This window comes from Bos taurus, chromosome 1 (assembly GCF_002263795.3).
Source record: "Bos taurus isolate L1 Dominette 01449 registration number 42190680 breed Hereford chromosome 1, ARS-UCD2.0, whole genome shotgun sequence".
Classification (NCBI taxonomy): Eukaryota; Metazoa; Chordata; class Mammalia; order Artiodactyla; family Bovidae; genus Bos; species Bos taurus.
Window position 1 is genome coordinate 86,314,333 of NC_037328.1, and position 72,089 is coordinate 86,386,421.

The 72,089-nt window shown below is 37.1% G+C and overlaps 2 protein-coding genes across 3 annotated transcripts; one reads left to right on the top strand and one right to left on the bottom strand.

Moving 5' to 3' along the window:
* The first annotated feature begins 4,563 nt into the window (after window positions 1–4,563).
* On the top strand, window positions 4,564–56,761 carry CCDC39 (coiled-coil domain containing 39). Its single transcript, NM_001206056.1, has 20 exons — window positions 4,564–4,653; window positions 12,801–12,920; window positions 14,564–14,710; window positions 16,671–16,829; window positions 17,679–17,771; window positions 17,868–17,996; window positions 20,539–20,730; window positions 23,791–23,894; window positions 24,215–24,347; window positions 27,107–27,301; window positions 28,132–28,296; window positions 31,620–31,757; window positions 35,412–35,620; window positions 39,667–39,790; window positions 49,367–49,526; window positions 49,971–50,077; window positions 51,252–51,392; window positions 51,531–51,710; window positions 51,850–51,935; window positions 55,848–56,761. The coding sequence occupies exons 1-20, from the start codon at window positions 4,564–4,566 to the stop codon at window positions 55,999–56,001; spliced, it is 2,826 nt and encodes a 941-aa protein (NP_001192985.1). The 3' UTR covers window positions 56,002–56,761.
* Window positions 56,762–58,651: 1,890 nt separating this feature from the next.
* Window positions 58,652–68,448, bottom strand: TTC14 (tetratricopeptide repeat domain 14). 2 transcript variants are annotated; one of them, NM_001429466.1, is made up of 12 exons: window positions 68,071–68,448; window positions 67,486–67,610; window positions 67,187–67,386; window positions 66,184–66,268; window positions 65,956–66,085; window positions 65,471–65,626; window positions 64,992–65,063; window positions 64,462–64,581; window positions 64,235–64,357; window positions 61,983–62,100; window positions 60,975–61,084; window positions 58,652–60,172 (listed from the first exon to the last, which is right to left on the bottom strand). In NM_001429466.1, exons 1-12 carry the CDS (start codon window positions 68,229–68,231, stop codon window positions 59,257–59,259), a joined length of 2,316 nt encoding a protein of 771 aa, NP_001416395.1. In that variant the 5' UTR covers window positions 68,232–68,448; the 3' UTR covers window positions 58,652–59,256. The 2 variants fall into 2 exon arrangements, 1 of the variants encoding a protein (NP_001416395.1); NR_190734.1 differs by having other exon boundaries at window positions 58,652–61,084; window positions 61,521–62,100.
* Between the last annotated feature and the right edge of the window lie 3,641 nt (window positions 68,449–72,089).

A 72,089-nucleotide genomic window follows, 5' to 3' on the forward strand; every position in this document is an offset into this window, starting at 1 on the left:
CTCCCAGCATCAGAGTCTTTTCCAATGAGTCAACTCTTCGCATGAGGCGGCCAAAGTACTGGAGTTTCAGCTTTAGCATCATTCCTTCCAAAGAAATCCCAGGGCTGATCTCCTTCAGAATGGACTGGTTGGATCTCCTTGCAGTCCAAGGGACTCTCAAGAGTCTTCTCCAACACCACAGTTCAAAAGCATCAATTGTTCGGCGCTCAGCCTTCTTCACAGTCCAACTCTCACATTAATACATGACCACAGGAAAAACCATAGCCTTGACTAGATGAACCTTTGTTGGCAAAGTAATGTCTCTGCTTTTGAATATGCTATCTAGGTTGGTCATAACTTTCCTTCCAAGGAGTAAGCATTTTTTAATTTCATGGCTGCAGTCACCATCTGTAGTGATTTTGGAGCCCAGAAAAATAAAGTCTGACACTGTTTCCACTGTTTCCCCATCTATTTCCCATGAAGTAATGGGACCGGATGCCATACTTCATACTTATATGTATTTTTATTTTTAAAACAAAGGTCACATTATTTTTGCAAAACCAAATATCTCTTAATATTTTAGCCTGAACAACCTAATTTGAATGAAGTTATCTACTTGGGAATGAAATAGTAAAAAGGTAACATCTACTTTAGCATTTGGGAATTAAATTGATTATTTCATGGTCAGTGACAAGGCTTGTAAAACTTTGGGTTTTGTTTCTAAATCTAGATCCAAATGAATACAGTTATAATCTGGAAACTGTAGAATTGAATTGGATGATAGAAATACTGTGGCGATGAAGGGGAGAAGCAGGGATATTATTTAAAGGTGGAAAGGTAGAATTTGGAGGATGCATGGATATTTTGTCCAAAATTCAACATGGATACAATCATCATCCTGAAATTCAGAAAACAGAAGCCTTGAGTTATGGGAAATGGGACTATTTGCAGGGATTTGGCTGCCAAAGTTCTTATGTCAATGGGCCTAGAGGAGTACCCAGCAAAGACAGCTGCAATCATGCATTTGGCAGCTACAGCTGACACTGAGAAGGGTGGATCAACAGATTGGCACAGGCCAAGGCAGCTGCCTCAGTATTCACATTTTAAAATAATTGTTAAAAAAGACACTGCTATAACAATTTTCAAGTATAAATAATTATGCCATCTTAATATATGCTAGATACTAACATTTTCGTTAGCATGGATGATTAAGCTACTGTGAAATGAAAGATGATCTCTATAAGCTCTAAGTTATTTAAGCTGTAAAAGTCCATTATTTCATATAGGTCAAAATTCCCTCTATAAGTTGTTTTCTCGCAACCACCTTGGAAACTTAGGCATTGTAGAAATAGAGATTAAAATACCTTACTAACTCTTGTCTTTGAAGTCACTATTTCTAAGCCCGAATGATTAAATACATGGAAAACCATGTGAGCACAAAGAGAGAAAGCTACAAAAGAGGATTTCAAAAATATAGTGACAAACCAAGGGAAAAAACATTTTCAAGACATTTGAGGAAATAGGAATGTGAAAAGCTATTGATCACAAAGATATTTTGATACTGTTAATTTTGTTAGATGCAATAATGATACTGGGTTTATGTCATAAAACATTAATAAGCTAAATGTTGGTGATGTATACTTAAGCAGTTACGGGTGAACTGTTAGATTTGTGTCTTATTTTAAAATGCTTCAGCAAAAGATATAGATGAAGCTAATATGGCAAAAAAAAAAAGTGTTAAGGTGATGAGTCAGTTCAGTTCAGTTCAGTCGCTCAGTCGTGTCCGACTCTTTGTGACTCCATGAACCACAGCACACCAGGCCTTCGGGTCTATCACCAACTCTTGGAGTCCACCCAAACCCATGTCCATTGAGTCGGTGATGCCATCCAACCATCTCATCCTCTGTCGTCCCCTTCTCCTCCTGCCATCAATCTTTCCCAGAATCAGGGTCTTTTCAAAAGAGTCAGCTCTTTGCATCAGGTGGCCAAAGTATTGGAGTTTCAGCTTCAACATCAGACCTACCAATGAACACCCATGACTGATCTTCTTTAGGATGGATTGGTTGGATCTTCTTGCAGTCCAAGGTACTCTCAAGGGTCTTCTCCAACACAACAGTTCAAAAGCATCAATTCTTTGGCACTCAGCTTTGTTTATAGTCCAACTCTCACATCCATACATGACCACTGGAAAAACCATAGCCTTGACTAGATGGACCTTTGTTGACAAAGTAATGTCTCTGCTTTTTAATATGCTGTCTAAGTTGGTCATAACTTTCCTTCCAAGGAGTAAGAGTCTTTTAATTTCATGGCTGCAATCACCATCTGCAGGGATTTTGGAGCCCAGAAAAATAAAATCAGCCACGGTCTCCACTGTTATTTGCCATGAAGTGATGGGACTGGATGCCATCATCTTAGTTTTCTGAATGTTGAGCTTTAAGCCAACTTTTTCATTCTCCTCTTTCACTTTCATCAAGAGGCTCTTTAGTTCCCCTTCACTAGTTCCTTATGGCAGTTCCACTTTCTGCCATAAGGGTGGTATCATCTGCATATCTGAGGTTATTGATATCTCTCCTAGCAATCTTGACTCCGGCTTGTGCTTCTTCCAGCTCAGCGTTTCTCATGATGTACTCTGCATAGAAGTTAAATGAGCAGGGTGACAATATACAGCCTTGATGTACTCCTTTTCCTATTTGGAACCAGTCTGTTGTTCCATGTCCAGTTCTAACTGTTGCTTCCTGACCTGCATATAGGTTTCTCAAGAGGCAGGTCAGGTGGTCTGGTATTCCCATCTCTTTCAGAATTTTCCAGTTTATTGTGATCCAAACAGTCAAAGGCTTTGGCATAGTCAATAAAGCAGAAATAGATGTTTTTCTGGAACTCTCTTGCTTTTTCGATGATCCAGCGGATGTTGGCAATTTGATCTCTGGTTCCTGAGTATATGAGGATATATATTTAAACTTTATAAAAGTTTAACTATGAACAGCTAAAATAAAACTCAGAAAAGGGGAAAAAAGCAACAGATAGTGAACTATTGGATTAGCAAAATTAATTGATCCTCAGGATGCCATGGTAGGGGTTTCCCTGGTGGCTTTCGGTAAAGAATCTGCCTGCAATGCAGGAGACCTGGCTTCAGTCCCTGGGTTGGGAAGATCCCCTGGAGAAGGGACCGGCTACCCATTCCAGTATTCTGGCCTAGAGAATGCCATGGACAGAGGAGCCTGACAGGCTATAGTCCATTGGGTAGCAAAGAGTTGGACACAACTGAGCGACTTTCACTTTCACATGCAGTGGTAGAGAGTATTCCAGCCAAAGAACACCCCTCATTGCAGAAAGCATAGTTTGAGACCTGTATCTTAGTTTAGGTTCTTTCTGGTTCCGTCCAGTTACCCCTTCACTTCAGGGAGCTTCAGTTTATTATCTAGGAACTGAAGGGATTAAATTAGTTTACTGTTTTGTCCTTTCCAGTTCTGAGAAGCTCTACAACACAGGGCATAAACTCAAACACCTATCGGTGCCAAGTAGGTAATCCAAATGAGTTAATTGACGTGTTGGCCATTCTAGATCTCCTTTTTTGAGATTAGGAAACAATACAAGTTTTTGTGCGGAATTAAAGATTTTACACATGTTAACAAATGAAAATGTAAAGAAAATAAAGGTGTAGGAACTCTGCGCTGCAAGTCAGCCACCTCTGCGCAGCTCACGTCTGCGGTTAGCTAAGATTGTAAGCTGGAAGACCAGAAGTTAAAACAGACGAGGATCAAAACATCCAGCAATGTTTCCAGGGAGTTAATTCTGCTTCAAAATCCCTGTCTACTTCAGTCTACCGAGATTTCACCTACGAATGAAACTTAAACGCCACTTGAACATTCTTTTCGTCAGCTTTCATCTGCCGCCTGGCGCAGTGCGGATCCGTGCCTTGCGGGCCCCGGGAGACCGCAGGCGCCGGAGTTTACAGCCCCCGGGACTCGAGCCGCACGTTGAAGGACTGTTATGCCGGCACCTGGCAACCCCACGGAAACTCTGCGGCTACTGCTGCTGCTAAGTCGCTTCAGTCGTGTCCGACTCTGTGCGACCCCATAGACGGCAGCCCAACAGGCTCCCCCTGTCCATGGGATTCCCCAGGCAAAAACACTGGAGTGGGTTGCCATTTCCTTCTCCAACGCATGAAAGTGAAAAGTGAAAGTGAAGTCGCTCAGTCGTGTCCAACTCTTAGCGACCCCATGGACTGCGGCCCACCGGGCTCCTCCGTCCATGGGATTTTCCAGGCAAGAGTGCTGGAGTGGGGTGCCATTGCCTTCTCCGAAGGAACCTCTGGAAGAGTAAATTGATTCTCTTCCCTGGGTGCTCAAGAAGAAAAAGTTGCCCTGGATTCAGGGACAGTGTTCTCGACCGGAAGTTTTGCCTCAGGACGTGAGCGCTTCCGGTTTGGTAACTAAGGGCGCGAAACGGTTGCTAGAGCTCGAGTAGCAACTTCTCCGGAGCTTTGCGATTTCCTGGGGTTGCCTCAGGTGCCGCTCACGGGTGAAATGAGAAGGTGGCTCTTTCTTCTGCACTTTTTCTGAGGTCCCCTATCTATTTGTCATCATGAGTAGTGAATTCCTGGCGGAGCTGCGCTGGGAGGATGGGTTCGCTATCCCGGTGGCGAACGAGGAGAACAAGACACTGGAAGAGCAGGTAAGGATCAGGTGAAGAAGGCGAGGTGGGCGGGCGAGGGGAGAGGGGGCCTTTGGGGGAACTTTTCTGGTTGGCAGAAATACCCAAACTCTTTTATTTCTCTCGTTCCTTCCCTAATGCCATCTTTTCTCGGTTTACCTCTTCGGTACCATCTCTTTCTTTGCTCATCTGCTAGCCCTTTTCGGTTCTTGCTAAGCGTTGATATCAATCAATCCATTGAAATGATAATTGGTATACACGACTATAAAGTTTGAATCTTTGCTCCCTTCTCTTCCACTTCTTGCATTCATTTGCAACCTCCTGAGTAGTAGAGGAAAAAAGCACCGGCTTTTTCCTGCCTCAGAATTAAGCGCGGTTTGCAAAGTGACTTCTGAGATTTGCGTAGCAACAGTTATTTGCGGATGTTTGCAAACAAAACACGTATGGTTAACTTTTCTTTTTGAGTTTCTTCCTATGATATTTGAAGTGATTCGAGGAGATGTTTTCAAGAGGGATGTTCTAGTAAGTATGTACATTGTGCAGTTTACAGCTTTTCAAAGTGAGGATTAAGTTGTCACAGAACGGTATAAAAATATTTTACGTTACAAGGGCGTATTTGGGGGATTCCCTGGTTGCTCAGCGGTAAAGAATTCGCCTGCCAATGGAGGAGAGGCTGTTCCATCCCTGGGTCCAGAAGATCCCATGGAGAAGCAATAGCAACCCACTCCAGTATTCTTGCCTGAGAAATCCTTCCGTGGACAGAGAAGCCTGGTGGGTGTAGTTCATGGGGGTCGCAAAGAGTTGGACAGGACTTGGTGACTAAACAACAACAAAGGAGTATTTTAACCAGCTTGCAACCAAAGCGTGGTAGTTGTTAAAAATAAAAACTGTAACCAGATCAGGAAACTTTTAAAGACCTTGAGCAGTCAGTCTAAAGTTCTATCACATGGCAATGTGTTGTGTGAAAGAGTCCAAGAAGAACCTATGATGCTTACACTGCTTTAGAGAATGGAAGACGAGGTCTTATCTCCTCTGAGAAATGAAAATGAAAATCCTCCGTTCTGCTTCTTGAAAATATATTTTTAAAAATATTATTACTTATTTACTTATATCTATCTAGATGGTTTCAGATTTTGCTTTTTAAGTGAAGAACTACATTAGGAAATATAAGAGATCTAGCACTGAATACTGAGGAATAATAATGTTAATAAGTATCCAGTCCTGGGTTCAGATCCTGTATATCAGCATTGAGTCAGTTTCTTCTTATGTAAACTGGAGATAAGTAAAATAATCATTTCACAAGGTTGTTATACTGCTCTAAGGACATTAATATAGGTTAAGTTCCATTAAAATGTTCTTTTTGGGTATTATTGCCATAATATGTCTTACAGGATTTTAAATATTTATTACTTGAATTAGCTATTTTTAAAAATATTAAAGAACAATTAAAGAATAATGAGGACCACAATCACGTCACCTAATAAACTCTGATATTAAAAAAGCAACTCTTGAAAGTTTAAAATATTCAAACAGAAGAAAAGGGTATAAAATAAAAAATACAAGATATTCTCTCCCCAGAATACTCACTGTTGACCATAGATGTGACTATCATGGCTTAAACAAATATCCTAGACATCATGATCTACAGGTATATAGACAAAAAAGACAGGAGTATTATAAAAATAAGATCCTATGTGCTATTTTTAGCATAGAAATTTAATTTTACTTGTGTTTAAGAGGAGAAAATGAAAGAAATTGTTGACTATCAGTGAGTGTTACTTGGTTATAAGAGATAGTGGTTGCAAAAAAATTTCTGTAACATTAAGAAAAACTAAATTAAAAAAATGAAATGGTTAAATTAAGTGTTTCTAAAAATTTCTTTGCTTCATTTGTAGACAGTATGAGTTGACTCCCTGATCTTTCATTTTGCATCTTTGAAATGAAGAGATTAGCCCTCCTACCCTTTCTGCTACCTTCTTTTCTCCATTAAAAATAGTGGTTTTATTATTTTTATATATCAAGGTTTATTTTATTTGCATTGTATTCAATGCTCTTAATTTACTACAAGTGTTTAGTCTTAATTTTATATTTAATATGATTTAATGGTCTTTGATACAGCTACTTTACTAAGTTTATCTTATTTTGAAGTTTTCACTTTTGATTCATCTTTTGACTGGTTGGATACTGTTCATGTGTGATTGTTTCAAAAAGGGCCCACAGTCTGTGCTTTGCCTGTCTGGTTCCTTGCACTGCCTGCTTTAACTTTATATTCCTTAAATCATAGTATCGGATCATCAGGATACTCTCTCTCTGCCTTACTACTTCCTCCTGGAATCCTGTGTTTCCCAAAGTGGACTGTTTTTCCAAAAGCCTATTTCCCAGCTGTTAACTTGTGAATTCACTTTATTCCTTTACTTGGTTGATGGTCTATTTCCTACATCATATATCTTCATTTGTTCTTGAGTCATTCCCTTATTTTGATGAACTACTTTCTTGTGTCTCCCTAAGAAGTGTCTATGTGAGGTAAACACTCTGAATCTGAAAATATTTTTATTTATCTTCACATTTGATGGTAATTTGGCTGGATAGAAAATCCTAGATTAAAAATAAAATTTCCACAGAATTTATCAAGAATTTTGCCCTATTGTCTTTCAAGCAGTGTTGATGGTGAATAATCGTACATTAAAATGATTTTCAGGTATTATTTTTTTAAATTCATTTCCATTTCTTTGTAGTTTACTTTTTCATTTTCTGGAAGCTTTTAGAGTTTTGTTTCATCTTTACATAGCAGTTTTAATTTTGGCAACTATATCATCATATTTTTAATTTTCAGGTTATGTGCTTGTTGCTTTTTTGTGTCACATGGTCTTGTTTTAGGAGTATATTATCAATTACAATCTAAGTGTGTATGTATGTGTGTGTCTTTAGTTCTTGTCTTTTTTGTCCTGAATTATCTGTTTTCTTTGGAATCTTTTTATCCTGATGTCCCATACATTATGTAAGTTTTCAATAAGTAGTTGGTGATCCTTGCATATCCTTTTATATTTAAGAAAGTGGCAGTAAAATGTTGTTTGGGAGCTCTATGGGGAAGGAATTATCAAGTTGTGGAGAATTAATCATTATGCTTTAATTTGAAAAGCAGATTCTTTTGTTTTGGGTTAATTATGCAATGATAAAAGTCATAATTGACAAAGAAAAGTGATAAAGTACCAAACAACACAACAGCCAAATACATAATAGTAAAAGCTATTATAAATGCTAGTAGACCTTGACAAAAATATGCAGTGAGGTACTTCAATATCTGGACTTCCAGGTGGCGCAGCGGTAAAGAATCTGCCTGCCAGTGCAGGAGACACAAGAAACCCAGATTTGATCCCTGGGTTGGGAAGATCTCCGGAGTAGAAAATAAAAACATGTTCCAGTATTCTTGCTGGAAAAATTCCGTGGACAAAGGAACCTGGTGTGCTACAGTCTGTGTGGTCACAAAGAGTGGGACATGACTGAGTGACTGAGCGTGCGCGCGCACATACGCACACACACACACACACACACAATAGACAAAAATAAAGATATACAATATATGAATAACACAACAAAAGTAAAAACAAAGAGAACATACATCCTTTAAGTATAATATGTTCATAAAACATTTACAAAGGTACATTATGTTACTAGACCAGAGCAAAAACCTAAAAATGAACGATTAACCTTAAATACAGTATGCTAAGTGAAATAAGCTGGACACATAAGGACAAATACGTGATATGGTTTGGTAAGATATGATTACCAAAGGTATGATTCCACCTATATGAGGTAACCTAGATAGTCAAATTCATAGACATAAATTAGAATGGTGATTTCCAGGGGCTGGAGGTAAAAAAGATGTGGGATTAGTATTTAATGGATACAGAATTTCAGTTTGGAAGGATGAAAAGTTTTTGGAAATGGATGGTAGTGATGGTTGTACAATGTGTGGATATACGTAATGCCATTGTACTTAATATACACTGAAAAATGTTTAAAATGGTAAATTTTATGCTATAAGTATTTACAACAATTAAAAATTAATGATAAAAATTTTATAAGTCACATTTTCTGATCATAAGCCAACAGAATTAATAATAAACAGTTTAAAAGATTACTCTCCATTATTACGGACTGAATGTTTGTGTTCCTCTCTCAGTAATTCATATGCTGAAGCCCTAACTCCCAATGTGATAGTCTTTAGAGGTGGGGTCTTTGGGAGGCAATTAGGTTTGGATGTGGTCTAGATGGGGTGGGGACTGGGATTAGTGTTCTTATAAAAAGAGGAAGGAGATCTGGAAAAGGTTGATCCTCATGCCAATCACCAGAAGGGTAGTATCAAAGAATCTGCTAACCATCGGACGATTGCACTCATCTCCCATGCTAGTAAGGTCATGCTTAAAATCTTACAGGCTGGGCTTCAGCATTATGCAAACCAAGAACTTCCAGATGTCCAAGTTGGGTTTAGAAAAGGAAGAGGAACTAGAAATCAAATTGCCAACATTTGCTGGATTATAGAGAAAGCAAGGGAATTTCAGAAAAACATCTAACTCTATTTCATCGACCATGCTAAAGCCTTTGACTGTATGGATCATGACAAACTGTGGAAAGCTCTTAGAGAGATGGGAATACCAGACCATCTTACCTACCTCTTTAGGAACCTGTATGTGGGTCAAGAAGCAACAGTTAGCACCCTGTATGGAACAACTGATTGGTTCAAGATTGAGAAAGAAGTACGACAGGGCTGTCTGCTGTCACCTGTTTATTTAACCTATACGCTGAGCGTATCATGAGAAATGCTGGGCTGGGTGAATTATAAACTGAAATCAAGATAAGCAGGACCTCAACAACCTCAGATATGTGCTGATGGCAGAAAGCAAAGAGGAACTAAAGAGCCTCTTGATGAGGGTGAAGGAGGAGAGTGATAAGCTGGCTTAAGACTAAATATTAAAAAAACTAAGATCATGGCATCTGGCCCCATTACTGCGTGGCAAATAGAGGGGGAAAATGTGGAAGTAGTGATAGATTTCCTCTTTTTGGGCTCCAAAATCACTGCAGACAGTGACTGCAGCCATGAAATCAGAAGACGTTTGCTTTTTGGCAGGAAAGCAGTGACAAACCTAGACGGTGTGTTGAAAAACAGACATTACTCTGCCGACAAAGGTCTGTATAGTCTAGGCTATGGTCTTTCCAGTGGTCACATACGGTTGTGAAAACTGAACTATAAAGAAGGCAGAATGCCAAAGAATTGATACCTTCAAACTGTGGTACTGGAGAAAACTCTTATACGTCCCTTGGACTGCAAGGAGATCAAACCAGTCAATCTTAAGGGAGATCAACCCTGAATATTCACTGGAAGGACTGTTGCTGAAGCTGAAGCTCCAGTATTTTGGTCATCTCATGTGAATGGACAATTCATAGGAAAAGTCCCTGTTGCTGGGAAAGATTGAGGGCAGAAGGAGAAGAGGGTATCAGAGCGTGAAATGCCAGGATGGCATCACTGATACAATGAATATGAGTTTGGGCAAACTCCGAGAGATGATGAGGGACAGGGAAGCCTGGTGTGCTGCAGTTCATGGGGTTGCAAATAGATGGACATGACTGGATGACTGAACAATCAGAAGAGTAAGAGAGACCGTGGTCTTTAGAGGTAGGGCCTTTGGGAGTTCTAGATGGGCGGGGAGGGCTCCAATACTTTGGTCACCGGATGCAAAGAGCCAATTCATTGGAAAAGACCCCGATGCCCTGATACTGGGAAAGATTGAGGGCAGGAGGAGAAGGGGACAACAGAGGTTGAGATGGTTGGATGGCATCATCAACTCAATGGATTTGAGTTTGAGCAAACTCTGGGAGATCGTGAAGGACAGGGAAGCCTGACATGCTGCAGTCCATGGGGTTGCAAAGAGTTGGACATAACTGAGCCACTGAACAATGACAACAAGATATAGGGGAGAGGGGATTGCACTGGGATTAGTGCTCTTGTAAGAAGAGAAAGAGAGACCAGGGCTCTTTCTGTCATGTGAGGGCACAGTGAGAAGGCAGTCATTTGCAAGTCAGGAAGAAAAATTTCAGTGAAACCAAATTGACTGGTGCTTTGATCTTGGACCTCCTAGCCTCCATAATCGTGAGAAATAAACTTCCATTGTTTTAGCCACCCAGTCTATGATTTTTTGTTATGGCAGTCTGAGCTGACTAAGATAGACATCTTAAATGCTTAGGCAAGTTTCTCAGAAATGTATTCTGAATTGTTGTTGTTGTTCAGTCACCCAGTCATGTCCAACTCTTTGTCCCCCCTTGGATTGTAGCACGCCAGGCTTCCCTGCCCCTCAGCATCTGGATAGCTTTATATTAAAGAGAAATTGAAAGTGAAAAAAATCACCTTTTAGAAAACAGTAAAAGGAAACTATTTTGTACCCACATCCATGTGTTCTCATTCATGTCCAGCTCTTTGGACCTCATGGACTGTAGCCCACCAGGTTCCTCTGTCCATGGAATGAAAAACAGCAAAAATCTTAGAGAAAACTTGTAGTTTTAAATTCCTTTATATTTAAATCAGTGTCTTAGCTTGGGTTGCTATACTGAAACAACATAGACTCAATAAAAAACAGACATTTATTTCTCAAAATTTTGAGGGCTAGAAGTCAATATCAGGGTGCCATATTAGGTGAATATATTGGGCGAGAGCCCTCTTTCTGGCCTGTAGATGGCTGCCTTCTGGCTGTGTTCTCACATGGCTAAGATAGAGTGAGTTCTGGTCTTTCTTCCTCTTCTTCAGTTCAGTTCTGTATCTCAGTCATGTCCGACTCTTTGTGACCCCATGAATCACAGCAGCCAGGCCTCCCTGTCCATCACCAACTCCCAGAGTTTACTCAAATTCATGTCCATCGAGTCGGTGATGCCATCCAGCCATCTCATCCTCTGTCGTCCCCTTCTCCTCCTGCCCCCAATCCCTCCCAGCATCAGAGTCTTTTCCAATGAGTCAACTCTTCACATGAGGTGGCCAAAGTACTGGAGTTTCAGCTTTAGCATCATTCCTTCCAATGAACACCCAGGGCTGATCTCCTTCAGAGTGGACTGGTTGGATCTCCTTGCAGTCCAAGGGACTCTCAAGAGTCTTCTCCAATACCACAGTTCAAAAGCATCAATTCTTCGGCGCTCAGCTTTCTTCACAACTCTAACATCCATACATGACCACAGGAAAAACCATAGCCTTGACTAGACGGACCTTTGTTGGCAAAGTAATGTCTCTGCTTTTGAATATGCTATCTAGGTTGGTCATAACTTTCCTTCCAAGGAGTAAGTGTCTTTTAATTTCATGGCTGCAATCACCATCTTCAGTGATTTTGGAGCCCAGAAAAGTAAAGTCTGACACTTTCCACTGTTTCCCCATCTATTTCCCATGAAGTGATGGGACCAGATGCCATGATCTTAGTTTTCTGAATGTTGAGCTTTAAGCCAACTTTTTCACTCTCCTCTTCACTTTCTGCCATAAGGGTCATGTCATCTGCATATCTGAGGTTATTGATATTTCTCCTGGCAATCTTGATTCCAGCTTGTACCTCTTCCAGCCCAGCGTTTCTCATGATGTACTCTGCATAGAAGTTAAATAAGCAAGGTGACAATATAGCCTTGACATATTCCTTTTCCTATTTGGAACCAGTCTGTTGTTCCATGTCCAGTTCTAACTGTTGCTTCCTGACCTGCATATAGGTTTCTCAAGAGGCAGGTCAGGTGGTCTGGTATTCCCATCTCTTTCAGAATTTTCCACCGTTTATTGTGATCCACACAGTCAAAGGCTTTGGCATAGTCAATAAAGCAGAAATAGATGTTTTTCTGGAACTCTCTTGCTTTTTCAATGATCCAGTGGATGTTGGCAATTTGATCTGTTTCCTCTGCCTTTTTATAAAACCAGCTGGAACATCTGGAAGTTCACGGTTCACATATTATGGTGCTAATTTTCCCACAGCTATCTCTAAATCACAACAGTATTTTATAACATTTAAAAGATCAGTAGATTTTAGAAATTCAAATGGATATTGAAAGAAGCAAAGTAAATGAAAATTTTATTTTCTTTTGATTTTATATTTTTAATATGGTAAAAACTTAGTAGGACTTTGGTTGATCATAGCATTTATTATTTACAGTTATCAAAGCTGCAAGATGAAAGGTCAAGCATGCAAGATCAGCTCCGTGACTATGAAGATCGAATTAATGCTATGACTTCTCACTTCAAAAATGTTAAGCAAGAGTTCTTGTTTACCCAGGTACAATACTGATTGAAATTCACATTGAGTGTATCATGTGTAGTCATGGAACATTTCACATTGCATTTACATCTGTGATTTGATTTTAGAGATATAATAAGAAAGTTTCACATAACTAAATGATTATGAACATAAGCTTAAACCTGAAAGTAGGTAGAAAAAAAGATTTTTAGGAACTCTACTGCCACCAAATTCAAGGAACAATTAATTCATCAGGAGATATCATCATTCAGACACTCTGATATAATATTAGGCAGCTGATTATATGAGAAGGGTGCAGTGACAGCAGTGCAGAGAAGTGATGGCCTAAGTAGAAACAGATTAATAAAACATTATAATAGAGTTTCTGTCTACTTTAAAATTCTTCAGCACAACTTCCTGGAGTGATTTTGAGAGGAGGCAAACTGTCAACACACTTCAGTAGTCCTAAGGACACCACAATATTTTAGCATAGTTTAAGGACTGAATTTTACAATAACAATCCTGAGATAATAGAAAAGTTAATTTATGTTCAGGAAGCTCAGGTGACTAGGGACAGTACAATGCATTTTAGAAATATTAGGACAAACAATAAAAATTAAAACTTAGAGTAATTAATTAAGTAAGCATCTGTTTTATGGACAGTCTATTCATGTGAAGACTCTCTTTCCCTGATGATGCCCAGAAAATCCAAAAGTTCTGTAAATCAGCATTGGAGACTTTACTAGCTTCTCGTTCAAACTTTTTTTTTTTTAAGTACATCTATGTTTCTATGAAGAAATATGTAATTCTTAAAACTGAACAAGTCATGTTTCTAATACCAATTTATAATTAATATAGATAAGTAACTATTTCATGAGTTTTTACAAGTCTCATTAGAAAGCTATAAATTTATTGAACTTTTAAAAACAATCCCAAGATTTTGGAATCCTGATGTGATTTAGTAATTTATAAACAGTTTAGGATAACATCTTTTCCTCAAGTTACTAAACCACTGAGTTGGGGATTTGAGAAGCAGAGATCGTCTTAAGGTGTATTTCATTATAGTCAAACTTCAAGTAGGCTAATAGAGATGAAAGACAATAAACTTCCTTCAACACTAACAGCCTTAATAATGTAAAAACAATACCACTGGTGATAATTTTGAAGTCCTAAAAGATCAGTAGGCAACAAATACAATTTTATTAAGTAAAACAACACAAAGGCATCATTGTATGTTAACATACTCTAAGGCATATTTACAACCATCACTGTTTACATAATTATTTTAAAAGTATTTCTCTTAATTGGATATGTGGTCAATTCTTATAAGCATACCATTTCCTAAGTATTTTAATATTAATTTCTTATTTTTAAATAAATGAATTATATCTTTTAAAGTCTCAGTATATAAACTTTGGTTTTCAACAGTTTCCCTAGACCAAAATAAAACTGCTGACAATATTTTTTCCTAGCACATTCCATGAACTATCTTTCTCACAACTAGTAAGCAGCACTGCCTACACTGAATCACAAAATCTAATGTGCAAGTTTCAGAGAGTGGAATTAATAATAGGTCATCTAAGCATTTCAAAAGGGAACTTTGTTATTTTTTGTCTAGTTTTAGAGTTATTTTATAATTTTAAAATGTAAAAAGTCTTTCTCTTTTGTATGTTATTCTGTAGTCTCTTTGCAAAGCCAGGGATCATGAGATTGAAAGTGAAGAACATTTTAAGATGATTGCTGAAAGAGAACTGGGACGAGTGAAGGATGAAATTCAACGACTGGAAAATGAGATAACTTCAATACGGGAAAAAAAGAATGATAAGGAAGTATGTGTTGAACTGTTACCTAAAATTTTGTGCAATTGCTCCTTCTTCCTTCAGCAAATAAACGTTGATTTTTTTTTTTTTTCTGTATGGGAAAGACATTTAGTTTCCTGACATTTACTTATGTTGTTTTTTGGACAATGAAAGTCACATGGAGCTGTGATTTAAATCAACAGTGATAGAATATTACATTTATTTTCTCAGTGTTCACTTACCAAATAGTCATTGAGCCTTACAATATGTGAGGTACCCTGCTGTCTGCCTATTACACCATACTAGGCATAATTTATTTATAAATGTTACATTTTAAAAATCTACATTTAAAAAGTCACTTATAATTTTGAATTTCATTTTTCAGTCAGAATTTTTACCTTTCATATTATCAACCTGTGACTCTAATATTAAAGTACTATAATCTGATCTGTTTTTCTCTTTTCCTTAGCTTTTAGTTACTTGGTTGGGAGTGCTTTCCAAATTCAATTCTTCTCTTTACTTATGCATATACTTATGGAAATGTATTTGTATATATGGAAATATATATATATTCTTATCCGGTCCCATCACTTCATGGGAAATAGATGAGGAAACAGTGGAAACAGTGTCAGACTTTATTTTTCTGGGTTCCAAAATCACTGCAGATGGTGACTGCAGCCATGAAATTAAAAGACGCTTACTCCTTGGAAGGAAAGTTATGACCAACCTAGATAGCATATTCAAAAGCAGAGACATTACTTTGCCAACAAAGGTTCGTCTAGTCAAGGCTATGGTTTTTCCTGTGGTCATGTATGGATGTGAGAGTTGGACTGTGAAGAAGGCTGAACGTGGAAGAATTGATACTTTTGAACTGTGGTGTTGGAGAAGACTCTTCAGAGTCCCTTGGACTGCAAGGAGATCCAACCAATCCATTCTGAAGGAGATCAGCCCTGGGATTTCTTTGGAAAGCATGATGCTAAAGCTGAAACTCCAGTACTTTGGCCACCTTATGCGAAGAGTTGACTCATTGGAAAAGACTCTGATGCTGGGAGGGATTGGGGGCAGGAGGAGATGGGGACGACAGAGGATGAGATGGCTGGATGGCATCACTGACTTGATGGACGTGAGTCTGAGTGAACTCTGGGAGTTGGTGATGGACAGGGAGGCCTGGCGTGCTGCGATTCAAGGGGTTGCAAAGAGTCAGACACGACTGAGCGACTGATCTGATCTGATACATATATAATAAATATAATATTATACATAAATATATACACATACAATAAGTATATACACATATATATACATATATACATACATATATATATATACATATATATATATATATACACATCTGGGTCTCCTGCATTGCAGGCATGTTCTTTACCATCTGAGCCACCAGGGAATCCTATATATACACATACATACTTATTTTATCATGGTAATTTGTATTTGTTTGTATATTGATCTGTTTTCTTTTATGAATCTAAATTTGTTAAATACATTGAAAAATATTTTATCTCCTTAATTACTATATTCATTTTAATTAAATGTGCTTCCAAAATTTCTATATACTAGATCTTTTAGAGACAGCAATCTGATTGGAAATGGGGCTGAAGAGAACTTGTCTTGGGCTTGAGTTAGCATATGAGGCACATTATTTTTATTATAATTTCATATCTGCTTGGGTAGTTTTGGTAGAGTGACTAATGGGATTGCTCTAGGGGAGATACCCTAATGTCTTTTTAAATAAACTTTGATTCAACTATTGTTCTCAATTTGATAATCACTTCCCTCTATTTTGGAACTAAAGAATTGAAATACCAGTATGATAGTTATATAATTAAATATGATATATTGTATACATCTGGAGACTGGAGACAGAGACAAGATTTCTTTCTTCCTTTTAAATATGTAATATTATGTTTTATTTTAGTTTGTATAGTAAATAATGTTTTGTTATTTCTCCCTGTTCCCTCTCTTTGAAAATTAGAATTCCATATTTAAAACTACTCAAAAATTGGATGGTTTGAAATGTCAAATGAACTGGGACCAGCAAGCATTGGAGGCCTGGCTGGAAGAATCAGCTCATAAAGATAGTGATGCTCTCACTCTTCAGAAGTATGCTCAGCAAGATGATAATAAAATTAGGGTGAGATGTTATACATTGTAGTGTTAGATTTTCTCTAAATCTATAGTAAAGCAACCTGTAATTTAAATTGGACTTATAATTTTAAAGCAGTGCTTAAACATTTTGGGTCTAATAAAGCCAATTATCCTCTCTCTAGAAAAATGAATGTACTCCAATACTTACACAATCCTGATGCAAGTTTTATAGCTCCTCTAAAGTCCTTTGACCATTTAAGGATCTTTGGACTCCAGGTTAAGAATCCTGATTGAGAAGGTTTCTCAAATGCATTTCAGAAAATTAAGTCTTGTACTAGAACTATGTGTTAATATTTTAACTTATTTTGTGTAATAGTTTGAATATTACAGATAATTTTTGCTGATTTGAGACTATAGTGCTATTGATTATTTAATATATTATAATATATTAAATAATATAATTATTATTATAACCACTACTTAAAAATCTACTTGTAATTAAATCTGGTGATATATTAGTATCATGAAACATTCTGTTTTCTAACAGGTTAAAACTGCATGCATTAGTTTAAATAACCTTAAATGAAAATTTATTGTTTAATCTTTTTTTCTAACTCATTTTAAAAAGTATTAAAAGTCTTTTTAGAAACAATTGGATTTCCATTGAAGTTAGAAGATAAAGAATATATATATATTATTTTGAGTTATTTTAGATGTCAAATGAATATGTGTCATATAATATGTAAATGTATCAGTTCAGTTCAGTTCAGTCGCTCAGTTGTGTCCGACTCTTTGCATATATATAATATAATATTAATGTGAGATATGCTGTCTAACAGCTTTTATGTTAGTAAAATGATAATTATGAATATTTTTGTATGTAACTACATTGTAGGCCCTGACCCTGCAATTAGAAAGACTGACTGTGGAATGTAATCAGAGAAGAAAGGTACTTGACAATGAATTTGCAGAGACTCTAAGTGTACAGGTTGGTTTAGTAAAGATTTTTGTTTTTTAATTGTCAAAATGATGTTCACAAAAGCACTTAAATTCACAGAAATATTATTTGGTCTTCATTTTACAGTTAGAATTGGATAAAGCTGCCCAAGATTTTCGAAAGATTCATAATGAAAGGCAAAAACTCATTCTACAGTGGGAAAGCACAATAGAACAGATGCAGAAGAGAGATAAAGACATCGATAACTGTGCCGTGGTAAAGTGGTTGTTTGGTTCTTGCAACTTTCAGCTGTATTTATCTCTTTTTGTATTTAACTCATTCATTTCAAATTAAATCACACTATTATTTTAAAGTCACTTTTGTAGCATGATCTAATAGTTTTGGTAAATGTTTTCTAAAGCTGGTTCTATATCTATTTGGAAATGTGATTTTATGAAGGTTATTTACTTATGGTATATAATGCCAAAGACTGGATTCTAATATCTCTGAAATGTGAAACAAGAGAAAATCGACAGACAACTTTATTGCAGCAAAGCCAATGCCTTGACTCATATATACATGGTTGTCCACGATGCCTTGGATTTAACATGTGTGCTGTTTCTGTGTGAATCAAAAGGTGTAGGGAAATGAGCCTCATGGGTAGCCAAGAAAGAAGGATGGAGAGTCAGGAAAGAAACCCTGACTGCAATAAATTGTCCCTTTTGAAACTGAGTTACCATCCAGAATGGGGTAAAAGCTCTGAAGGGGAGGAACACCATGCTGATTAAACACCCGTCTAGTGTTACCTTTGCTCCTTTCAGAGGTAATTTAGGAGAACTTTTTGGGGAAGTCATTAAAGAGTGAAATAGTGGTGAGTGAAAATGGGAAGATTAGGGAAGTTGGGGAGGGAGAAGGAATTGAGGAGGAAAGAAGGCACATGAGAAATGTGCGAACTTCCATTCTGAGTATACTCCATGGAAAGGCATTTGGCAAGCAATTCAGGTCACTGGAAGTTTGGAATTCTGATATCTGGATGTGGTTTACTTGTTACGTGTAACTTATATGAAAATGTGATTTCTGTATTTTAAATTTCTGTGAGTAATCATTTTATCAACAAAATGGCTTATGCCTCCTTAGAGGGGAGTTGGAAGAACCAATCTTAACTCTGAGTTCCTCTTATTTCTTGCTACTAATGTTGGTTTCTCTTTCTTGCTTTATACTGGTTTCAAACATCAAGTCCTGACTGCTTCCTCTGTGTAGATCACATCTAAGACTAAGATCTAAGACTGCAAATCCATAATCTGAATGCTCATACAACCCTGTAGCTAAAGTTACTCAGCCTGCTGGTTTGGTGGAATCCACAGCCTATAGCTCTCTGGTTACATCCTCAGTGATTCCTTAATCACAGGGTGACATCTTCTGGCTATATGTATTGAAAAAGACTAGGGAGGGTGCTCAGAAGTGGTTCCATAGGTAGTGGGATGCCTCTAAATGTTTAACAACTAGCTCTTGATTTGTGGTGTTTTTGATCTGTGGTATCACCTACATGAAAACTTAACTGTGAATAGATTGCTCTGTTAATGCCTATAATGTAGGAATTAAAGCTTCTGAGTAAGTGGTAGAAAAATTAATATAAAGCAGGGAATTCTAGAATAATTATTTGACACATACAAATTTAGGAAGTTTTAACCTATCCTTTGGTTGAATGGACACTGTAGAGATATAGACTGTTACAATTATAGAATATTAATTGTTATATAGATGGGAATACTAGAGTAAACAAATCTATAATGTGTTTTAAAATGCAGTGAATTTTGGATGTATATTGATTTAATATGCTAATAGGTACAATATTACATGTACCATTTCTAAAACTTACCAACTTCAGAAACATAGCCTCCCCTGACCCAGTCTCCTGAGATTAGTCGTTTGGTGAGACTCTGTTTCAGAAAACTTGAAAGAAATATATCTTAGGGTAAATTTTCCTTCTCTCTCCAACTCATCTGACATACTGTCATCAGAATCACCTGAAAAACCACATATGATCTTTTTATTCCCCAACTCTAAGATCTTTATTCCATATTGCTTAAAACTTGACTCTCCTTAACGTGGCAATGGAAAAGTTGAATTCTTCACCATTTGGCCCTAACCTCTGCCTTCCACCCTTCATCTCTGTCATCTGTATCCACTCTTTCTTAACATCCCCCCATTCCATCCTTGCCCTCCCACCCTATACTTTAACCATGTGAGAGTATTTATGCATCCCCACTTATCTTTTTAGGCCTGACTCAAATGAAGCCTCTTAGGTAATGCTTTTAATTATTTCTCTTGGGTAGATTTCATCATCTTTTTGCTCCCATGGTACATTGTCCACACCACAGTTATTACGTTGCATATTCTAGTTATTTTGTATCTCCATGACCAGCAGGAAGCCTGAGTGATGAAGATATTCCTATTGAAACAAATAACAAAAATAATATTCTCAAAAAATGAAAAAAAAAACTGGTCTTGTTACACTGGTCTTGGAAAACTACATTGAAATGTGAAAACTATTCAATACTGTTTTATTTTTTAGATGTCACCTTTTCTTGATGAAAGACTGACATTTTTCTTATCCCTTTAGCAAAGTACAAGATGGATGAAATAAAATATAGGGTTCTTTAAAAATATGAGCTTATAGATACTAGTGGCGTACTAATATTTTATTTCATTCATTTAAATTAGTCTCTCCTTAAATTTTGGTAAAATAAGTACTATAAAAGCGGAATTCCTTTTAGTTTTAATTACACATGTATTTAACATGTATTTCAAATTCTAGGCATTAGCAAGGATAAAGCAGGAAATAAGAGAAAAAGAAAATCTGGTTAAGGAAAAAATCAAGTTTTTGGAAAATGAGATTGGGAATAACACAGAGTATGAAAAAAAAATTTCTGTTGCTGATCGTAAAGTTTTAAAATGTAGAACGGAATATCAACGTCATGAAGCTAATAGAATTCAGCTGAAGGATGAGGTATGTCAATTAAAAGGACTGGTTTGTGTGTTTATAACAACTAACTATACAGATAAGCATAAAGGCTTTCCTTTGTTAAGGACCTGCCTTCTAGTTCTTTTTGTTACATCCCTTCTTGTTGTGAAACTTGAACTTAGGATACACTCCAGTACTCTTGCCTGGAAAATCCCATGGATGGAGGAGCCTGGTGGGTTGCAGTCCATGGGGTCTCTAGGAGTCTAGGTCTCAGACACGACTGAGAGACTTCACTTTCACTTTTCACTTTCATACATTGGAGAAGGAAATGGCAACCCACTCCAGCGTTCTTGCCTGGAGAATCCCAGGGACAGGGGAGCCTGGTGGGCTGCTGTCTCTGGGGTCTCACAGAGTCAGACACGACTGAAGCGACTTAGCAGCAGCAGCAGCAGGGCTTCCCTGGTGGCTCAGATGGTAAAGCGTCTGCCTACAATGAGGGAGACACGGGTTCGATCCCTGGGTCAGAAAGATCCCCTGGAGAAGGAAATGGCAACAACCCACTCCAGTATTCTTGCCTGGAAAATCCCATGGACCAAGGAGCCTGGTAGGCTACAGTCCATGGGGTTGTAAAGAATCGGACACAACTAAGTGACTTCACTTTCACTTTCTATTGAAACCTTGATTGGATACAGGCAACAGGGGGCTGTCTTCACATCATGGGTGGTATAAAGGGTTCCCCTGGTGTTGTGCAGTGCTCAACTTGCCTATCACACGTGGTGTTTTGTTATTGACTCAAGGCAAAAGACTTCTGAAAGGTCTAGGCTGGAAATCATAAGATAAAGGAAAATGGATAAATGTGAAGATGAATTATTGACATTGGTGAAATTTTGAAGTGTCTTTCCAGAGACACATGTATATGGTGGTTTTACCACTCAAATTCTAGCAGAAACTACTGTTGAAGTTCAGTGTTTTACCTTGTTAAGGGAAAACATTTCAGTGTAGTAGTGGGACAATGTAGTGGTATAATGTCTTTAAACAGAGAGAGAATAAAATCTTCTGCTTTGGTCTTTTCTTCTTTTGAGCATACATGTCAACTAGATTATTCCATGGGTAGAGTTAGCAATTCCCATAGTTAGCAATAAAGGGATCTTTATGAAATTTGTGCCTTGAGGCCATATTATCTGAAGTTACTGATATTTGGGTGGGAAATTTTTGAAACATTGCAGAGCATTTCATTTTATAAGTTGTTATACTTTATATTTCTGATAAAGAAGGAAAGTTTTTTCTATCTGAAGAGAATAAGTAAGATCTTGCAAAAGCAAAAAAGTGAATTTCTTACATAAATTAAATGTCACTGCTAATACTCATTCTCCAAAATTTTAAAGCTTAAACCAGTTGGAGAAAAAAATGCAGGTATTCATTTATTTATAATTTATTTATTGAGATAGAATTCACATATCAAATACACCCTCTTAAAGCATACAATTCAATAATTTTTAGTATTTTATAGAATTGTGAAACCATTATCACTATCTAATTTTAGAGTATTTTGGTCTTTGAAAGAGAAATCTCATACCCGTTAGCAATGGCTTTCCTTCTGTCCCTGTCCTCCTCCCACCCAGGCCCTGGCAACTCCTGATCTACTTTGTCTCTGTGGATTTACCTATTTTGGACATCATACAACATGATGCATTTTGTGTCAGGGTTTTTTTTACTTACATAATGTTTTCAAGGTTCTTATAAGCTGTAACATGTAAACGTACTTCATTTTTTCTCAAAATTTTTTTATTGTGGTGAAATACATACACAATTTACCATCTTAACTGTCTTCAGATGGACAGTTTAGTGTTAAATACATTGCTAATGTTGTACAACCATCACTATCAACCATCTTCATAACTCTTTCCTTGTAAAGCAGAAACTCTGTACCCATTGAATAATAATTTCCCATTTCCCTGTCCTCCCAGCCCCTGGAAACCACCATTCTACATTCTGTCTCTATAATTTTAGCTACTCTAAGTATCTCATATAAATGGAGTCATAAAATACTTGTCTTTTCCTGGCTGGCCTATGTCACTTATTTTTCTTAGCATAATGTCCTCAAGGGTCATCCATGTTACAGCATATGTCAAAATTTTGTTTTTTTAAGGCTGAATAGTATTCCATTGTGTGTATATACTATATTTTGCTTATCAATTCCCCTGTCAATGACCTTGGATTGCATTCCTGTTTTGGCTATAATGAATAATGCTGCTGTGAGCATGGGTGTAGAATTATCTCAGAATTGCTGGATCAAACAATAATTACATTTTTAATTTTTGGAAGAATTACCACACAGTGGTAGTACTATTTGATATTTTCACTAACAGTGCACAAGGGTTCCAATTTCTCCACATCCTCATCCACACTTTTCATTTTGAGATTTTTTTGATGGTAGCTGTATTAATGGTTGTGAAATGGTATTTCAATGTAGTTTTGATTTTTGTTTACCTAATGATTGATGATGTTGAGCATTTTTTCATGTGCTTATTTACCTTTTGTATCTCTTCTCTGCAGAAATATCTATTCAGGGTCTTTGACCATTTTTGAGTCAGGCTTGTTTGTTGTTGTTGTTGAATTTTAGAAGTTCCCTATATATCCTGGATATTAGTCCCTTATCAGATATATAATTTGTAGTTACTTCCCCCTCATTCTTTGTGTTGCTTTTTTGTTCTGTTGATATTACTTTTGCTGTACAAAAATTTTTAGTTTAATGAAGTCAAACTTGTCTATTTTTCTTTGATTGTCTGTGCCTTTGGTGTCATATCCAAGAAATCATTGCCAAATGCAATGTTGTGAAGCTTTTGTTCTATGTGCTTTTAACTCATATATGTAGATCTCTATAATTTGTCAGTATCTTATAAGTCATTTGAAATTTTTTTTTTCATTTGAAATTTATTATCAGATCAAAAAGAAAAATTGTTAAATATGTTACAGAAACATGGTTATTATGTTTGTCACTGTTATGTAGGTTAGAAACGAATGTGTTCAGAATAAAAATTCTCAGAAATGGAATTATAAGATATAGAGTAAATATATAATTTCTGTCTGTTAACTAATAAATAGCTGGATTCTTTAAAAGCCACTGTGAATAGAAGTTCCAGTGATTTAGAAGCTCTGAGGAAAAATATTTCCAAAGTAAAGATGGACATTAATGAAGAAACAGCAAGGTAAGAAAAAAGATATCTAAGAATGTTTGTAGTTTTTTAATATTTCTAGAAAAATTATTGAATATTGGTTTTTTGGTTCAATAACTATAAAATTATAGCTACTAAGTTATTAAACCTAAACAATTTTTCCTGAGTTTTTCAATACAAAGCCTTAGGAGCAATATTTGTATGACCTACTAAATATATGCTGGTATTAAAAGGTTTATGGCAAAAGAAGCTTCACATTATATGAAGAAATCTTAGGATAAACTGTTTTTTGTTTGTTTGCATTAAATATCTTTTAGACATGTTTTCTGCTTTTTCCTCATAATTCTCTATAGGTTAGGCAAAATTAAAAATCATAATCAGATTGTAAGAAAAAAATTAAAGGAGATAACTGAGAAAACTATGTCTGTAGAGGAGAAAGCTACCAACTTGGAAGACATGCTAAGGGAGGAAGAAAGAGGTGTGAAGGTAAAATTTAGTTTCAGTTTTAAAAAAATTACAGCAAATTTAGTAATAGTGAATAAATTAGACTCTTGAGATCAGATGAGCAGGAGCTCGTCCTGCTTTTAATAAAGCTGTGATTTCTGAGGTAATCACATTTGTAATTAGATTGTTGAGTTGTTGAACCTCTTTTTATTTTAAGCTCTTAATTCTCCATTTGCTTCACTTCCAGCATTTAACTTTGATGTCATCTCTGAAAGGTAGATCCTCTGAGATTCCATGTCCTCCCAATGCCTACTGTGTCCTTGTCCCTGTTTGCTATCCACATGTATTTTCTTAAATTGCAAATGTATCTTGAAAAATGCCCTTGTTTTACAACTGATTTCTACCTGCCTATCATTTTTTGCTTGTGATCCAATTCCCTCCCAGTGGTCTGCATTCATTACACATATTTCATCAGCATCTGCTGTCTCTTTAACCTCTCCCAGCTTGGTACCATTATTGGTAAATGGGCTTCTAAATGCTAACACCTTACTAACTTCACTGGCACCCCCTTTCTACCGAAATCTGTTCGGCACTCTGGTAGCATTAAAGCCAATTTTTGAGGAACTGGAATAGGCTAGTTTGCTATTTCCTCTTTGAAAACTCCAAATGATTTGTGTGACCTATCACCATAGGCACTGTGTAGGCACTACTTCTTGCTTTTATTCTTTTTTGTCTAATGGGGGAAAAGGAAGGGCAGCTCAAGGTGCTTGTAGAATCTCCCATTTGCAGAGGCCTGTTTCAAGTATGGTTTCATTTATATTCGGATAGAATCCAGCTTCCTTAGTGTGCTGTTGTATGTTTAAAATCCTGAGTAACAACGTCATGCAACAATCTTGATTTGAGTGGTATTTGAGTCCAAATCATACAACATTATTTAAAAAAATGTTATGACTGTTTCCCCTCAGAAAGCATGATTTTCTGTTAGTACATGAAATGGGACAGTATTGGAGCTTATTAGAAATCTTAAAGACTGTGAATTTTATATGAAATAAACCTTCTGAAGAAAGAATTAAAAACTAGTGATATTTAAAAAGAAATTAGCTGAATTAATAAATAGTAAGGTTGGCCGCATGTGTGAGCAGGGCTGTATTCTTGGGGTTTTGTTTTTTTGTTTGGGAAAAATCTCAGCCCTATATGTTTTGCTGACTTATTTACCACCAAGCACTGACTTTAAAACTCAGCCAGGCAGTCATTGAGAAGGTCCTGAACCCAGTGAAAATTTTCTATTATATGAAAAGCAATGTATTTTATAAGCTTGTATATCAGATTATTAGGTTTCTTCATTTGTGAAAATTCACATGTGCCAATCACAGACTTCTTTTGTTACATATTGAGGTTCATTGGAGACCAAAGAGAAATATGCTTACCTGTGTATAAGAGGACAGAGGGAAATTATTTCAACATTCTAAAATGAGAGCTTTCAATAGATCTTGGCAGGTGAGATCTATTTGAAGCCTAGAATACATTAATGTGACACTTTGAGGTCAAGACAGACCTGCCTCTTGAGACGGGAGAAGTGAAACTGGGGTACTGGTTTCTGTTTCCTAGTGGGCTGCATAGGTAGGGAAGTCAGCTGCAGGCAAAATGTGAGTAAGGAATAGTGCCAGTAGTGTGTTGGTGCCAGTGCTTACCAGCTCACAAAAGCTGATAGTTAAATTTTCTGGAATTTTATAAGTCAGCTGCTAAATGTAGCTACTATTAAAAATCAAATTATATAGACTCACAATTAAATAAATTATATTAAAAACAAAGTAAAAAGTACTCAGCACATGTCACTTCTAAATTAGTTTTCTACACTTTACTGTTGTCTATGCTTTTAAGGTTGGAGAAGGCAGTGGCACCCCACTCCAGTAGTCTTGCCTGGAAAATCCCATGGACAGAGGAGCCTGGTAGGCTTCAGTCCATGGGGTTGCTAAGAGTCGGACAGGACTGAGTGACTTCACTTTCAATTTTCACTTTCACGCATTGGAGAAGGAAATGGCAACCTACTCCAGTGTTCTTGCCTGGAGAATCCCAGGGACGGGGGAGCCTGTTGGTCTGCCATCTATGGGGTTGCACAGAGTCGGACACGACTGAAGCGACTCAGCAGCAGCAGCATGCTTTTAAGGTTACTTAAAATTACTAACATCTATCATATCTGTATAGTGGTGTTGTTTAATCACCAAGTTGTGTCCGACTCTTATATCTGTATAGTAGATATACTGCATAATGATCTGCAACTGCCTATCTCTTCCCAGCTTTGAATTTAGAGGAATCATGTGAGTAGCTTGAAATTGGCCTTAGTGGGAATATAAATAATTATGGAAATCAGCCTCTTCCTCCTAACCTCCCATCTATTACAAACCTGGTGGTTAAGCATTTATCTGCTCACCACTGAATAGTGCTGAAAAGAAGGTGGGAGAGTTCTTCCCTTAACATTTTCAAGACTTTAGTAAACTTTGGGAACTTATAAGCTGTATGTCTTCAATGTATTTTATATTCTAAAGAAACCAGTGAAAAATGGTCAAGTTCTAAGGCTAAGGTGACACAGGGTAAATGACATATCAAGGTATATGATACAGGAATAGTGGATGAGAGTAGACTACAAGCAATGTTGGGAATGTGTTGAAATTGTAAGAAGGGCTTTATACTCTCTAGGGCTAAAATAAGGGTTCATTGATGAGCCCCTAAATTATAATATTCATTCAGTAAAACATTTAAAGGTATTATATTACATTAATCATTGTTATTCTTATTATCAGGAAGTAGAAGTTCAGTTGAACATAGTGAAAGATGTGTTATTTAAGAAAGTTCAGGAATTACAGACTGAAACAATGAAAGAAAAAGCTCTCGTATCTGAAATTGAAGGAACCCGTTCTTCTCTAAAGCACCTCAACCATCAGTTACATAAACTGGACTTTGAAACCTTGCAGCAGCAAGAAATTATGTACGCTCAGGTAGATGTTACTCTTATGAATGTCTTCATACTGATTTGTCATAATTGTGATGGTCAAGATACCGCAGTGTCCTAAGAAAAAGATTTCTATGAACTCTTGAGGTTGGCATAGACAGATGCTACAGACTGCAGGGGGTGTGGGTTCCATCTCTGGCCAGGGAACTAAGATCCTACATGCTGCATGGTGCAGCCAAAAAAAACAACAAAAAGAATTCCTAAAACCCCTGCAAAACTGTATGTTATGCATACATCAGCCTCTCCACCCCTGTCCCTGGACCAATAGGTTAAAAGTATTTTTAAAGTTTTCCTTTTTGGTTCTCTTTATCGTATTCTGTCCCATGTTAATTGTTTAATGTCCTCCATCTCTACATCTTAATTTTTGCCTCTTATATATTCTTAATTTCTCAGAATTACAGATGCTGAAGTATAATTTTCAAAATATTTTTTAAAATTTCATCGTGTTTGAGCCTTTCATGGCTAACAATCTGTGCCTCTTTTTTGTACTCTGTAGAAAAATACCCTCCAAAATCCATGTCCATGTAAACCTAGTAGATTTACTGATGTTCTATCATGATAGTACAATAAATACCCACCTAACTGCTCTATTATATTCTAAGATTAGTGTGTGTTATTATCATATACTCTGGTTGTTGAAGAATAGTTTACTGTTTCTCCCGTTGGAGTAAGAAGGACTTCATCACTAGAGAGTTAAAGTGACTTTAGTAAATGATGACATCAGACCAAACTCATGAAAATATTTACAGTGTGTTTGCATCTAAAAAATGGTTTTAACTGTTTCTCCCTATTAACGTTCTTTAAAACCTGTAACAGGATTTTTACATTCAGCAAGTAGAACGCCGAATGTCGCGCTTAAAGGGAGACATTAATTCAGAAGAAAAACAAGCCCTTGAAGCAAAAACTGTTGAACTTCAGAAGACATTGGAAGAGAAAAAATCTGCACTTTGCCTTTTGGAAACACAGATCAAGAAGCTTCATGTAACTTAGCTAAAATACTTTTTATGCTTCAAATATCCTAATTATTAGTCATTTTATGTTAACATGTTCCTAAGACTGACTTTGGATAGGATGATTGCCAAGCTACCCACATATGTAATAAATGTATGAACTAATGCCCGTATTTCTGTGCTTACATTCTCATATGAATATGAGAAATTCATGAAATATGAAATATGAAAATAACGTTACCATTGATTATGCATTTGCTGTATGCTATGTCTATGTCTTTAGTGTTTTATTTCATTTAATCCTTATAAATGTCTTGTGAGGAAGATATTATTACCTGTTTTACAGATTAAGTAACTTGTTCATGATTTCACAGCGAGGATTTGATCCTTGGTCCATGTGACTTAAAAATAGTCTTAAATGGTACATGATTTAAAAAATTGATAAGTTCTAGTTTCTATTATGTGTCTCCCATAATAACTTGATTGCTTTTTATCACTGAAGTGGCATCTAAAAGAAGCTGCTCTTTTATGGGTCTTCTTTTGTTATTCAAATATTTACTTAGTTATATATTTCATATGACTCTATTTTGTTAATAAGGTTAAAAATGTTCTTCATCCTTAGGTACTTTAATATGTTTATGGTAATATAAAACCTGTGTTACGGGAACCTATGTAATATAGAACCTATGCTAATGTTTAACTGGCAAGAGTGAAGGCCTGAAAGCATGGATCTGAATGGGGGGAGAACTCCAATTTTAAATGTTGAACAGCTGGAAAGGCTAGTGATGAATGTCCTCTAGTGGTTAAATGAAAAATTGCCCTGAATTCCTTAAGGGCTACAAAGGTGAAAGGGAGCTATTACTTTTTTAAATTAGGAAAGAAAAAAAAAATTCAACATGACAAAATATTGGTTTCGAGTGGTTTATAGCCTGATTAAATTTTTAAAAGACTATTTCCTTGGTTTAATAATAGGAGCACATGTTTTGGAATCAGAACTGGTTTTGAATGTCAAGGTTATACCTAACTACCTGGGTTGGGAAGATCCCCTGGAGGAAGCCATGGCAGCCCACTCCAGTATTCTTACCTGGAGAATCCCATGGACAGAGGAGCCTGGAAGGCTGCAGTCCTTAGGGTTACATAGAGTTGGACAGAACTGAAGTGACTTAGCACAGCACAGTACTGCTTTTTTAACTTTTCTGAGTCTTAGTTTACTCATTTTTAAATGGAAAAAAAATTTGATATTATTTTAGGACATTTGGGAGAATTAGAAGCAATGTGTATCTTAACAGTGCATTTAGTCTGTTCTCAATAAATGGTATTGTTTTAATTACATAGAATATGAGAATATTGGTGCTATAGAATGATAGGAGGATGACTTTCATATTTGGATGTGTTTTTTGATGCTAACTCAATTGTGTCTGTTTTGCTGTGTGAGAGTGGTTCTAATGCTCCCCATTTTAACTACCGTGGGGCTTTGTCCATGATGCAGTAGGCTAGTACTTATGCCTATCCCAACTCTGGTTTTGACAGAGAAGTAAATAAATTAATAGACATACAAGTGAATTTTTAAAGATATTAAAGCTAGTTAACTTTCTAATGAAGGTTTTATCTTCTCGATAGTAGTGTTAGATTGTAAAGTCATTCTATATTCTCTTTCCCATGCCACTCCATCTCTTATTTTGAATAACAAACAAATTTCCTCTAGTTGAAAATTACCTTAAACTAATATTTTAATTCTAAAAGTTAATTTTTTGAAGTCATATATTTATGTGAAAAAAAAATCTTACTGTCTTGTTTCAATCTTAGGTTCTGATTGTTCAGAGAAATACAGGCAGTGAGAAAGGTAGGGGAGGGAGGAAGCAAGGGAGAGAGGAAGCGAGAGGGGAAAGGGAGAGAGATCTTGGCACTAGAAACTTTTTGCTTTAGGTCCCCTAAGAGGGACTAAGGAGGACAAAGAGAGCAAACCTCATTCTAGTTCTGGGTGGGAAGTGAAGTGAAGTCGCTCAGTCGTGTCCGACTCTTTGCGACCCCATGGACTGTAGCCTACCAGGCTCCTCTGTCCATGGGATTTTCCAGGCAATAGTACTGGAGTGGATTGCCATTTCCTTCTCCAGGGGGTCTTCCCAACCCAGGGATTGAACCCAGGTCTCCCGCATTGTAGACAGACGCTTTACCATCTGACCAGGGAGGGAGGATGCAAACTTGTATAAAGCTGGAAGACTGATGAGTATGTATCACCCATTCATTCAGTCGATGGAATTAGATCTTATCTAGCATTTTTCTCTTCAGCAATATGTGATTATATACATAATAATCATAACTACATTTCTCTGTGTCAAACATTGTTGCACATATTACAGTAACTTCTTTAACCCTCCACAACAGCCGTGGTAGGTAGGTGTTGTTATCATCTCCATTTTAGAAATGAGAAAACTAAGGAAGAATAGATTGCCCACTGGCGTTGGATGGCTGATAAGTAATTGCTGCTGCTGCTAAGTCGCTTCAGTCGTGTCTGACTCTGTGTGACCCCATAGACGGCAGCCCACCAGGCTCCCCCATCCCTGGGGTTCTCCAGGCAAGAACACTGGAGTGGGTTGCCATTTCCTTCTCCAATGCATGAAAGTGAAAAGTGAAAGTGAAGTAGCTCAGTTGTGCCCGACTCTTAGTGACCTCATGGACTGCAGCCCACCAGGCTCCTCCATCCATGGGGTTTTCCAGGCAAGAGTAGTGGAGTGGGGTGCCATTGCCTTCTCCAATGCATGAAAGTGAAAAGTGAAAGTGAAGTCACTCAGTCATGTCCGACTCTTAGTGACCCCATGGACTGCAGCCTACCAGACTCCTTCATCCATGGGATTTTCCAGGGAAGAGTACTGGAGTGGGGTGCCATTGCCTTCTCCGGATAAGTAATTAAGACCGTCTAATTCCAGAGCTTGTAGTTAACCAAAACCCTTTGCTTTCTCAGACTGTTAACATTTTTACCTTCTGGGGCTTGGGTTGAATCAAATGATGAAATCCAGAAGGTGAACCCTATATTTAAACAAAACTTGAACTCTGCCCTCCCATGTCTTCCCATAAATGGCAATCACTTAATAATTCAGTTTGAATGGTAATCATACATGATATTTCCTAGAATTACTAAAATCAAACTGAACCCAAACATCAACAAATAATAAAAATGAAAGTGTTTATATGTGAATATCCATGTACATCTTATTAGAGATGTCAGAGTATGAAGGGGTGAGATTTAAAAATCTGATTATTATAAATATTTAATGGAGCATATAATTCAATGTGTCATGCATGTAATATTGTTATTTAAAATATGTATTTATGTACCTTTTTTCCTCTTTACAGAATGATCTTTACTTTACCAAGAAGTCAAATAGTAAATATCGTGATGAAAAACAGTCCCTCATGACCAAAATAAATGAACTAACCCTCTTCAATGACAGATCAGAGAAAGAACTTACTAAAGCCAAAGCTTTAAAACAGGTGCAATAAAGTCATGTTTATATATAATATTAAAATCCAATACTTTCATGCTAATTGTAGAAAAAATTTTAAATATACCAAATTATAAAGGAAAAAAAGTTACTATAATCACTGTACAGATAATAAGCAGTGTTATAGTATATTATCGTCTTTCAGTCTTTTAAAGAAAATGGATTTATATATTGTATTCAAAAAATTTAAAATATATGATACATGTTTTCTAAACATTAAGTATCTTTAAAGACTTCCTACACCCCATTGCATGAAGTTCCTATAATTTATTTTACCATCTATTTTTGGATATATATATTTTCAGTGTTTGGCTATTATAGATAGTACTCTCATGTACTGTGCACGTATTTCATTGTACAGTTGTTCATATAGTTCCTTAGGATAAATTTCTAGCTGTATAATTATGGTTCAAAAGAATGTATATTTCTAGTATCTTGAAACTATTTTCAAACCATTTGCCTTCTAGAAGGTTCAATTAATACTTCCACCAGCAATGTATAAGCATTCTATTTTATTGACCACCACCAGGGCTGGATAATATACTGTATAAAATTCCTGTTAGTTTGATGGGCAAACATAGTGTTTCATTGTTTTTAGTCTGCATTTTAAAGTTGTGAGTGAAGTGAAGTTGCTCAGTCGTGTCCAACTCTCTGCAACCCCACGGACTATAGCCTATCAGGCTCCTCCATCCATGAAATTTTCCAGGCAAGAGTACTGGAGTGGGTTGCCATTTCCTTCTCCAGGGGATCTTTCCGACCCAGGGATTGAACCCGGGTCTCCCACATTGCAGGCAGACACTTTACCATCTGAGCCACCAGAGAATCCTGCATTTTAAAGTTAGTGAACATTTTAAAACATTTTAAGCATAAAATTTAAAATATTTATGTTTCATTGGAAATGTTTAAGCATTTTTTCTGCTATGTTATTTTCTATAATTTTTCTTTTGGATTTCTAGTTCATTTTCTTGCATATATTTCCATTAGGTGGTTTATGTTTTTAAAATACTTGGGAAAAGATCTTCGTATATTAACTCATAAGTATTTGTCCCATTGTCTTTAAACTTCTCTTCAGTTTTTTTCCATAAAACTTTTTTTAAACATCATATGTTTAAGTGTTTTTCCCTATATAATTTTTATGCTTAGAAACTTTTTAGTCACACTAAAAATATTTACTATTTCTAGTGGCTGCATTTGGTTTCATCTCTTACATTAAGTTCTTTCATTCATCTGATATTTATTTCTGGTACATATGAGATATGGGGGTTTAATCTTTGCTCTAAATAACAAGCTTTGTCTTGCAATAGTAAAATCTTATATTCTGGAGTATTTTTTCTGGGCTTTCTCTTCTGAAAATTGATCTATTAAGTGTGATCTTGTGTCAGTACTCTGTTGTTGTTCAGTCACTAAGCCATGTCTGACTCTTTGCAACCCCATGGACTACGTAAGGCAAGCCAGGCTTCCTCGTATATCATCAACTTCTGGAGCTTGCTCAAACTCATGTCCATTGGTTGGTGATGCTATCTGACTGTCTCATCCTCTGTCATCCTCTTCTTCTCCTGCCTTCAATCTTTCCCAGCATCAAAGTCTTTTCCAATAAGTTGGCTCTTTGCATCAAGTGGCAAAAGTGTTAGAGCTTCAGCTTCAGCATGAGTCCTACCAATGAATATTCAGGGTTGATTTCCTTTAGAATTGACTGGTTTGATCTCCTTGCAGTCCAAGGGGCTCTCAAGAGTCTTCTCCAACACCACAGTTTGAAAGCATCAACTCTTCAGCTCTCAACCTTCTTTAATGGTCCAACTCTCATATCCATAATGACTACTGGAAAAACCACTTTTAACCATACGGACCTTTGTTGGCAAAGTGGTGTTTCTGCTTTTATAACACACTGTCTAGGTTTGTCATTGTTGTTGTTTAGTTACTAAGTCATGTCCGACTCTGTGACTCCATGGACTATAGCCCACTAGGCTCCTCTGTCTGTGGGATTTCCCAGGCATGAACTGGAGCAGGTTGCCATTTTCTTCTCCAGGGGATCTTCTCAACCCAGAGATTGAATTTACATCTTTTGTACTGGCAGGCGGATTCTTTACCACTGAGTCACCAGGTAAGGTTTGTAACAGCTTTCCTTTTAATTTCATGGCTGCAGTCACTGTCTGCAGTGATTTTGGAGCCTAAGAAAATCTGATCCGTCACTGCTTCCGTTTTTTCCACCTCTATTTGCCATGAGGTGATGGGACTGGATGCCATAATCTTACTTTTTTGAATGTTGATTTTCAAGCCAGCTTTTTCACTCTGCTCTTTCACATCATCAAGAGGCTCTTCAGTTCCTCTTCACTTTCTGCCATTAGAGTGGTATCAGCTGTATATATCAGGTTGTTGATATTTCTCCCAGCAATCTTGATTCCAGCTTGTGATTCATCCAGCCCAGCATTTCACATGATGTACTCTGCATATAAGTTAAATAAGCAGGGTGACAATATACAGCCTTGTCATTCTCCTTTTCCAATTTTGAATCAGTCAGTTCCATGTCTGGTTCTAACTGTTGCTTCTTGACCTGCATACCAGGTTTCTCAGAGGCAGGTAAGGTGGTCTGGTACTCTGATCTCTTTAAGAATTTTCCACAGTTTGTTTTGAACCACGCAGTAAGCTTTAGCGTAGTTAATGTATCAGATTTTTCTTTTTTTTGGGAACTCCTTTTCTTTCTCCATGGTTCAAGACATATTGGCAATTTGATCTCTGGTTCCTCTGCCTCTTTGAAACCCAGCTTGCACACCTAGATGTTCTTGGTTTACATACTATTAATGCCTAGCTTGAGGGATTTTGAGCATAACTTTGATAGCATGTGAAATGAGTACAACTGTATGGTAGTTTAAACATTCTTTGGCATTGTCCTTCTTTGGGATTCCAATGAAAACTGACTTTTCCAGTCCTGTGGTCACTTCTAAGTTTTCCAAATTTGCTGGTGTATTGAGTGCAGTACTTTAAAAGTCTTAATCTTTTAGGATTTGAAATAGCTCAGCTGGAATTCAATCACCTCCACTAGCTTTGTTTGTAGTACTGCTTCCTAAGGCCCACTTCACACTTCAGGATGTCCAAGTCTAGGTGAGTGACCACAACCTTGTGGTTATTCAGGTCATTATGATCTTTTTTTGTACAGTTCTTTGTATTCCTGCCACCTCTTCTTAATCTCTTCTGCTTCTGTACTCTATTCTACTCATGACTCTCCTTCAGTATTCTACTTATGATTGAACTATTTTAAAATAAAAATGTATTTATACTTTATCTTGTAGAATTAGTTTAAAATATAAAAATTCTTATCCATAGGGCATCATATATTTTCTGGATATTGTAACTTTCAATTTTAGGAATAACTTCATTTTGTTTTTTTTATTAATAGTAAAACTTGAATTTACAATTACATTATAATAAAAGTTGGAATAGTTATAAACCCTTCTCTTAAAAGGAAAAAGCAGAGTTATGACTCAGAGCAATCTAAACTTAACCCTAATTAATATCTTGGAAAATAGTCAAATTAGAAAAAATTCTATTTTCAAGTTTGGCTTTAGTAGCAATAACAAAGAAACGTATTTTGGATTGGTTATACAAATAATTGTTTCAATATTTGATGATTTTGTTATGTTGATAGGATTTGATGATAGAAGACAATCTTTTAAAACTTGAGGTTAAACGTACTCGAGAACTGCTTCACAGTAAGGCAGAAGAAGTTCTTTCTCTGGAAAAAAGAAAACAACAGTTACACACAGCTATGGAAGAACGGACCGAAGAAATTAAGGTTCACAAAACAATGCTTGCATCACAAATAAGATATGTTGATCAAGAACGGCAAAATATAAGGTAATAATTAGAATTTTAAAATACTGCTAATGAATTTTGAAAACATGAGTAGTGTTAGAAGAACTGACTGCTCCCTCCACCACCTTGGATATCCATCTTTTTATTTGTTTGAAAAGGCTATTAATATAATGTGTGTGTGTATGCTCAGTCATGTCTGACTCTTTGCGACCCCATAGACTGTAGCCTGCCAAGCTCCTCTGTCCATGGAATTCTCCAGGCAAGAATACTGGAGTGGGTAGCCATTTCCTTCTCCAAGGGATCTTCTCGACCAAGGGATTGAACCTGGGTCTCCAGCATTGCAGGCATAATCTTTACTGTTTGAACCACCAGGGAAGATTAATATAATACATAGGCCACATTTTAGTAGCAAATCTATGCTTCTCTCTCTCTCTCTCTCTATTTCCTTAGGCTAACTCCTTGTTCTGCAGATTTATCATTTTACATTAAGATCACCAATTCCCTTGGAATTGATTTTTATGTATAGTTCGTGGTAAGGGTTCAATAACATGTTTTCCCTTATGGATCTGCCTGCTATGCAGGAGATGCAGGAGATGTGGGTTCAGGATCCTGCAGGGGGACCCAAGATACCCCCTGGGTTGGGAGGATCCCCTAGAAAAGAGCATGGCAACCCACTCCAGTATTCTTTCCAGGAAAATCCCATGGACAGAGAAGCCTATTGGGCTATGGCTATGGGGTCGCACAGAGTCGATCATGACTGAAGCAACTGAGTCTGCACGCATGCTCAAGGGTCCAGTAACATGCTTTCCCTTATGGATACCCAATAGCTGCATTTATTGAAGCAATTTTCCCCTAGAGATTTCACCTATCTTGTATAAGATTTATTTCTGGATTACATGCTACTTTTTAAGTGTTACTGTCAATGTTATCTCTTTTTAAAGCATTTCATATTTGATTTGTTGCTGGTATGTAGAAATGCAGTTGGTTTCATTAAGTATTCATCAACCTTGCTTAAACTTTTATTAATTCTAACAGTTGATCTGTAGATTCTACCTTCCAGGTATTTAATTGATATCATTTGCAAACAACAGTTTTGTGTCTTCCTTTTCAACCTCTATAACTTTTCTTGTTCTTGCTTTATCGTCCTTGCTATTTAACCTCCAGTTCAATGACAAATAGTAGTGGTGATTGCAGGTACCCTTGTCTTGCAGGTGCTTGATCTCAAAGGGAAAGTGTTCATTGTTTTATCATTAAGTATCAAGTTTACTATAGTGTTTTTTGAGGTTCTTTTTACAATATTAAGAGAGATCCCATCTATTTTCATTCTTTGCTAAGAGGTTGTTTTAGTTTTTTTAATCAGAAATGAATGTTGACTTTTATTATGTGATTTTTTTTCAGTCATTGATATGATATAGCTTATTCAATGTTAGTATAATTGAAAACTGTATATTGATCGCTTTTTCAAAGTTAAACTAACTTACCTTCTTGTAGTAAATGTAACTGTCACATATTATATTTTGTATGTATCTAGATTTTGTTTGCTAATATTTTTATATAATTTTTACATTCTATGCTTATAGTTCGTTTCTCTCCTGTCCTTGTCAAATTATCAGGTTATTAAGGTTACATCTACTTTTATAAAATGATTTTTGTGTTTCTTTTTTTCCTATACTCTAGGTAAGTTTGTAAAAGAGCAGAATTACATCTTGAATTTTCGAACACGTCACTGGTAAAGCCTTTGGACATCTGGAGTTTTTTGAGGAAGATTTAGTTCAGTTGAACTGTTGGTTCAGTTTATTTATTGGTTATGGAACAGTGTGGATCTTGTATTTTTTCTTGCATCTGTTTTAGTAAATTTCTTTTCTCTAGAAAAAATTTTCTACAGACTTCTTTCATGAAAGTGGCTCTTATTTCTGCGTAATCTTCTGTATCTCCTTTTTTTCCTCCTCTCAATCATATCACATTTGTTTTCTATTTTTTCATTCATAAAGAAACTTATCTTTCTTGTTTCCAGAGCTGTGGTCGGTAGGTTTTTTTTCCTTTTAATATTTTCTGTTTTAGGAAGGAGACATGTTTGTGCTTGGTCCACCATCTTAAGCTGAAAGGCCAACAAGGCTTGTCTTTTACAATCACATAAAGGATGAGTAAATATTTTCTGATGAAATAATATTAATACTTAAAAATAAGCAAAGCTATAACTTCTGATACTTACTATATTTTACCATCAACTTTCTTTAGGAGTAGGAACCTAGTATGTTGAAGATTTCTTTTCACTATGGTTAGAAGGCTTATTTTCATGAAGCTGTAAGCAGGCAAATGAGTCTCCATGTTGCTGTACATATATTAGCATTATTAGTATTATTACAAAATAAGTTAAAAATGATTTAAAAATATAAATTTACTGGAATAAAAGGAAGAAAGTAACCAGCAATTTTAAGGCTGTAAATCTCAGGAGATAATTCTCCAAAAGTTTCTCATATTTCTGCATACCTTAGGAGGAGAGGCAATAGCTATCCTGTTCTGGACCATATTTTAAAAAATTTTTGGTGAAAAACACCTAAAATTTATCTTAACCATTTAAAAATGTATAGTTAGTAGTAGTAATATTTTCACATTTTTGAGCAACAGATCTCTAGAACTTTTTCATCTTGTAAAACTGAAATTCTATACCCATTAAATATTAGCTTTGCATTTTCCCCTTCCCCTCGCCCTTGATAGCCACTATTTTTTCTGCCTGTATGAATTTGACTACACTAGATGCCTCACATAAGTGGATCATGTAGTATTGATATTTGTGTTTTTTGACTGGTTTATTGTATTTAGCATAATGTCTGCAAGACTCACCCATGTAGCATGTGATAGATTTTCTCTCTAAGGCTGAATAATACTTCATTGTATGTATGTATCACATTTTATCCATTCATTGGCCTATGGACATTTGGCTTGCTTCCACTTCTTGGCTATTGTGAACTATTGTGAATAATATATGAACATCGATGTGCAGACATGTCTTTGAAAACCATTTTCAGTTCTTTAGGATATATACCAGGAGTAGGATGACTGGATCATATGGCTATTTTATTTTTAACTTTTTGAGGAACTGCCATATTTTTCATAGTGGTTGCATCATTTTACTGTCCCACCAAGAGTTCTTAAAGGTTCAGTTTCTCTACACCCTCACCAATACTTTATTATTATTTTTTTTGTCTTTGATAGTAGCCATTCTCGCTGGTGTGAAATGACATCTTATTGTGGTTTTGATTTGCATAGGACTATCTTTTAAAGGATATTTGGATAGTGAATAGCCTTGGGGCTAGAGATAGTATCTCCCTCCGGAGCAAAGGTTAGGTATGTTTGCTTATTTCCCATTATGAAATATTTGGATTAGCTAAGCTTGAGTTCTTCAGTTGTGACATAAACCTACTGTATGTGCAGCATCCACTTGATCCCCTCCTCACTTGCATGTGACTTCAAGAGCAAGGGGAACCAATGCAAATAGGCAGCTCATGCTACTTGGTATGCCAATGAGTGGTAAAGTCCTTTTTCTGTGACCCAGATATCTTGTGTTTTCTGCCAGCATCCATGAAAGTGGCAGACTAACTTGCTAGCTTTTAAGTAGGGTGAAATCTGAGACCTTTCACAGTTCAGTTCAGTTCAGTTGCTCAATCACGTCCAATTCTTTGCCACTCCATTGACTGCAGCACGACAGGCTTCCCTGTCCATCACCAACTCCCGGGGCCTACTCAAACTCATATACAAGGAGTCAGTGATGCCAGCCAGCCATCTCATCCTCTGTCGTCCCCTTCTCTCACCTTCAATCTTTCCCAGCATCAGGGTCTTCTCCAATGAGTTGGTTCTTCACATCAGGTGGCCAAAGTATTGGAGTTTCAGCTTTAGCATCAGTCCTTCCAATGAATATTCAGGACTGATTTCCTGTTTTCAAACTGAAATGTAAAACTTCAAAGTGAGAACCTATTTAAACTGTTTCAGTAGTAACACAAATACAGATGTCTTCTCTAAGAACAGTATAGTCCTTTAAAAAAGTATATTGTTTGTTTTTCAGTGTTTAATTTTTCTTTTCATGTTAGTGCTGAGTTTCATGAGCGGCTAAGTAAAATTGATAAGCTGAAGAATAGATATGAAATTCTTACTGTTGTTATGCTGCCTCCTGAAGGAGAAGAGGAGAAAACGCAGGCCTACTATGTAATAAAGGTAAGCTTAATGGATTTATGGGCTTCCCTGGTGGCTCTGATGGTGAATTATCCATCTGCAATGCAGGAGACCAGGCTTTGATCCCTGGGTTGGGAAGATCCTCTGGAGAAGAGAATGGCTATCTACTCCAGTATTCTTGCCTAGAGAATTCCACAGATAGAGAAGCCTGGTGGGCTATAGTCCATGGAGTCTCAAAGAGTTGGATATGACTGAGTGACTTACCCTTCCACTTCTAATGGATTTACAGTTGTGGTAAAATGAAGTATCCATTCAGTTCAGTTTAGTTCAGTCACTCAGTCGTGTCTGATGCTGCGACCTCATGAACCACAGCACACCAGGCCTCCCTGTCCATCACCAACTCCTGGAGTTCACCCAAACTCATGTCCATTGAGTCGGTGATGCCATCCAACCATCTCATCCTCTGTCATCCCCTTCTCCTCCCACCTTCAATCTTTCCCAGATCAGGGTCTTTTCAAATGAGTCAGCTCATCGCATCAGGTGGCCAAAGTACTGGAGTTTCAGCTTCAACATCAGTTCTTCCAATGAACACCCAAGACCGATCTCCTTTAGGATGGACTGGTTGGATCTCCTTGCAGTCCAAGAGACTCTTAAGAGTCTTCTCAAACACCACAGTTTAAAAACATCAAATCTTCGGCGCTTAGCTTTCTTTACAGTCCAAGTCTCACATCCATACATGACTACTGGGAAAACCATAGCCTTGACTAGACAGACCTTTGTTGACAAAGTAATGTCTCTGCTTTTTAATATGGTGTCTATGTTGGTCATAACTTTCCTTCCGAGGAGTAAGTGTCTTTTAATTTCATGGCTGCAGTCACCATCTGCAGTGATTTCGGAGCCCAGAAAAATAAAGTTGGCCACTGTCTCCACTGTTTCCCCATCTATTTGCCATGAAGTAATGGGACCAGATGCCATGATCTTTGTTTTCTAAATGTTGAGCTTTAAACCAGCTTTTTCAGTCTCTTCTTTCACTTTCATCAAGAGGCTCTTTAGTTCTTCACTTTCTGCCATAAGGGTGGTGTCATCTGCATATCTGAGGTTATTGATATTTCTCCCAGCAATCTTGACTCCAGCCTGTGCTTCTTCCAGCCCAGCGTTTCTCATGATGTACTCTGCATATAAGTTAAATAGGCAGGGTAACAGTATACAGCCTTGACGTGTTCCTTTTCCTATTTGGAACCAGTCTGTTGTTCCTTGTCCAGTTCTAACTGTTGCTTCCTGACCTGCATACAGGTTTCTCAAGAGGCAGGTCAGGTGGTCTGGTATTCCCATCTCTTTCAGAATTTTCCACAGTTTATTGTGATCCAAAGAGTCAAAGGCTTTGGCATAGTCAATAAAGCAGAAATAGATGTTTTTCTGGAACTCTCTTGCTTTTTCCATGATCCATTGGATGTTGGCAATTTGATCTCTGGTTTCTCTGCCTTTTCTAAACCAGCTTGAACATCTGGAAGTTCATGGTTCACATATTGCTGAAGCCTGGCTTGGAGAATTTTGAGCATTACTTTACTAGCATGTGAGATGACTGCAATTATGTGGTAGTTTGAGCATTCTTTGGCATTGCCTTTCTTTGGGATTGGAATGAATCCCAAGCTCTTGTTAACAACCAAATGGTATTTTTTTTTTTTTTGCTATGGAATTTCAAATATCATAGCTGTCCAGTAGCTATTGCACATAATTAGGGTCATAGAACATGAGTTGCTAGATGGAGGTACTGAAGGACTATTAGTTTTATACACATGAGGTCAAAGAAAAGCCTACACCATTCAGACACAGGTTTTTTTTTTTTTTGGCTATCATTTGTGTCACATTCAGTTCAGTTCACTTCAGTTTAGTCGCTCAGTCGTGTCCGTCTCTTTGCAACCCCATGGACTGCAGCCTGCCAGGCTTCCCTGTCCATCAATTCCCGGAGTTTACTCAAACTCATGTCCATTGAGTCGGTGATATATGCAACCATCTTATCCTCTGTTGTCCTCTTCTCTTGCCTTCAATCTTTCCCAGCATCAGGGTCTTTTCTAGTGAGTCGGTTCTTCACACCTGTGTCATGTTGTGTTCCCTCATTTATTCAAAGTTCATAAACTCTTACTCTAAAACCTACTGTCACTCTCAGTATCACGTGCTTATGACAACCCATTCACTTTGGGCTCAAAGCTTTACTTCACTGTATCCACTCATATGACCACAACCTAGACTTTGTCTCCTGGAGCTCCACCACCTCTGAATCTTACACTCCTGTTTACCATTGCTGTCCTGGTATGGCAGATATCCAGAGAGGAAGGAGGCTGTTCCTTTGCCTTCATATTAGGAGACAAACACATCAGATAAATTTACTATTTTTTTTTCCTGATGTTTTGAGAGTTGACTACCATCTTGTGGTTGACTTCTACTTACTCTTCTAAGTTTCCCTCTGTACCCCTTCTTTTAGGCTGCCCTGAACACATATGTCTGCCACTTTGCCTCAGGAAATTCCATCCAACCTATATGAGAAATGAGTCCCAGCTCTCAAATGCTTCTTATCTCATCAGTCTTTAGTACCTCAGGCTTCTGTCCACTATTAACAGTAGTTTCCTCCTCTCAGGTTTTGAAGGTTCCCAAGGGGTGAATTGGAGGCTCTATTCTGTTAATTCTTGGGAAGTAGATAGATGCTGCAATTGCAGTGAAGTTTCTCTCCCAACAAGGGCTCTGATGAAGCATTGGTGTTAGAGTGCTTTTGTCCGAGTCTTAATTCTATCACTGATTAGGTAGGTGACCTTGAATAAGTTACTTAACCATTTGGGGCCTCAGTGTCCTCACTTGCAAAATTAGGATACTGTTACATTTGTTGTAAGAAGTAAATGAGAAAATATATGTAAAGCCCTTAAAGCAGTGCATGGAACAAAATGTGCTCTCAATGAATGTTAGCTGAAATTATTGTTATTGCTGTTATGATGATGATGTTGATGGGAAGTATCCACTTTTTAGGAAAAAACAGGCAGGTCATATGAGGAGGAGTATTCCTTTGTGCCAATGTAACTAATATATGACATTAATCAAGGCTGTCAGTTGTTCTCAATTTCCTGATGCCACATTCCACTTTCCATCTTCTCCAGGGTTCATAGCTTGCTACACAGTTATTTACATGTTTTGTTTATAGAACATTTAAATGTTTTACTCACTATTCCTCATGTGTGCCAGATGTATAAAACTGAAACTTTCTTTAATAACTAAAGTCAGTCTGGCTTAATATTAAGAAAAATCATCCATGGTCTGAAAATGAGGAAAAGCAATCAGTGGGTGTACAATGATGCCACTTCATGGTGACAGAGAAGGCTTGCCATTTTCTAGCAGGCCCTCCAGGGATTGTCTGATTCTACATGAATGCACACCTCTGACTGATTTTCTGTTGACTAATCTATTTTACCATTCTCTAGAGGGATAGACTTTATCTTATGGAAAAATGATGGTAATGCATATGATTTTCACTCATAACAATGCAAATGAATTTTTCCCAGTGTAATACAACTCACTTAATGCTTGTAGGAAAGATAGCCCAAGCATTATATTGCATTACCAAAGCCTTTGACTGTGGATCACAATAAACTGTGGAAAATGGGAATACCAGACCACCTGACCTGCCTCTTGAGAAACATGTATGCAGGTCAGGAAGCAACAATTAGAACTGGACATGGAACAACAGACTGGTTCCAAATAGGAAAAGGAGTACGTTAAGGCTGTATAATTGTCACCCTGCTCATTTAACTTATATGCAGAGTACATCATGAGAAATGCTGGGCTGGAAGAAGCACAAGCTGGAATCAAGATTTCTGGGAGAACTATCAATAACCTCAGATATGCAGATGACACCACCCTTATGGCAGAAAGTGAAGAGGAACTCAAAAGCCTCTTGATGAAAGTGAAAGAGGAGAGTGAAAAAGTTGGCTTAAAGCTCAACATTCAGAAAACTAAGATCATGGCATCTGGTCCCATCACTTCATGGGAAATAGATGGGAAACAGTGGAAACAGTGTCAGATTTTATTTTTTTGGGCTCCAAAATCACTGCAGATGGTGACTGCAGCCATGAAATTAAGACGATTACTCCTTGGAAGGAAATTTATGACCAACCTAGATAGCATATAAGCAGAGACGTTACTTTGTCCACAAAGATCCGTCTAGTCAAGGTATGGCTTTTCCAGTGGTCATGTACGGATGTGAGAGTTGGACTGTGAAGAAAGCTGAGTGCTGAAGAATTGATGTTTTTGAACTGCGGTGTTGGAGAAGACTCTTGAGAGTCCCTTGGAGATCCAACCAGTCCATTCTAAAGGAGATCAGTCTTGGGTGTTCATTGGAAGGACTGATGTTGAAGCTGAAACTCCAATACTTTGGCCACCTCATGCAAAGAGTTAACTCATTGGAAAAGACTCTGATGCTGGGAGGGATTGGGGACAGGAGGAGAACGGGACGACAGAGGATGATATGGCTGGATGGCATCACTGATAGATGGACATGAGTTTGGGTGAACTCTGGGAGTTGGTGATGGACAGGGAGGCCTGGTGTGCTATGATTCATGGGGTCGCAAAGAGGTGGACATGACTGAGAGACTAAACTGATCTGAAATGAACTGAGAAGATATTAGCCAGTTTTATAAGAAAATTAATTTCAGCATTTCTGACTCTGTATATATGTAAAATCTGTTCTAATTCTCTTTTTGAACTTGTCTAAATGTCTTACTGGTTCTTTCACTAATGAATTGGATAAAATCTTTGACATGTTTATGTTCATATGAGCATAATATTTAACTTTTTGAAAATATGATTTCAGTAGTTTCACTGCTAGAAAAAACTTAGAAGCTAAACATCATTTCTAGTTTTGAATGTGGTAGACTTAGGATGTAAATTCACTCAATTCAGGCTCCTTTCCCTTCCTTATATCCTTTACATTCCTCCAGAAGGTGGTCTTTCCTGATAGGCGTATATATGTACGTTTATAGCACTGGGGGAGAGGAGTTTGGTTATAGAGCAAACCACTCTTTTATTTTCTGCATACTCTATTTCAGGGGTAAGCAAACCAAGGACTCTGGGCTAAGTGCTTCCCACTACCATTTTATAAATAAGTGCTGAACCACACAATACATAAACTCATTCATTTATGTATTGTCTCTGGCTGGTTTCATGCTACAATAGAAGTGGTATTAAGTACTAGTGGTTTAGAGACTGACTGCCCCATAAAGCCTAAAATACTTACTCTTCCCCATACTGTTTGCTGACCCCTTGTATTAATTTGTTAGAGCTGCTATAACAAAGTGTCACAATTAGGTAGCTTATACTATAGACATCTTACAGCTGTAGTGGCTGGAAGTCCAAGATGGTGTCAGCAGGACTGGTTCTTTCTAAGGGTTGGGAGGGACAATATGTTATATGCCTCTCTCTTAGTTTTTGGTGGTTTGCTGGCAGTTTTTGGAATTCCTTAGCTTATGGAAGCATCATCATTAGCTCTGCCTTCATCTTCACATGGCATTCTTCTTGTGTCTTTTCAGCCTTTCCTCTTTGTCTGTGTTAAAATTCCCCATTTTTGTAAGGACACTAGTGATAGTGGACTAGGGGCTACCCTAATGAGTTCATCATAACTTGATTACATCCACAAAGACCCTATTTCCATATATGGTCACATTCTGAGGTACTGAGGGTTGGGACTTCTTGTGTTTTTTTTTAGGTTAACAGTTTAACCCACAGTCCTCATTTTTGGTCCTGCAAGTATCCTCTTGTCTATGTTACACACATGGTCATATTCCCTTTTACCCACCTTGTATTGTTCAGTCACTCAGTCATGTCTGACTCTTTGCGACCCCATGGACTATAGCACACCAGACTTCCCTGTCCTTCACCATCTCCTGGAGTCTGCTCAAACTCATGTCCATTGAGTTGGTGATGCTATCCAACCATCTTGTCCCGCCATCCCCTTCTCCTCCTGCTTTCAATCTTTGCTACCTTAGCAGCTTCTATATCTGACTCTTAAAAGAGTCAGAAAAAATATAATCAGCAATCAGTGAAGGTCTGGCATCTTTCAAATCACATTTCCAAGTTCCTTTTTATCTTTATAAGGAAACAGTTCAATTCTGATCAGAATTTAATCAAACAGCCCAATAAAATTACTTTAAAATGCTGACAGAAAGGTATAAACATTTCTACCAAATACTGCTGCTACTGCTGCTAAGTCGCTTCAGTCGTGTCTGACTCTGTGCGACCCCATAGACGGCAGCCCACCAGGCTCCCCCATCCCTGGGATTCTCCAGGCAAGAACACTGGAGTGGGTTGCCATTTCCTTCTCCAAATAACTGCTCTTCTAATCCAGGATAAAAGGTAAAACATTATATAATTGGTGATTTACAGGTAAATGGGACCATAAAGGTTTAGAAGTTTAAGGTATATATGGAATTAGATCTGGAATTTGTATAAATGAACAAATCCAATGCCTTTGACAAATTGCACTTGGAGTAGTGAAGTAAATTATTTAATGCTATTCAGCTTACTACGGAGAAGGCAATGGCACCCCACTCCAGTACTCTTGCCTGGAAAATCTCATGGATGTAGGAGCCTTGTAGGCTGCAGCCCATGGGGTCGTGAAGAGTCGGACATGACTGTGTGACTTCACTTTCACTTTTCACTTTCATGCATTGGAGAAGGAAATGGCAACCTACTCCAGTGTTCTTGCCTGGAGAATCCCAGGGACGGGGGAGCCTGGTGGGCTGCCGTCTCTGGGGTCGCACAGAGTCAGACAGGACTGAAGCGACTTAGCAGCAGCAGCAGCAGGAGGAAATCTACAACTAAAATCTAGCTGTTTTGACTCATTCTAGCTTTTCCCCACTACACTATATTTTAAATGAAATGTTTGCTAATTCTAGACTGAACTTGAAAGAATTAGATGTAGTTTATCTCAGAATTTTTTTTTTTTGCTAAGCTTTTTATTACATACTATTTGATATAAAGTATGTATCTTGAGGCATAATAAAACAATAAACAGTGAAAATGTTAAGAATTGAAATGTTACCAAAACTTTTCCAGTGATCACATTCTGATTTAAAGATAGATACTTGGGATTGAATAACTTTACCAAAGAAATTATTAGTTGATTTTGACTAAAAATAGGTTTCGGTACTTTTTTTTTTAAACTTTATTAAAGTATTGTTGATTTGTTTAGTGTTAAATTTCTGCTGTACAGCAAGGTGATTCAGTTATACATATATTCTTTTTCCAATATTCTTTCCCATTATGGTTTATTCAATAGGATCTTGTTGTTTATCCAGCCTGTATATATTAATTTGCTTCTGCTAATGTCAAACTCCCATCCCTTCCCCACCCCCTCTCCCTTGGTGACCACACGTCTGTTTGCTATGTCAATCAGCTTATTTTTAGAAATACATTTTACCACAAATTTGCTTCAGTAATTGAGCCAATTGTAATATCTTAACACTTTAGGAAAGATAACTAAAATATAGTTAATTTCACAATAGTGAACGTGAGAAGGACTTAAAAAAAACTGTAGATCTTAAGTTATGTAAAATTTGATCAGGTTTGAAGGAGGCAGCAATGTTGACTGTGAGAACTTTTTGCTTGCTTAGAATAAATGAGAACTAGAGGTGTGATTCCTGAACCCTGCTTTTACCATATTAGTCATTAAAAACCAACAGTCTTCTGGACTCCCCTGGTGGGCCAGTGGCTAAACTTGCATCTGCTAATCGCAAACTCCCACTCTTTCCCTCCTCTTCCCCCACCCTTTGCAACTTCAAGTCTGTTTAATGTGTCTGTGGAACTGTTTGTTTCATAGATAGGCTTGTTTTAGAGTCTGCATGTAAGTGATATCATATGATATTTGTCTTTCTCTTTCTTCATTTAGTATGATAACCTCTAGGTCCACCATGTTGCTGCACATTGCATTATTTTATTCTTTTCTACAGCTGAGTTAATATTCCATTGTATATATGTACCACATCAATCCATTCATCTGTCCATGGACATATAAGTTGTTTCCATGTCTTGTGAATAATGTTGTGAACAGAGGGGTCCATGTATCTTTTCTGAGTTATCATTTTATATGCGTATATGCCCAGGAGTAGGATTGTTGGATCATATGGCAACTCTCTTTGTAGTTTTTTCAGGAACCTTCATACAGGTCTTCCACAGTGGCAGCACCAATTTACATCCTCACCAACAGTGGAGGAAGATTCCCTTTTCTTCACACCTCCTCTAGCATGTGCTATTTTTAGGCTTTATAATGTTGGCTGTTCTGACTAGTGTAAGGTGGGATCTCACTGCAGTTTTGATTTGAATTTCTGTAATGATTAGTGATGAGGAGCATCTTTTCATGGGGGCATTTTTAAATATATATGCATACTCTCTCTCTGTCTTTAATTGGAGAAGTGCTTTGGAACTGTTTTGGCACAACTCTAGAAGGCCTAACCCAGAAGTCCGCTGACTACTTACTGAGGAATTTTTGGTTTTCAGCAGTTTATAGACTTCACTTGTTCCTGGCCACATTTATCATAATTATCTTTAATTAAAGCTGTTTTAAAATATGATAATACATACATGAAGTGAAGTGTTAGTTGCTCACTTCTGTCTGACTCTTTGCAACCCCATGGACTGTAGCCAACCATGCTCCTTTGTCCATGGGATTTTCCAGGCAAGGATACTGCAGTGGGTTAACATTTTCTTCTCCAGGAATATATACATGAAATTGGGCTTAAAATTTGCTGTTTTAATAGTTTTTAAGTGTACAGTTCAGTAGTATTAACTACATTCATATTGTTGTGCAGTCAACACAACAGCCGTCTCCAGAACTTTATCTTTCAGAACTGAAACTGTACCTGTTAAACAGTTAACTCCCCATTTCTCCCTCCCTGAAATCCCTGGCAACCACCAATCTACTTTGCCTTTGTGAATATGACTGCTCTAGGTACCTCATGTAAGTAGAATCATGCAGTATTTTTTTTTCTTAAAAATATTCAATTCCTGGGGTGGGAAGATCCCCTAGAGAATGAAATGGCAAGCCACTCCAATATTCTTCCTGGAGAATTACATGGACAGAGGAGCCTGGCGGGTTAACAGTCCATGGGGTTGCAGAGTTGGACACAACTGAGCAACTAACACTTTCACTTTCATGGGTTTAGCTTGCTAACCTCTTTTACTCCTAAGATTTAAAATGTCAAAGTGTGCCAAACCTCTTCCAGGCAAGAAACATACATTCCTTTTATTTAATATCTAATTTGAAACCTCTTCTACTTAACCTTTTCTTTTCTCAGTAAAGTTTATATTTTTTGGTCATTTTTGTTCGAGTCTTCATGTTAAGTTTTAGTTAACTCCCATCATGGTTTTGTATCCTAAGTGCTATATTTGGAAGGCCTTCAGGATTTGGTAAATCAAGTGCAAGAAATAAATGCTTGGTGCTGCATGAGCGTCCCAAGGCAAATTGGTATTGTGAGTTAAGTACTTCCTGCCCTGATCACAGACATTCTTCTGCACTCCCCCCCCCACCCGCCCGCCATGATAAATACTTTTAACCAATCTATTCTATTCTGTTTTAAACAGGCTGCTCAAGAAAAAGAAGAACTTCAAAGGGAAGGTGACAGTTTGGATGCTAAGATCAACAAAGCTGAAAAAGAAATCTATGCTCTAGGAAACACCCTGCAAGTGCTGAACAGCTGCAACAACAATTACAAACAATCTTTTCAGAAAGTGACTCCATCTAGTATGTAGAAATTATTGAAACTTTTAAATGAATGTACATGCAATGAAAGCTGCATAGTTATTTTAAAAAGAGGATCACTATGCGATAAGGAAAACAAGTGCCTCATGTTTGATTCAGCTGAAAACCTAATCACCACAACCCCCCTTCCCTCCCCCACTTAAAATAAATGCTAAGGTGTTAATTCCATCTGTTACTAGTTGTAGTGATGTGGCATAGTACTCCTCTACAGAGTTCATTTCAAATCTGAAAAACACAGCAGCATACTGGGTGCTCTATGTTGACAAAATAAGAATAGTTATTTCACATCCTATTTTTCAAAAATTAGACATACGGAAGTTGATCTTTCATAATGAAAAATATTAGAAGTTTAAATTATGTATTATTTTAAATTTGCTTTCTACACAGCACGTTAAAAATTTAAAGCAAAATTCTTTTAAATTCTAGGTGCTGAGTATGAGGTAAAAATTCAACTAGAAGAACAAAAAAGAGCTGTTGATGAAAAATATAGATACAAACAAAGACAAATCAGAGAACTACAGGAAGATATCCAGGTAAATTCTATAGGCTTTAATAATAAGCCCTTAGTAAAAGTTAACTAGCACTATTATAATTATTCTACTCTTGTTAATATACAATTTTTTATAGAGAAGCAGTTAGAGATATCTCACTTAAATGAGAAAAAAGTGCTCAAAGTATTAACTAGTTAAAATCCCAGTGCTAAGCCCTGACAATTACCTGGTAATCAGTGGATAAATTACAGCTAACTACCTATGATATCCCCTAATCTTTATTTCAGTTAAATCCTTTAAAATCACCTTAAAAGACTATTCCTTAAAACAAAAATTTGAAAGATGAGAAAACAATGTGCATGGTAATAAGCAGGCTCTATATAAACATTTTGGAGAAGGCAATGGCACCCCACTCCAGTACTCTTGCCTGGAAAATCCTATGGACGGAGGAGCCTGGTAGGCTGCAGTCCATGGGGTCGCTAAGAGTCGGACACGACTGAACGACTTCACTTTCACTTTTCACTTTCATGCATTGGAGAAGGAAATGGCAACCCACTCGTGTTCTTGCCTAGAGAATCCCAGGGACGGGCGAGCCTGGTGGGCTGCCATCTCTGGGGTCACACAGAGTCAGACACGACTGAAGTGACTTAGCAGGAGCAGCAGCATATAAACATTTAAGGGCTTCCCTGATGGCTCAGTGGTAAAGAATCCACCTGCCAATGCAGCAGACACAAGAGAGAGGGGTGCAATCCCTGGTTTGGGAAGATCCACTGGAGGAGGAAATGGCAACCCACTCCAGTATTCTTCCCTGAAAAATCCCATGAACAGAAGAGCCTGGCAGGCTACAGTTGAAAGGGTCACAGAGCTGGACATGACTGAGTGCACTTACAGAGATTTTTTTTTATTAAAGGAATAGATTATATGAGTTGGGAATCTTTGAAAACTGTGTGCTTTCAATAGTCATTGTTTGAATTGTTTTTCTCCCAAATACCATAATAACCTTCCAGTGGAATTATATATAAAACTTAATCCATAAAACCATTATACTTATTATCTACCAATAGAATGTACATTATATATGCAGAGTTGGCTACAACTGAGCAACCAAGCACATATATACAAAAACAAAGGAATCAGAATTAAATACTTGACAAGTGGCAATTATAAGTTATTTCTGATCCTAACCAATAAATTTGTTAATATTTATTTTCTACAGAGCATGGAAAATACTTTAACAGTTATAGAACACTTAACAAATAATGTCAAAGAAAAAGTAACAGAGAAGCAAGCTTATGTACTTCAATTAAACAGAGAAACTGAGGAACAGAAGCCAAAATTAGAAAGAGTAACTAAACAGGTATTGGAAACTTTAAAAAACTGACCTGTCATATTTGTTTTGGAGTTCCAAATGGTAACCTCACATCTTCCTTCATCCATTAAAAAATACTTAGTTCTAGAAAATAGGTTTAAATAACTGACTGCTGTTGACCAACAGTGTGCAAAACTCACCAAGGAAGTCCGTCTTTTGAAAGATACAAAAGATGAAACACTAGAAGAACAAGATATCAAACTTCGTGAAGTGAAACAGCTTCACAAGATCATTGATGAAATGATAGTTGATATCACACAAGAAAATGCTGAGATCGGTGTTATCCTTCAAACATACTTTCAACAGGTAATAAGGTTATCTTCTAGTCAAATATTTCTTAAACATTTCATGAAGAAAAATTTAATTAAAAAACATAAAATGAAATCTATTGAAAAATACTCTGAAATGCAGTGGTACTAATGATTGCTCTTGAATATTTTTCCAGAGTGGTTTAGAACTACCTACAACTAGCACTAAAGGTAGTCGTCACAGTTCTAGATCTCCTTCCCAGACTTCACTGTTATCAGCAAGGTAAGTGGAAGGAGAAAACACCATCTCCTGATTCACTAAGTTACAGCTTCCATCCCAAGCAAATTCGGCCACTTCCATATGCCATCGCTGTTGGACCTGCCAGTGCACTGCTAGTACTCTCCCCCACTTTCCCTACCGTCTGATGTTTGTGTCAGAGGCAGAAACCAGCCAGCAGCACAAGACTCTTCTGGCTTCTCTCTGGTGTTAGCATTTCCAGTTTGACATATAGTGCTTTGTGACTATTAGCTATTTCAGCAGGATAAAGCAGGGTGACATTTTGGATGATACACATAGCATGGTCATCCCTGAGTGTGGGGAGAATTGAGTAAACCATAAAAGGACCACTTAGCTGTACATACATATTGAGTAAGATTTATAAGATTAAAATCCACTGTAAAATCTAAGAAGTTAGAATTTTATTTATGCTGCTTTGGTTTGCTAAAAAGGAAATTATTTTTTCTTCTGCAGTTTAGTTTTATCCAGAATTGTATCAGGTAGACATTTAGTCAATGTTCCTGTGCCTTGCTGACAAAATAATAAATAATAATAAAGATGATCCTCATCTTAAAATTCCCAATCTGCCACATTCAGAACCGTATTACTTTTCATTACTCCACAGCAAGATGTCATGAAAGGATTTCCTAAAAGATATTTTTTAAGTAAAACAAAATCATAAACATTTTCTATGTAAACATGGTGACCACCCACTTAAACACCCTCAGTTCAGTTCAGTCGCTGTCGTGTCCGACTCTGCGACCGCATGTGCGGGGGGGAGACCCGCACACCAGGTCTCCCTGTCCATCACCAACTCCTGGAGTTCACCCAAACTCAGGTCCATTGAGTCAGTGATGCCATCCAGCCATCTCATCCTCTGTCGTCCCCTTCTCCTCCTGCCCTCAATCTTTCCAGCATCAGGGTCTTTTCAAATCAGTCAGCTCTTGCATCAGGTGCCAAAGTACTGGAGTTTCAGCTTCAACATCAGTCCTTCCAATCAACACCCAGGACTGATTTCCTTTAGGATGGACTGGTTGGATCTCGTTGCAGTCCAAGGGACTCTCAAGAGTCTTCTCCAACACCATAGTTTAAAAACATCAATTCTTCAGCACTCAGCTTTCTTTATAGTCCAACTCTCACATCCATACGTGACTACTGGAAAACCCATAGCCTGGACTAGACAGACCTTTGTTGACAAAGCAACGTCTCTGCTTTTGAATATGCTATCTAGGTTGGTCATAACTTTCCTTCCAAGAAGTAAGTGTCTTTTAATTTCATGGCTGCAGTTACCATCTGTAGTGATTTTGGAGCCCCCCAAAATAAAGTTAGCCACTGTTTCCCATCTATTTGCTGGGAAATGATGGGACCAGATGCCATGATCTTTGTTTTCTGAATGTTGAGCTTTAAGCCAACTTTTTCACTGTCCTCTTTCATTTTCATCAAGAGGCTCTTTAGTTCTTCACTTTCTGCCATAAGGGTGGTGTCATCTGCATATCTGAGGTTATTATTTCTCCCAGCAATCTTGACTCCAGCTTGTGCTTCTTCCAGCTCAGCGTTTCTCATGATGTACTCTGCATATAAGTTAAATAAGCAGGGTGACAATATACAGCCTTGATGTATTCCTTTTCCTATTTGGAACCAGTCTGTTGTTCCATGTCCAGATCTAACTGTTGCTTCCTGACCTGCATATAGGTTTCTCAAGAGGCAGGTCAGGTGGTCTGGTATTCCCATCTCTTTCAGAATTTTCCACAGTTTATTGTGATCCAAACAGTCAAAGGCTTTGACATAGTCAATAAAGCAGAAATAGATGTTTTTCTGTAACTCTCTTGCTTTTTCCATGATCCAGCGGATGTTGGCAATTTGATCTCTGGTTCCTCTGCCTTTTCGAAAACCAGCTTGAACACCTGAAAGTTCATGGTTCATGTATTGCTGAAACCTGGCTTGGAGAATTTTGAGCATTACTTTGCTAGCGTGTGATATGAGTGCAATTGTGCAGTAGTTTGAGCATTCTTTGGCATTGCCTTTCTTTGGGATTGGAATGAAAACTCACCTTTTCCAGTCTATGGCCACTGCTGAGTTTTTCAAATTTGTTGACATATTGACTGCAGCACTTTCACAGCATCTTTTTGGATTTGAAATAGCTCAATTGGAATTCCATCGCCTCCACTATCTTTGTTTGTAGTGATGCTTCCTAAGGCCCACTTGACTTCACATTCCAGGATGTCTGGTTCTAGGTGAGTGGTCACACCATCGTGATTATCTGGGTCGTGAAGGTCTTTTTTTGTACAGTTCTTCTGTGTATTCTTGCTACCTCTTCTTAATATCTTCTGCTTCTGTCAGGTCCATATCATTTCTGTCCTTCATTGAGCCCATCTTTGCATGAAATATTCCCTTGGTATCTCTAATTTCCTTGAAGAGACCTCGTCTTTCCCATTCTGTTGTTTTCCTCTATTTCTTTGCATTCATCGCTGAGGAAGGCTTTCTTATCTCTCCTTGCTATTCTTTGGAACTCTGCATTCAGATGCTTATATCTTTCCTTTCCTTTGCTTTTTGCTTCTCTTCTTTTTACAGCTATTTGTAAGCCCTCCTCAGATAGCCATTTTGCTTTTTTGCATTTCTTTTCCTGGGGATGGTCTTGTCTCCTGTACAATGTCATGAACGTCCATCTATAGTTCATCTGGCACTGTATCAGATCTAGTCCCTTAAATCTCTTTCTCACTTCCACTGTATAATCATATGGGATTTGATTTAGGTCATACCTGAATGGTTGTGATTTCCCCCCCTTTCTTCAGTCTGAATTTGGCAGTAAGGAGTTCATGATCTGAGCTGGAGTTCATGATCTGAGCTGCTCCCCGTCTTGTTTTTGCTGCCTGTATAGAGCTTCTCCATCTTTGGCTGCAAAGAATATAATCAATCTGATTTCGGTGTTGGCCATCTGGTGATGTCCATGTGTAGGGTCTTCTCTTGTGTTGTTAGAAAAGGGTGTTTGCTATGACCAGTGCGTTCTCTTGGCAGAACTCTATTAGTCTTTGCCCCCTTCATTCTGTACTCCAAGGCCAAATTTGCCTGTTACCCCCAGTGTTTCTTGACTTCCTACTTTTGCATTCCACTCCCCTATAATGAAAAGGACATCTTTTTTGGCTCTTAGTTCTAAAAGATCTTGTAGGTCTTCATAGAACTGTTCAACTTCAGCTTCTTCAGCGTTACTGGTCAGGGCATAGACTTGGGTTACCGTGATATTGAATGGTTTGCCTTGGAAACGAACAGAAGTCATTCTATCATTTTTGAGATTGCATCCATGCACTGCATTTCGGACTCTTGTTGACTATAATCGGTACTCTATTTCTTCTAAGCGATTCCTGCCCACAGTAGTAGATATAATGGTCATCTGAGTTAAATTCACCCATCCCACCCTAGTATTTTTGTAAAAGCATACTTTCAAAACTTAGCATTCAGAATTGTATGGATAGTTATGTTTTTCAAATGACCCCACCACTTTATCCTGTCAATAGGTCCCTCATTTTCTTCTTTTTGGCTCAAATTATATAATCTATCATTTTAATCACTATTGCCAGCACTCAAATTTTCTTGCCTCTTTTCTTACCTTTTGTTGAATGATTTGGCAAACTTTTAATACCTAATGATTCTAAATTATAGTTGAAACATTTTTTTAAATAGAAATATATTTGCAGAACTATTTTTCTACTGATTTGAAACTTTATGTTTATCATCTCTTTCTTCTTAATTTCCTGATACTATTAATGGTCTTTTAGAATTCATTATTACCACTCTTAACAATGTATCTTTTTTGATCTCTTTAAGTACTTGTGGGATTATGGCATCTTTGTGATTAATGAGAGGGTCTCTACTAAAATACAAATTCTGAATTACACTATTGTAACTCTGGTTTTATTCTAGGTCATCTAAGAGCACAAGCACTTCTGCTTCTCAGACTTCGATCAAAGTATTAGAGCTGAACTTCCCAGCCTCTCCACTAACTGGCAGCACTTCCAGACCAACTAGTGCTAGCAGTGCCTCCAGTACTGGTAAAAGCAGAAAGACCAACAAATAAAATTTTAAATCTCTCTTGAACAAGTTGTAAACACAAAACCCAAAGTCTCCTAAGTTTAAAATAGTATATCACACTGTATACTTCTGGATGCCTTATACTGATATAAAGGCCTACTAAGTGTTAGAAATACAAAATGACCAGAGAAAAGTGTCATTGAGTGAAAAATGTAAAAACTTCATGCTAGCCATGAAACTTCTCACTTCTAATGTAACAGAATCTTTTAGGAAGAAATCGCTAAAGATTTACTGTACTATATAGTTTACAACACTATTAAAATTATTTTGGCCTAGATGATCCTGAAATTAGGTTTTATTTATTAAAAGAAACATTTCTCAGACTTTGGGAGAAGAAATCTGTTAGTTTCTTCTTTTAGCATTACCTCTCCCCCTCCCTCCACCAAGAAAACAGCTGATAGGAAAGAGAACCACTATATAGCAACAGTGGAGCTTAAATTTCTAGAAGTAGGCCACTCTGATCTTGAAAGAAGTCAAACATAGTGAAGATTCTGCTCTCAAGATACAACCAAGAATATGTTTTCAATATTTCCTTGATTTAATAAGCAGTTGAAAGAAAGCCAGGCGTAATTAGATTTGCAATAGGAATTCTGTAAATTTCTGGTAGACTACCAGATTAAGAATTAGTTATTTGTCAGTTCTTTATCATAACATGTGCCCAACACTCTGAACTTTGGAACAGAGGGTGAAGTATGACTATGTTATAAAACTGGTCTTCAAATAAATGTATCAGAATATATATACTTAAATGAGTACTGTCTCCTTCAAATCTTGGGGAAAAGTATTTCTTAACAAAAACTGTCATTGTTTACAACTGTCACTTGCAATTCCTTCTGAAAGGCAGTAATTCTCTGGATCACTGGTGTATTTATTGTCATTTCTTTTAACAGGAAGCAAAAGGCACAGCCAAGTCCAATGAATAAGATGGGTAAAAAGCTGGTTTGTTTTTTTGTAAAACATTATTCCAGTGAGATTTGTGAAATATAAAAACTGATTAATCTTACTATCACTTTGAATGTTCACCAAAATTCTCATTCTTTGCCCTATTTTACTTTGCAAATTACCTGGAAGTTGAAGTGTATTCCAAACAGGCAAGGACTGGTACTGTGACCTTGGGAAAGTTATTTCTCTATGCTTATTTTCTCATTTATAATATAGAGACAGTAAAAGTTATCTATGTTGTTTATTGAAATCAGGTAATTTATATAAATGCACAGGGCCCAACACACTGGAATTGCATAGTGAAAATGTAAAGTCGCTCAGTCATGTCTGACTCTTTGTGACCCCATGGACTATACAGTCCATGGAATTCTCCAGGCCAAGAATAGCATAGTGGGTAGCCTATCCCTTCTCCAGCAGATCTTTCCTACCCAAGAATTGAACTAGAGTCTCCTGCATTGCAGGTGGATTCTTCACTAACTGAGCTATCAGGGAAGCCCTGGAATTGCACAGTAGCTTCTATTATTGAGCCACCAACCAAAGCCTAGCACAGTATTTATGGAATGGTTAAGTTAGAGTACATCATGAGAAACACTGGGCCAGAAGCACAAGCTGGAATCAAGATGGCCACGAGAAATATCAATAACCTCAGATATGCAGATGACACCACCCTTACGGCAGAAAGTGAAGAGGAACTAAAGTCTCTCGATGAAAAGGAAAGAGGAGAGTGAAAAAGTTGCCTTAAAGCTCAACATTCAGAAAACAAAGATCATGGCATGTGGTCCCATCACTTCATGAGAAATAGATGGGGAAAGAGTGGAAACAGTGTCAGACTTTACTTTGGCCACCTGATGTGAAGAGTTGACTCGTTGGAAAAGACTCTGATGCTGGGAGGGATTGGGGGCAGGAGAAGGGGACGACAGAGGATGAGATGGCTGGATGGCATCACCGACTCAATGGACATGAGTTTGAGTGAACTCCGGGAGTTGGTGATGGACCAGGAGGCCTGGCGTGCTGCAATTCATGGGGTCGCCAAGAGTAGGACACGACTGAGCGACTGGACTGAACTAAGTTATATTAAGTTTTGGTATTTTATTGCTGGCAAGAACCGAAACAGAACAAGGACTAAGTGTTGTCTTCTGCTGGCATTCTCTGTCACTTAGACGTTTGTAGATGGGGATACTCGCTACCCTTCAACCCAGCCATCCAGTATCATCATGAATTGGAGATTCTAAAGCCTATGAGATTCTAAACAACTATGACTCCTATGTATACCTATCTCTATTCTCATCTATACGGTTTTTAATAATTTGTGAACAATCATTATAATCCAAGTTCATTCCTTCTTCAGCTGTAGTTGCTGAAATTAATTCTGAGTAAGTCCAGGTTCTGTCAGCTGAATCATTTATTCAGACTCTAGGAAGAAAAGCAGAAATGCAAGCCAGCTCTAGGCTATCAAAAAACACACTCAGCTGGACATTTGCAATACTAGGACAGTTTCCTAACTTCCTTTCCCTTAGTGGAAGACCAGATTTATAGTGTGCTTCACTTGCCACTGCTGCTTTTGCCAGAAGGACTATTTCCTACTCTGATCTATTCATGCCTGGAATGCATGGTCTTGTCAATATTTAAAGAAATTTCTTAGGGCTACACTGTTAGCAAGGAAGAAAAAAAAAAGAGAGATGAGCAAAATGGGCCCCTATTCAACTTTCATGGCTTTATTCCTAATGTACTTTTAAACATCTGGTACATAAATCATTTTAATTAAATCAGGCTTTAGAGGTCAATTAGACAAGACACGTATCTGTCTACCATTTAAAAATGTTATGGAAGAAAATTCACCTTTAAACAAATGATTATAAAATGGTATTTAACATTCAAATAATCTCTTTAGAAAGTCAAGAGCTTTTAACAGAATGAAATAATTTTTCATAAAAATGACCCAAGTGTTCAATGCACAAATTTAATATTTTCTCAAACAGCAGGATAAGGTGAACCTGAGGAATTCTAACATACCATAGTACAATGAAGAAACAATACTTTGAAAGTTATCTTTAGGTGAAGAAGTTTAAATCATCAGAATAAGAAATAACTGTACATAACATACACACATTAAAAAAAAAAAGCTATGAAACGGGGACCTATAACTGAAACAAATATACTTTGAGAACCGCTATAAAAAGCAATTGATTTCCATAATGTCTACAAACCACGGGAGCAGAGATTTCTGTACTGTATTACTAAAAGATCCAAATATTTTATTAAAAGTCTTTAGTGTAATGTTGAGGATACCCTTGGCATATTAGTTTTTTGGCTTATTTCCTTTTTCTTTCTCAAATGCAGCTATCTGATTAAATATATTGAGTAAATTTTGAGGTAAATTTTTTTTAACTCCACCTTCTGAATGCTCTTTGCTATTGAGCCCCTCTCCCGGAATCTCTGTTTTAATATCCTCCTCGTAATTACCCTCTCTTTCATATTCTCCTTGATTTTTATTTAATTGATATCTTTGCTCATGTCTACTTAGATCACGTGATCCAGAATAAGTGGATTTCTTATATTTTTCTCCTGACTTCCAAGAGTAGTCTGAGCTTGCTGGTGAAGTAGCATGTCTCGTGGAACCTGGCTCCCACTTTCTATAGTGCTCTTTTCTTCCTTCTGTATCTTTTTCAAATCTTCTATAACCATACATTTTTACCTTATCCTCTGAACTCCTATAAAAAGAATCTGAGGAATCTCTTCTACTGGAAAAATGTCTTTCTGATTTATATGGCTTTTCTGTTCTGCTACTACCTGCCTGAGTTTTATAGCTATCATAAAAATCTCTTGGATCTTCAGACCTACCTCCAAAATCATCCGGCATTTCAACAGAAGATGATGAGAAAGAACATTTATCTTTTTCTTTTACCTGTTTCTTTTGATATGGTAACCTATCCTGCTTTTCCAATAGTTTTTCCACTTCTTGTTTTTGGTTAAGAAAAGATGCTGACGTATTAGCTGGAACTGGGAAGCACTCATCTTTCTTATTCTGATCTATCTGATTTGAGGATGCCTTAGCTGAATGCCTTTTAGAACTTCGAGAAGACTCTGAGCGGTTCCTCTTATGTTTCTTATGCCTTTTGTGACCAGAAGATGAAGAGGATGATGAAGAAGAAACTGATTCATCAGCAGAAGAGACACTCGAAGAAGAAGTTGATTTTCTTCTTTTTTTCTTTAGCCTAAAAAAATGTAGTTAACTCATCAGATATGTTGAGTATAAAAACGTTTAACTACCCATAAAGATTTTAGTTCTATTTTATTCTCGTTAAAGATTTCATAAAAGTTTGCAGCTTATATAAGAATTATAGTATTAAGTTTAGTTTTTACTACAATATCCAATTTTACCATTAGTCGTGACTTTTGGGAAAAAATACTTGTGTAGACAATTGTCACTGTAAGCAAATCCATCATTTTTGAAATACACGGTAACATTTCTAAAATTACCTTAAAAATTTAAGAGCATCTGAATACATAAAGGAGAGAACTGGAAGTTTTACATTTGGCTATGTCTAGTTCATGGTTTTACCACCTCAGGACTATTAACATTTTTGGCCAAATAACTCTTTGCTGGGAGGGTAGGGTGGCAGTGGGGAAATTCTATATCATTGTTAAAGTTTAGCAGCATCTCTGACCTCTATCCACTAGATGCCAGTAGCACCTACCAGTTATGAAAACCAAAAATGTCCCATGGGAAACCATACCCAGTTGAGAACTACTGCTCTAATTTTGAAATATTTCTCCCTAAAATACAGATAATTAAAATAACATTTTATTTGTATTCTTTTTTCTTTTTTTTTTTTTCAGAACTCTAGCCATCCTTTGCTCCTTTTTACAGAAAAATTTATGGTACACATACTTGCTAAGAATCATTGATTATGACTTGAAACACTTTAATTTTTTACTTACTTTATCTCCCAAATGGCACTTTGGTTCAACTGAGTACTTGCTTTAAGTTTAAAAATACTGAATATTATAGTTTACCTTTTTTCCTCTTTTAAGAGCTTACGCAACTTTTCTGCACTTGTTTCTATTTTCTTTGTTTTCTGCTTTTCTTCCTTTTCAGCTTGTTTTTCTCTTAATTCCAAAGATTTCTTTTAGAACCCAGATATCGGAAAAAACCACACGTTAAAAATAGCAGAATATATAAAATCCAGTTTTCAAAAGACCAACCCACCCCCCAACCAAAACCAGATGTGGTATACCCAAATCACCATATATCCAGCATTAAAAAAGTATTTTTAACATATAAAAATTAATCACAGGTGTTTGGCATTAATCATTGAACAGCCAGAACAGTATTGAGGACCATATTGCAGTTGGTATTCCATGGAAAAAAAGGGAAGCCATTGCATTGATACCCATGACCCAGAGTGCAAGAAACAGAAAAAATAAAATACATGAAAAAAATATATATATTAAAAAAACCATTAAAAATTGAAACAGGACACAAATTTTATAAATAAAATTCAAAGGAAGAAATCCCGATATGGTGAGTTGAGAGGGGAATCACCATGTTCAAATACAAACCATTTAAAAAATAGCACAGCCCAGTTGGATGCATGGTTACATAAGAAATCATTTTCCAGTTTGAGGATGGGGATGAGCAGCACCAGATGTCAGACACAGCAGCAATGGTCCAATTCAGAAGAAAATGCATGAGAAAACATCATCATCAGTATTACAGGAAAAGACAGTATAAAATATTTTTCAGAATGGTTTTTATAATTAGCTCAATTACAGTAATAATACTGAATCAGGAAAGCTCACTATAAGGACAATTCTACAAGGACAACTGCATACCAAACAGGCAATGGGAATTTTCTCAACAAAACTATGAAGTAATGTCAAACCCAATTAAGAAAAGCTATATCTAAAAAACTTTTTGTAATGCCATAATTAAGTGATCTAGAATAGATTCCCTAGAAGAAAGTTAAGTTTTGGCATTAATCTTAAAAATGACTACATTTCTAAGAGGAAATAAAGAATCACCTGCATATATACATGAAGCTTCTGCAAAGCATCCTCTGCATCTTTGAAAGTTTCATCCAAAGCCAAAGCTTTCTTATAATAACTTTCAGCATTTAAAAACTTTTCTTCTTCTTCTAACCTAAATTCAAAAGGAAAATTTAGCTTTTTTGGTAAAAATTAGAAGTTCTCAAATATGCATATAGGCAAGAGCTTATGTGAGTTCATGAGGGAAAAACTATGTTTAGCAAATTATTTTCCAAATTGAACAATACTTAAATACTGTGCTTCTGCTATTTTTTTGTTAGTTTTGTTGTAAAAGACAATATAAAACCACATAAAACACATCAGAGAAACTGAACTCAAAGATACAGAGAATAGACTGGTGGTTGCTGGAGGTGGGGTAGGGGGTGGGTAAAATGGGTGAAAATGATTCATTTTATAAACTTCCAGGTATAAAATAAAGTCCTGAGAATGTAATATACAGCATGGTGATTATAGTTAGTACCATACTTGAAAGTTGCAAAAAGAATACATCTTAAAAGTTCTCATCACAAGAAAAAAAAAACATAACTGTGTGATGATCAATGTTAATCAGACACAATGGTCAACTCTTCACAATATATACATAAATTGAATCCTGTGTTGAACATAACCTGAAACTAACATAAAGTTATGTATCAACTGTATCTCAATTAAACAAATAAAAAATAGGAATTCATTACTGATAATTAAAGCCATATTGTAGGTCAAGCAGTGGCATTTTAGTATAATTTGTGAAAACACACTATCAACTGATACCCTCTGAAATTTAGTATGATCTTGAACTTTAGCACAGAACTATGTAGGCTGGCTTCTCCTAGTAGTTTATGAAGAGTTTTCCTTTCTACAGAAAAATTTTCCCAGAAAATTTACTGCTAACATCACAAATACCAAGGCACACATATCACAACCAGCCTGCAGAAAGGATAATAATCATTATTAGATGATGCTCACAAGTCTATGTTGTGAAATATCAGAATTTAAAACAAATGAATAAACCCAGTGGTTTCAATGCAATCACTTCTGTGTCAGATAGGATGAGGGGAGGAAGGAATAAGCCAAAGACGATCAAGATTTCTGGACTGGATGACCGAATAGATGGTGTTGCCATTCACAGAGTTAAAAATCACGAGTATGTGAATAGTAAGACAACCACATCTAAGGAGGCACTAGCTATGTACCTAGGGGCTTCCCTGGTGGCTCAGATGGTAAAGAATCTGCCAGCAATGTGGGAGACCTGGGTCTGATCCCTGGATTGGGAAGATCTCCTGGAGCAGGGCATGGCAACCCACACCAGTGTTCTTGCCTGGAGAATCCCCATGGACAGAGGAGCGTGGCAGGCTACAATCCATGGGGTCGCAAGGAGTCAGACACAACTGAACAACTAAGCACAGTTATGTAAGCTATGTAAGAAAGAAAAAAGCTGCTCCAATCACTTGGGTCCAAGTAGAAGTTCTTATCAGTTAAAAACAAATATTGCAAAATTTCATTTATATGGAGTTCTGAAATGATCATACAAACTGTAATGATCTGGCAAATTCATGAAGCAGAAAAGGGATGATTCTATTTAAGAAAAAATGATAGCAAAAAAGATGCTGGCCCTTAATTATTAAAGCAGGATGTTACCAAATTATTTATATTTAAAGTATACTATATTTCTTCAAAATATTTCATAAGTTAGACTAGTCTGTTAGTCATTATGCCACGTACTATGCCAGTATCTCAGGACAGTATAATATAGGTTACAGGGTTTGTTTAATCCAAAAATCCAGGAACTTAATCTAAGTTCATGGATTTTATTAGACAAAGTAGAGCAATAAGTTGACTAAAACAGTGAAATCTTATGTACAATGAACTACAGAGTTCTCAATTTGTATTTCTGGCATTATAATTACTAGAATGATGAAATGAGTTAGAAATTTCTATTAAACAAAAACTTTTGGTGTGTGTCCAGCACAAGATTTACCTATTAACTTTCTATGTATTAAAATACATACTCACAATAGTGAACTCAAGACACTAAAATATCTCCAATCATGAAGAAAGTAAGTAATAAGGAAGGATAAAAGGATCAGAGAATGTAAAAAGGACTATATTTAAAAAACATTTTCAATCAAAACTGAAATTAAGAGTATCTGAACTAAGTCAAAGATGCTATTTCTTTAAGTTCAAGATTTTATAGTAGTTGACTATTAAATATTAGATCTCTACTATTAAACCAATCTGACACTTACTGCCCTCCTCTTTCTACAAGTGTCTGGCAGAGGTATTTTCTTGCATTTCTGTGAGTTGGACAGTTTTCCAGTGCAAGTTCAAAATCTTCTATTGCTTTGTTTAGACTTCCTTTTGTTGCATATCTATAGATATGAGACAAAATTAGAGGAATTTATCTTGTGAGCTATTCATAAATCTTATATACATTTATCTTGTAAGTATTCCTCAAAACCCATGATCCACTTACAATGCTCCACGAGCTACCAAAGCTTCCACATTTTGTTTGTCTATTTCCAGAGCCTTATTGTATTCATTCATAGCATCCACATGGCGTCCAACCTTAAAATAATCAACTCCAATCTTCACACTAAAAATATATTTTAAAGCATACAAAACAAATTATTTCACAGAATATCCAAACAAAATGTTAGCATAAATAAAATTTTAAAGCAAACCAAATATATTAGTTATTAGTCTTCAATATTCTCAGTATAACTAAGAAAGAGTCTTTAGATAATTTTGTAACAAATATTTATGAAATCCAGATATAATATACTAATTCCTTTTTAACAAAATTTAAAAAATATTGGCTAAAATGTAAATCTTTAAAGTTTACAACATAGTAGCATTTTTATCTATAAAAAAGCTAATCTCAAAAAGGTATCATTTAAATTCATTTATAAACAAATTTTGTCTTAAAGATGACATAAGCATGCTTGCCTTAACTTAACCTATTAGGTTAAATAATGCAATTGTTGAATGACAAAATCTTCATACCATTTTAAAGCCCATGATGCAGACTGCTTCTTTCTTAACGCAGAAGCAAAATCCTCCTCAGAGAAATTTTTGCTATTAAAGAAAATAAAAGTCAAACTGTAACTATATCTCACTTTACATGACAGATAAAAACTCAATCTCAAGCAAGAAATTTGTATTCCCATTTATACTGCAAAATTTTTGAACTCTCAGGAATGACTACTATTATTAAAAAGTATTTTCCTTTAGCATATACACGAAATTCTTATAAATTTTCTGCATCTTATACATTTTTTCTGCATCTACCTGGTCACACGGCACACATCAATCACTGATAAGACTCCACTCCAGAAGAAGAAGGGATAACCTAGTTCATTCAAACTTTGGCATATTGCTGCCACCAAGCGTAGGATAATCAACTATGTTCTTCAGTTATGCAGCTTCTCACATCAGCACCACAGACCTCACCACTTAACAGAACAAATACTGATTTACTATACCTTTGAAGGCCTCTCATTAAAGATGGCGGATTAGATTCATCTATTCCTAGTTTTCCTAAAAGGAATTCAACTACTCCTGGATTAACAAATCCCAAAGAACTCTGCATGATATTCTCATAGGATTCCAAAGAATTGCTATTTAGTTCAACGCTTTTCCTTAAAGAAAAAAAACACACACACAAAATATAAAGATGATTAAGATGATTAACACAATTAAATAGCGTGTCCCATTTTCATTATGGAAATAACATTATTACATGGGATTTAAATACTCAGACCATTTTTGTACATGAAAGTGTGGCAATTATGATTTGGTTCCTTTTACCAAGTTTGAACCGATTTATGGGTTATAAAAATAAAATTAGCATATTTTGAAATAAGAGAAATTAGAATTCTACTTTCTTGTTAGAAGTTGGGCAAAATCTGCAATTTTTTAGCCAAGAAACTGTTTTGCAATTAACTTGAGACAATGTGGATAAAATTACCTGTAGTACAAAGGAAGTTCTTCAGAACTAATCACACCTAATTTAATACCAGATAGGTGTGGTGGAAGAGATGAGCTATATAGAGACACTGCAAGCTTTTCATGGTATCTGTCAATATCCTTGATTCCAGCTTAAAAAATAAGAAAATTAAGTTGATTAGCAAAGCAATGCAAACTAACATAAACATGACCAGTTACTTTTTTTTACTAATATGAGGAAACTGATCACCTCGAATGATGTCACCAGTTTGGTAATATGATAAAGGATCCCCATGGTTACTGATTGAAGGCACGTCTCTTAGCGGACATAGAGCCTGCAATGAGAAGCACTGTAAAACACTAGACATTCTATTCCTCAGAGAGAAGTGTCTTCTTTTATTCTAGCGGTTCAGTATAAACAGCTAAGACTTGACAGGAATATTAAGAAAACAACTAGCACCCTAGATTCTAAATTTAAATTTCTGTGCCCAAACATAAATAAAAAAAGTTTTCTGGTTCAGGTCAAAGCTAAACTCTCATGAAACTTGCAATTAGTTTTAGAAACTGAATATATTGCAAGTATGCATGATGAAACAAAAAAATATTTTGTGCTTATTAAATATAAAACTAAAATGTGTCCAGAAAGTAGGAGACTTCCAAGAAAACGAAATGTGAATTCTTCTAGGTTTGGGTGTGTTAATCAAGTTTGCGGTATCTTCTGGTTTTCTTCCCTCTCTATCTGTTTTAACAGACAATACCGAACCTTTCAAATTAAAGAGACATAGTGTATTTCAAATTTAGATCTATTCACCTTGGGCAAAGTATCATGATGTACAAATCACTTAATTATTGGAAATATACAGAAAAGACAGGAATTTGTTTCTAAATTATCCATATGCAAGTATCTAATGCTGAATACTAAATAATTAAAGACTTCTCAGCTAGAAGATAACCCAGGCTACTAACTAATCTCACCAGGTCCACTAATATCTGAGCATTTAAAACAGGACCCACTTCTGCCAGCCAAAGGACCAAACCCCCCAAACTAGAAACAGTGGCAGAAACTAATTTTATTACTAATAATTTTTTTAAAAAGTAAAAAAGTACTTAAATTTTCTATTAATACTTATTTAATTCTCAAAACTAGGTCTGCAGAGTACACTTAATTACAGCTGGATGAAAAGATATAATTTTTGCACTGAGATGACATTTTTATCAAAAACAATCAAATAACTAAAAGGTGAGTAACTTACTGTGATTTCTAAGTGGGATATATCTCTCATAATGCCACTGCCTAAACAAATCAACACCATGAAAAACCCAAATTCCCGAATGGAACTAATTCTTCCAATCACTATATCACCACGCTCAATATCTCGAAAAAACAGCTCTCTCCGGTCCATAGTAGGTATATCCATGAATTGCTCTAACGGTGGCATGACTGCATAATAATCTGAAAAAATAAGTAACAAAATTACTAACAACAGCTCTGTGTTCTGCTTCATCAAAGTGCTGTTAAACCAAAACGCAACAATTTTAAGACTAAACACACCATCATTGTCTTCACTAACTTCAGCAGTTGTAGGTGCATCTGATTTCCAGGAAAGTGCAAAAAGCAGATCCGCTTTTTTGGAAATGAATTTTTGTATTTCAATGTTGTCAACTCTCCTCTCTTTTCTTAAAAAGAAAACAAAATTTATGAAAACTGGTTTTTCTGCAAAACCTTTTAGTACGTACAACCTTCTGCCCTCTGCTTTCATCGCCCAATCATGACCATCCTAAGCTCTTGGCCATACATCCTCCGAAAAAAAGTTTTAACCAGGGATCCCCTCATACGCCAGTCTGTAGATGGAGGGCGCGGAAACTTAAAAACACAGCCGCGCTGTTTCATATATACAGAAGCCCAAAGGATTTTGCTAAAGAATCCGCGCCTCTGGTGGCAGTACTAGATTTAAAAGTTCAACCCACATCCCGCATTGCCCACATCAGGGAGAAGGTACCCTCCTCCCTCCCGCCCTCGAAACCGGCGCCGTAGTCCTCATGTGCACACAGCCTCGGCTCAGCAGCCGGACTGCGGTCATGAAGCCCGGAGCTGAGTCCTCTCTCCCGTCTCGCAGCGGCGCCGCCGTCCCATTACCTGCCCGGTAACTGCTGCTGGCCCGGCGGGCCCCGGGCAGGGTCGGCCACCGACCCCAGGAGGCTCCGGAAGTGCGGGTTGTCCTGCTGTTCGCTCCGGAGCAGCGACAGCAAAGACGGGCCGTGGAAATTTAGTGACTGCCGCAAGAGGTCTCGGTCCATGGCTAGAGACTGTCGTGACCAAAGGCCAGCAGCCCCCCGGTTCAGCGCCCACTACTTCAGGCCGTAGTCGTGGAGGCTGAGGAAGCGGCCTGGAAGCCGCCGGAAGCACACATCCCAGACACCTCCAGAGTGGCCTCCCGGAAGAGTTCTGGAACCGCCCCCAGTGGCGGTGCTGCGGAGCGCAGTTTTGGTATCGCGAAATTGAGCGAGATTACGGAAGCCGGGAGGATTGGGGCAACATTTTCCGGAGTTTAGGGCCGGTTGTGGCGCTGAGGTAGTGAAGTGTGTAACAAGTTTTCGTTTTAAAATTTCTGTGGTGTTATTACATTGAAATGGCCCAAGCTCTGATCTGTGGTAAATAATAATTCATCCTTGTGTTTAGCGAGGCGCTTCTAAGTGCCAGTGTCAGGAAGAGAACCCTGAACGGTCACAAAGTTTCTTACCTTGGTGTTATCGCTGGATAAGTATCTATGCCTCAGGCATAACCGCATTAAAACGACTGTTCTGGGAGATTTCCTGTTAGGCTTTAGGGCAGAAGAAAGGAAGAATATTAACATTTATTAAACCCTGGAGTTGTGTTTTCTAGCCGTACCCTGTTCACTGTTAGTGATTTTAGAGTTAAAACCAGAATGACTTTAATGCCTAGACATATGCGTATTTTGTTCTGTTCTTTAGTCGCTAAGTCGTGTGGGACTTTTTTTGCGACCCAAGGGACTGTAGCCCTCGGGGCTCCTCTGGCCATGGAATTTTCCAGGCAAGAATACTGGAGTGGGTTGCGATTTCCTTCCTCAGGGATCTTCCCCACACAGGGATCGAACCCTCTCTACTGTGTTGGCAGGCGGATTTTTTTACCCATTAGCTACCTGGGAAGCCCCAAATGTATGTATATATACATTCCTTTTTATTTGTTTTAGTTTAAGTGTTTTCTCAAAAGTTAGTGCCCATAAGGTTTACTGTGTAATTCAGGTGATTTTTCGAAGATAATTATGACAGGCTCTCACCCCTTCCCCCACACTTACTGACTTTGGATCCTAACCGCTGTACTGAGGAAACAAACCCAGAGACTCTCAGTATATTGCTCAATATCACCAGCTGGCAAAATGCTAGTTAGAATTTCAGCCTACCACTGAATAGATCTTCACTGGCAGAGTTGCTGGAGAAAGTATTTTTTATCATATAGAAGGCCTGTCTTTAATATTAAAATAATGTGACTTTGTTTTATTAAAATATATCAACGTCTATACTACTTAAATCGTGTAGTTTAGTATCGTCCTCTTGAACAAAAATAAATAGCAGTAGTTATTCTGTCACATGTTCCGCTTTGTATATTTGGGAATTTAGTTTGCCCTCTCACCACCTGGATAGAAGATCCAGTCAGAATATAGTGAATGCCTGCACACTATTTTCGGGAAAACCCAGGCAAATAGGTAAACAGTTTATTGAGACTCCAGAAGATGAAACAATGAATGTAACTTTAAAAGATAATAACTTTCAAGCCAGGAGAAGCACATCAGGAAAGTTTAATCAGTGGTACAGACTGACTTGTGTTAAGCTATAACTTCAGACAATGGCTATTTTTAGGAAAGAGGGTGCTGTCACTGAAAAGAAAAACTGATTTCTAAAAAGAAACTATATGGACATTCTGATAAATAAGGTATGTGATTTTAGTTAGAGTTGATCTATTATTGAGGATCTAATTATCTCTGGAGGGACTGAGAAGCTAGTGGCTGAGAAGCAGATGTGGCACCTACTCTGAGAATGTCCGCTTATAAAGCCATTCTTGAGTAACATTGCTTTTGGATCTGGCTACTCTTCTTGGGCTTCCCTGGTGGCTCAGTGATAAAAAATCTGCCTGCCAATGCAGGACACGTGGGTTCGATCCCTGGTTGGGGAAGATCTCCTGGAGAAGGATGAAACAACTCACTCCAGTATTCTTGCCTGGGAAATTCCATGGACAGAGGAGCCTGGGGTGCTACAGTCCATGGGGTTGCAGAAGAGTTGGATAGACTTAGCAACTAAACAGCAACACTCCTTTTCCTAATTTCAATATCAGAGTTACTACCCCATATTTTGAACATCTAAAACTGCTGTGATATGGCCATGAAAATAGGAAAAAGTAGCTGCTTTTAGAGGATAAGCATTGTTGTCAAGAGTGACATTTATCAAATGCTAATAAATTTCAAGCAGGGGTAATCAAAGCTCAGGCTGGGGTTTTCCATCTTTGGTTAGTGCCTTGAATGGAGTAGTGATAGTAATAGCTAAGTGCAGAGGCAACATTGTTCTTCACTTTCCAAATAACACTCCCACAGCAGGGGTTTGATCCTTTTACAGTTACAAGTGTATTTCAATTCATTTTCTGCTGGGATGGATGCTTTTGGTTTGAAGGGGACCAAGTACTGAATCTTTGAAGTAGGACTGGAGGAAGTGAGGAGAGAAAATGGGGAAAGTAGTTTTGCTTCTAGGAGAAACTAGTCCTGCATATGGGGCTTTTCAAGTTGGGCATAGAAAGTTGACCCTTTTTTTCATTTCTTGATTTAATTTGTTTGGTTGTTCGTTTGACCATTGAAAATATTTTCAAAGTAATTTTTCCACACTAAGCAGTATGAGTGATTGCATGAATATATGGGAAGTAAGAGAGGGCAGAGCATTAAAGACAACTAGATCTTTGGTGTCTTCATTCTGGGCGTATTTTTATGTCAAATTCCATTTCTAAATAAATACGTATTTACAGCTTTTAATAAATGCTCTCTAGGCATATCAGCCATATAGTGTTTTAATCTTGTTTGCCACAAATCGTGATAGTTCATCAGTGAAGCTCTATTAAATACACTGCTGTGTATTTGCAACATTGTGCAATACCAAATATCTGACTTGTTAATGAAGGCAGCATTAATGGAGTACTGTAGTTTACAGGAGTACAAAGATAGACAAAAGTATTGCTCCTTTTTCATAAGCAACACTTACCTAGGGTAATATTTCTCTGACAGGCACAAAGTAGCATTACATAAGGGAATCAGCATCATCTTTTCTCCTCACCAGGTCTGAGAAATTCAAAGCACCCACCAACAAGGGGAGAGTGGCTTCTGGTATGTATGCACAAAACATGTGGTTCCGGTTAAGATTTCCCTGAAACACACAGACAAAAGCAAAAAAAGAAAGAAAGAAAGGAGAAGAAAAAACTGTAAAATCAGTTCCATCAAACAACAGTCTGAATTCATTGTCTGAACTTTGTCATTAATATCATTTCTGTCTTCTAAGTAAAGAGCTAAGGGTCTCAAGGCATTTAGGCAAAGAGGCACAGAATATGCAGCATATATTATAATTTTAAAAAAATTGAATAATGTTCTAAAAATTCAAAAATAATGTCTAAAAAAATGTTCAAATGAATACTTCTAACGCATCCACTGAAGTTCATCAGATAAAAACAATACAATGACGAGCATTCTCATGCTATCCTCAGTGAAATGATACTTGAAATTATTTTATTATTGCATTGTAGCTATGACTTACTAACTGGATGATAAGATATAAAGAAGAAAAAATGAGGAAAAGAAGAATCAGAACAGCAAATGTGGAACACCTCAGTGGAATCAGGGAGGGAATTAAAAAGTTAAAATAGGTGGAAAACTTAGAAAGGACCAAATAGGAAGTTGGGGGAAAAATATATCCGTAAGAGAAAAAACATATAAGAATAATCCATAGCAAAGGAAACAGAAGCAACAGAAGTATAAGGAGAGAAATAAAACCTGAAATTCAAGTAAGAAAGACCCAAGTGAAGAAAGATAAGAATTGAGAAGCAAATACTAAAAAGAAAATAGGCATATTAACAGACTTGTAGGAGAACAAAGAGACAAGGAA

What these genes read in the sequence shown, in the direction of transcription:
- CCDC39 (NM_001206056.1), top strand. Translation starts at nt 4,564, where the DNA reads ATGAGTAGTGAATTCCTGGCGGAGCTGCGCTGGGAGGATGGGTTCGCT. An exon ending in CACAGATCAAGAAGCTTCAT is followed by an intron (nt 28,297 to 31,619) that starts GTAACTTAGCTA and finishes TCCTCTTTACAG; the next exon opens with AATGATCTTTACTTTACCAA. An exon ending in TTCAAACATACTTTCAACAG is followed by an intron (nt 51,711 to 51,849) that starts GTAATAAGGTTA and finishes ATATTTTTCCAG; the next exon opens with AGTGGTTTAGAACTACCTAC.
- TTC14 (NM_001429466.1), bottom strand. Translation starts at nt 68,231, where the DNA reads ATGGACCGAGACCTCTTGCGGCAGTCACTAAATTTCCACGGCCCGTCT. An exon ending in CAGCAGCAGTTACCGGGCAG is followed by an intron (nt 67,611 to 68,070) that starts GTAATGGGACGG and finishes TTTCTTTTTAAG; the next exon opens with AAAAGAGAGGAGAGTTGACA. An exon ending in GAACTTCCTTTGTACTACAG is followed by an intron (nt 65,627 to 65,955) that starts GTAATTTTATCC and finishes TTTTTCTTTAAG; the next exon opens with GAAAAGCGTTGAACTAAATA.